Source organism: Sturnira hondurensis, unplaced genomic scaffold (genome assembly GCF_014824575.4).
Source record: "Sturnira hondurensis isolate 20B ecotype Veracruz unplaced genomic scaffold, ASM1482457v3 Scaffold0024400, whole genome shotgun sequence".
Lineage (NCBI taxonomy): Eukaryota > Metazoa > Chordata > Mammalia > Chiroptera > Phyllostomidae > Sturnira > Sturnira hondurensis.
The window spans coordinates 44,950-96,669 of NW_028097031.1; the positions used below are offsets into that span (position 1 = coordinate 44,950).

General features: G+C 49.1%; 1 protein-coding gene across 2 annotated transcripts; it reads left to right on the top strand.

Moving 5' to 3' along the window:
* Positions 1 to 10,247: 10,247 nt before the first annotated feature.
* On the top strand, positions 10,248 to 51,119 carry NIM1K (NIM1 serine/threonine protein kinase). 2 transcript variants are annotated; one of them, XM_037038518.1, is made up of 5 exons: positions 10,248 to 10,337; positions 40,639 to 40,776; positions 40,835 to 41,606; positions 47,995 to 48,263; positions 50,302 to 51,119. In XM_037038518.1, the coding sequence occupies exons 3-5, from the start codon at positions 41,312 to 41,314 to the stop codon at positions 51,049 to 51,051; spliced, it is 1,314 nt and encodes a 437-aa protein (XP_036894413.1). In that variant the 5' UTR covers positions 10,248 to 10,337; positions 40,639 to 40,776; positions 40,835 to 41,311; the 3' UTR covers positions 51,052 to 51,119. The 2 variants fall into 2 exon arrangements, with proteins under 2 accessions (XP_036894413.1, XP_036894412.1); XM_037038517.1 differs by having other exon boundaries at positions 40,639 to 41,606.
* The last annotated feature ends 601 nt before the right edge of the window (positions 51,120 to 51,720 follow it).

A 51,720-nucleotide genomic window follows, 5' to 3' on the forward strand; every position in this document is an offset into this window, starting at 1 on the left:
ACTTCTTTGGTAACCTTGGTGTTAAATGTGTCTCACTTACAAAGTGGCTGGAGAGAGTGGCTGGCATGGTCCCCCCAGCTGGGGAAGTCAGAGGTTTAGAGGTACCAGGAGCAGGACGTTGTGGGGGGGGGGGTGTTTGTTTTTAAGAGTTTTCATTTTATTTTTAGTGGGGGAGAGAAGGAGAAAGAGGGAGAGAAACAGCAATGTGTGGTTGCCTCTCATGGGCCCCCCACTGGGGTCTTGGCCCCCACTTGCAAGCATGTGCCTTGACTGGAAATCCAACCAGCAACCCTTTGCTTCACAGGCTGACACTCAATCCACTACTGAGCCACACCAGCCAGGGTGGACATTGTGCTTTTAAGATAAAAAATATATATGAGCATTTTCTTTGGTTTAATATATTTTATTTATACTTTATGCTATTAACAGTCATCCTGATTTTCCACCTTTGCCCAGGCTCCGCCCAGCACAACCCCCACTCCCTCAGGCAACTGTGCCCTGCCCCCCCCACTATTGTTCATGTGTATGGGTCATGCATATAAATTCTTTGGCTGCTCCATTTCTTATGCTGTACTTTACATTCCCAGGGCTATTCTAGAACTACATATTTGTACTTCTTAATCCCCTCGCCTCTTCACCCATTCTCCCTTTCTCACATCCCGTCTGGCAACCATCACAATGCGCCTTGTGTCCATGATTCTGTCTCTTGTTTGCTTTGCTTTTTAGATTCAATTGTTGATAGATTGCTATTTTTTGCCGTTTTATTCATAGTTTTGGTCTTTTTCTTAAATAAGTCCTTTGAACATTTCATATAACAATGGTTTGATGATGATGAACTCCTGTAGTTTTTTCTTATCTGGAAGTCCTTGTCTGCCCTTTGATTCTGAATGGTAGCTTGCTGGGTAGAGCAGGCTTGGCTGTAGGTCCCTGCTTTTGTGACTTTGAATATTTCTTGCCAGTCGCTTCCAGTCTGCAAAGTTTCTTTTGAGAAATCAGCTGACAGTCTTATGGGAACGCTCCTGTAGGTAGCTAACTTCTTTTCTCCTGCATTTAAGATTCTCTCTTTATCTGTAACTTTTGGCATTTTAATTATGATGTGTCGTGGAGTGGGCCTCTGTATCCATCTTGCTTGGGACTCTCTGTGCTTCCTGCACTTGCACGTCTATTTCCTCCACCAAATTAGGGAAGTTTTCTTCCTTTATTTTTTCAAATAAGGTTTCGATTTCTTGCTCTTCCTCTTTTTCTGGCACCCTATGATGAGAATGTTGGGGTGTAACCTCTTGCAGTCCCAGAGGCTACTTACACTAGCCTCATTTGGGGGGACTCCTTTTTGTTCTGATTGGTTTTTTGCTTCCCTATGTTCCAAATCATTGATTTGATTCTCAACTTCATCCACTCTACTGTTGTTTCCCTGTAAATTGTTCTCTATTTCCATTAGTGTGTCCTTCATTTCTGACTGGATCTTTTCTATGCTGTTGGGGTCCTCACTAAGTTTTTGATCATTCCTTATAACCAGTATTTTGAACTCTGCATCTGATAGATTGCTATCCCCATTTCATTTAGTTCTTTTTTGAGTTTTGATCTGTTCTTTCATTTGGGCCATGTTTCTTTGTCTCCTCATTTTGGCAGCTTCCCTGTGTTTGTGTCTGTGTATTAGGTAGAGCTGCTTTGATTCTGTGTCTTGGTAGTGTGGCCTGATGTAGTAAGTGTCCTGTAGGGTCCAAGGGGCAAAACCTCGCCAGTCACCCAAGCTGTGTAGCACCCTTCATGTGGGCTGAGTATCTCCTCTTGTAGTTGAGCCTTGGTTGCTGTTGGCAGATCAATGGGGGAGATTTGCCCAGGCTAGCAGAGACCAAGGACTGGCAGTGACCACAAACCACCAACCTCTGCCCTCTGTGGAGGATCAGCCGTGTAGAAGCAGGGTGGAGGTGCTCTGATGTGGTCTGTAACTCCCTTTGTGCAGTCCCTGGGGTTTCCAGTCTGGTGCAGGCCAAGGTCAGCCTCCACCTGTGTTCTTCCCAGGGCCACCCTGCCTGAGCTATAAGGCAATCTGCGATGGCTGCTGTTTGTGCTCTTCTTGGAGATTGCCAGGTGAAGCCAAGCTGTGAATCTAGGCTGCTGCTGCTAGTGCTGGGCCTGGGGCTGGCTGAGGCCAGCTGTTGCTGGTTTGAGAGGATTTTGGAAGTTGTGCAGCATGAGCCAAGACCAGCCATTCATATGGAAAAGCAGCCTGGGTGGGTGTGTTAAGTTGTGGGGGGCAGAGTCTCTGGGGATCTCCAAGACGGGTCAGTGTTAGCCAGGGTGGTGGAGTCTCATATAGGGCACCAGTTTGCTGGCTCTGGGGGGTGGGGTTTAGAAAAGGGACAGTGGCCTCTGCTCATCTTGTTGGTAAACACTTCATTTCCTCCCTGTGTACCACTAGTGCCTTTCAGGCTGCTACCCTGTTGCCTGAGCTCGGAGGGAGTGAGTCTGAGTGGGTGAATCTGTGTGCGGGTGCTTTAAGGGGAACTGCTTGGGGGTCCAGAAGTCGCTTCCACCGAATCAATACCCATTGGTTTTTGCAGCCAGAAGTTATGGAGACTTATTTCCTGGCTCTGGAACCCTGGTCTGGGGGGCCTGGGACTCCTCACTCCCGAGATACCCCTCCCACGTTTTAATCACCACTCATCTGCGCCCCTCCTACCAGTCTGGGTGGATGTGGTTTCTTTAGTTCCGTAGTTGTCAATTCCATTCAACTTGATTTCTGTTGGTTCCCAGTGATGGTAGGTCTGTATCTTAGTTGTAATTTTGGTGTGGTGCAAAGAGGCAAGCCATGTCTGCTGTGCCGCCATCTTAACCAGAAGTTTGAGCATTTTCAAGCGTGGAGTTTGGCAGTTGGGTACCTACTATAAAGCATATATATATTTAATCCTATATATATGATTATAATATATAGTAATATGTAGTAATAAATATAGTAATATATTACTATATATAATCATATATTTTTTTCCTTTGAAGTCAAATACTGATGAAAGAATTAAATTACATCTTTAGTTTGTCTTATAATGTTCAGATTCCTGAGAGAGTTGTAGTTTAAAAAAAATTCCTACCCTGGCTGGTGTGGCTCAGTGGATTGAGCCTAGGCTGTGAACCAAAGGGTTGCCCATTCGATTCCTGGTCAGGGCACGTGCCTGGGTTGCGGGCCAGGTCCCCAATGGGGCCCATGTGAGAGGCAACAACATATTGATGTTTCTCTACCTCTTTCTCTCTCCCTCTCTCTAAAAATAAATAAATGAAATGTTTTTAAAAATTCCTAGTAGTGGTCTCAAGCACTCAAATTACTAGGAAAGTCTGAATCCTGACAGTAGCTCCTGCTGTGCCCTGAAGCCCAGCATGACACACAGTTTATTCTTAAACAATTTTTCAAGAGCTTTGACTACAAGGTGGAGGTTGGGGATAGAGGCCCAACAAAGTTGAAATTACCGTGTGAGTTTTCAGATTTGGCAAGGCCTTCCAGGGCAGTTTGGGGCAGGTATAGTTCCTTTTACTTTTCCCAAGAGGCGATACAGGCTCCGTCCATGCTTTCCAGGTGCCAGGAAATGAGATGGCAGAGGGGAAGAAAGCTACCCACTGCTAACAAGCCTAATTGCCTTGTAGTTTGCAGGCACATTACACATAACACAGCGATTAAAATCTTCCAGTCCCAAACTGGGGTTTTTGTTCCACTTCTTCACTCCTACTGAGGGCTTTTGCTGGTCTACAGTGTGCTAGCGTAGCCAGGCAGGGAAGTGCCTACCCACAGTCCTCACAGGAGTCCCACGTGCCCTGGCGAGTGATGGAGCCCCTTTCTCTCCCACACTCCCCTGTTCCAAGGGCAGTTCTGTCCTCCGACCCCAGTGGGTTTCCATCACTTTGGACACCACTGAGTTAGCCAGGACTCCAGAGGTTGCGATCACGAGACTGCCCCCACTTCAGACAGGCTAGCGGCATTCTGCCTGGCCATGGACAAAGCAGGGCGTCTTACCCCCTCAGGTTCAATACTTCACCCGAATGAGGAGCTGGAGCAAACATACGTATAATAGTAGTTGTCTTATAAGGGAACAACAACCCAGGAAAAGCCAAGTGGAAGAGGTGCCTGGGACGAGGGGCAGTCACAGGGGGTCGGGGCAGAGCTTCCTCTCCTGGGGCTCCTCCCTCGGCACGTGGGTGTGTTCCACCCGGAAGCTCCCCTGACCATCCTCATCGAAGTTTCATCACCTGGACAGGGTGATGAAAATCATTGCCCATTGGTTATTGAACTGTCCTCTTCCTCCTTCCCTGGAGATCTTGGGGTGGAGCTGATCGTTCTCCCACCCGAGTACCAACCAGGGTGACCCTGCTTAGCTTCTGAGATCAAAGGAGATCGGGCGTGTTCAGGGTGGTGTGGCTGTGGCCGTAGCTGCTCTAATGTGGTCAGTTCCTCGGGCAACTGAGGCCAAGAGTCACCTAATTGTTGGCATGAACACAGGTTTGGACAAAAAGGGGCTTATTAGGAATAAAGGAATAGGATGGTGTGTCAGGAAATTCCAGTAATTTTAGGAGCTCAGTACCAGGGACCAAGGCAAAGTATGTTTTGTTATACCACGCCTCCCATCTGAGAGTCAAAGGGGAGCTAAAGTGAACCCTCGTGTCTGTGCATTTAAAACCTGGAAATCTTGTGAATTTGTATAAAACCACAAGGCTCTTATTTAGTCTTGCTAGTTTAAAAAGGCTGCCATCTTCCTATACTATTGACGTGGGAATATTTTGACGGTGATGTAAACACTCCCGCTACACTGAATTTGGAAGTGAAGATTTCAGGACCGGCAGTGTCAGTGACGGGCCTCCAGACCAGCTGTCCACTTTGAGCAACGCCAACTGTATTGACTGAGGCCTAAATGTAGATAGAAGCCTCTGCCAGAAAATCAAGTGGGTTTTAATGCATGTCTTCAATTTAACAGCGTTGATCATTCTAAACAATCAGATTGTTCCAAACAAACGATCAGACCGTCATTAAGGTGTGCACATGGAAATAGCGTTCTATAATGGTTGTGCAAAATTACAGGAATGCCTGACCTTGGCAGGCTCACTTTGTTGGACAAAACGCAATAGCTTGGCCTTCCTTCATCAGTGACATCAGGAGAGACAAACCCAGGCTGGATGTTCTCCAGGTGGAATGAGCTGTGCTGTTGCGCCGACAAAGTTGGTCATAAAGGATTCAAACGAGAAGCAGCAGGACTCGAAACTTTCAAACCCTCACCATCACCATTTATTGGGGTCCTTTCTAGTCAGTGGCTTAGAAGTGTATTGCTTTCGATGGTAAATGCAAAGCTGGGGTTATTGTAAATGTATTCTGAATTTACATCATCTCTTAAAGTTACTCCATATTCTATAAATGTTTCTTCATAAATTCTGTTGACATGGTAAATTCTCAAGGCAGCCTCTGAATTCAATACTTTTTTCCTCCTCCCCTTTCCTGCAACCTAATATGGCACACACTTATTCAGGTGAAGCAATGCCCACCTGATACCTGCACCAAAATGTCAGCCAGGAAGGAACAGTGTCAGTGCAACATAATAGCATCGTTTATGAATTACAGATCATGTGTCAAGCACCCCACAGTGAATCATCTCAGTGACCCCGATGGGTGGATACAAAGGGAGGAACCTATGAGGAGGAGGAGGAGGAGGAGGAGATGAGGAACAGCGAATGGAGGGTGGGGCCAGCATTTGAAACCTGGAGCTGAATGCAGACCACACTCTTCCTCCTGTCCTATGAGCTCCCTGCAGTCGACAACACCAGTCGGCTCAGAGTGTAGGCGAAAATGCCTGCGTGCTTTCTGGAACCCACACCGACCCTTGATGATGGGGTCAGGGGTGCGGGAAATGGGAGCTACATGCAGCCCCTTGCGTTTGGAGCTCTCTTCACGCTGAGACGCTGTCGCAGGCAGTGGTTCTCCAGCCCGAGCGCATCAGGATTGTTTACGGGCCGTCTCCTGCCCCCACACACAGTTGCTGACTCGGTTGGTCTTGGTCAGGGCCAGAGAAATGGCATGGCTAACAAGTTCCAGGTGATACTGTTAGTCCTGGACCCACACTTGGAGGAAACGGAGGCAGGGCACCTCAAGGGGGCACAGAGAACTACCCAGTGGTATGAACCTCTCTGTAGTCTCTTCAGGTTCATAGCGCCGCCAGGTGCTGCCCTAACGGGATACTTCCGCTTTGTCTGGGTAACTCAGATATGCTTTAAAGACAAATTTAGCTAACGTGTGCTACGAGGTGTCAGTGCATGAATTCACTTCAGAGAAGAGCTGATCCTGAACGGCTTCGGGGGTCCGGGGAGACAGCCTCCGAGATTAGAGCAGCGGCCGTGCCCATGAGATCGCAGGCACCTGTTGGAGCCGAGAGGAACTGCGGGGGCTCCATGTGGGTTCAGAACCCCAGCCCGATGGAAATGGCGCTTATTGAAGACTGAAGAGTGAAATAAAGCAAAGGTGATGATTCGAATGTGATCTTTATAACTTTTCGTAGAGATCATTTTGCTTCAAAAGTATCGGCGGGCCCAGAGCCTTCAGCTATTGTCTGATTAAAAATGGACCAGTGCTAATTACAAGAGAAGATCCCAGTAGTTGCCAAACATGGCCACATATTCAAGAGAAATTTGTAGTATAGTGGCTGCTATAGTGAGACTCTCAGGAACTCAAAATGAAAATTACTTTTATGACAAAAATTTCTCAAGGTCACAATTTGTTTTTTTCTCTTGTATTTTACCTTTGGGAAGAACATTCAATATTGAACAGTCACGGCTAAATGATGAGGCAGGATGATGTAGAGTGACTTTTTAAAGTTTCCCATAAAATTAAGAAAAGATTTTAATAAATACTAATTGTTGTGATTCGATTTTAAACTAGCAGTTGACCCCCTGCTGTGAAATAAGATGAAATGGCATTCTCACGCTTCCGCCTCTTTGTCAAGGTTTATAAAGCCCGAGTGCAGGCCGAAGGGCTGATCGATGAGAGCACAAGACATAATCAATGAAATGGGAGACAGGCCTGAAGAAATTACTCAGCATGTAAAAGAAGGTAAACAGAAAGATGAAAATCGGGAGAACATGAGAAAAGACATGAGGTAGACACAGACCCCGAACAGGATAAGACAGACAGATCTTCCTAGAACAGGATATGCCTTTCTAAACTGCAGGTGAAACTCGACAACACCGTGCTCCGCCTCCTCCCCCAGGCTTGTCAGACATCCCTACCAGAGGTGGGCACCCCCACGAATGGCCCAGTTCACACTCAGCAGGGGCGTGGTGTAGCGGGTAGCTGAACAGCCGAAAAGTGCGAGCGGAACGTGTCTGTGTGCCCTAGACCGGCACCAAGTGTGCAGAGACCCCTCGGGACTTGCAGTAACCGGAATCATAGCTGCCACTGATGGAGCGCGCATTAGAGGAGGTTCTGGCCTTCTCTGAGCCTGGCCGCCCTGAGACCGTGATGAAAGGACTTTGGCACGTTATCAGCAGGGGATCCTCCTGCCAACCACCGCCCATGGAAACTGGAAAACCTAGTTTTTTACTTGTCGGGAACTTGATCTCATTAATTCTCACACCACCACCCAGATTGCAGATGAGGAAGGAAGGTGAGGTCAGGGTGCAGTGTCACGGCTCACACGTCTCATCTTTCAGCCACTATCCATGTTTCTCCACGTGTAGAACAAGTACCTCCGGTGTAAGAACCACCCACAGTTGTTTCTAAGAGTGTATTTGACTTCTTTCCTGCCAACACAGGGGAGCAGGGTCTAGATAATTAAATTTTTTAATTGCTTTGGGGGGGGAGGGAGAGAGAGAAGGGGAGATGGATGTGTTGTTCCCCATATGCATTCGTTGGTTGATTCTTCCGTGTGCCCCGACCAGGGATCAAACCCACAACCTTGGTGCACCTAGCTGATGTTCTAACCAACTGAGCCAACCAGCCAGCCAGGGCCTAGATGCCTAAATTGGAATGAGCTCCCCCATAACCAGGAAACAACCTACCCCATCCTTAGATCTGACAGTTCCATCAATTCTTCTGGAAAATGATCTTTTTCTGAGAGAAGTATTTTTCTAAAAACAAAACACTGGGAATTATTAAGATCACTTAAATCCCCTGTCATTCCACCAGCTAACAAAAAACATCCTGTTTGGTAACTTTAGTTTTTACTTAATAAGTTGAAAACATTTCCCCATACCATTCAAAACAAAAAACGTCCGTTACGCCATAATCAACATATGGTCGAATGGCCCTTTTAGGAGAAAAGCAACACCTTTTCAAGTGTAGGGAGTTGAAAGGGAAGTCAGGCCTCCACGGCTATAGGTCCCAGGACTCCCAAGGGAAGGGAAGACTGGAGGAAAGGCTCTGGTGTGAGAAGCAGCCGGTCCTAGCAGCCTGGCACCGAGAGAAATGAGGGGGCCAGGGAGGGGGGATGTGCCTGGAGTGGAATCTGGCCAGTGGGCTTTCGAAGCTGTCTCTGATGCTGAGTTCTAATTTCCCTTTTCAGTGGTAGTCTCTAGAACCTTTGGGACCCCCAGAATCTAGCGTGATGGGAGGGCCTCTGCCGGGTTTGGTGTTTGAAGCTCTCAGATTCTAGGCTATCTCCTTAGGACATCCTATCCCGTGTATTGTCGTGTTATAGAATTCAATGACTATTTAACATTATGTTGTTTAAAATGCAAAGTCTCATCCTGTGTTTTATTGCTTTAAAAGAGAGAAGAGACTGATGGCATGTATTATGTTAAAGATGACTCTTCTGTTAAAAATCCACCTGACCCTTGAGAAGAGGGCCACCCTTCAAACACCCAGGCAGAAGACCTCTCCACTCTCGTGGACCGGGAAACACTCATTGTGGTTTCTCTTGATTTCCTGCCACACTGGAGGGCCGGTCTGTGGAGCTGTCCAAGGTTTTGTTTCCTGCCCTTCCTGCTCCCGGCCCCTTTTAGCATCATACAAAGAGGCAGCAGAGGGTCGTGAAGAAAACAGACTCTGGAGTTGCACTGCCTGGGTTTGAATCCCAGCCCCAGCACTAGACTTCGGTGTGACTTTGAGCAAGTCAAACTACCTTCTGGGCCTCAGTTTCCCCGTCTGTCAACATGGAGATGGAAACAAGATTAACCAGCTTGTTAGCTTATTTTGAGGATTTAATCACCTCTGTGAAAGTACTTACAACAGTGCCTGGCAAACAGAAACAAAACAAAACACAGGAATCTTTGGATTCCCTGGTTTCTACCGTAAAAGGATTTTAAAGCTCTGTTATTTCTCTCCTCAGTATTCTTGCTTTTGCACGTGTTGCACGGTGACGACGAATACAGGATCCGGGAGCATGGGGAGGAGGAGACAGTGCTCGCTGAGCTGGGACCTAGGGTGGCTGGTCTTGGTTCTGCCATTAACCAGCTGCGTGACTCTTGCTAAGTTGACTGACTTCTCTGACCTCAGTTTCCTCCTCTGTAAAACGAAGGACTTGAACGTCAGTAAATAACCTCTCAGCTTTGGGTAGTCTATGAATTGCATTCCGAGCTCTACACTCAAGTCGATGCCTCGGCTTCCTTGTTTGTAACCTAGAAAATATTTAACACATTCATTAGCCCAGGGGAGGAGCTGGGGAGCAAACCGGAGGTCGGGGGCCCACTGCCTAAGGGATGCCAAAAGAACGGCCTAACGGCTGCGAGGAATCCGCGCAGAAGGCGGCAAGAGCACTTCTTTCTGCAGAGCTCGGGCCCTGCCAGACTCACCCGGAGGGGCGGTCACAGTGTTCACTGGCGTCCCCTGTTCTGTTGGGGCCTTGCTGGGTGGCGATCTCCCCGGGACGCGGAAACCTTTGACCCAGAGGCTGGGGCAGCTCCATACGAGGCGCAAGTTCCTGGGAGTTGTGTCTACCCCCTTTCGGTTGTGTCGCCGCTTCCCGTTTTTGCTCTGGGAGGGTCCTCTCTGCGGCAGGGCCAACCCCCGCCCCCCTCGGGTGTCTGCGACCAGTGCCCGGGAGCCGGGCGCCCGGCTCCCTACCGCCCCTCCCTCCTGGCTGCCATAGAAACCGGCCTCCCAGCGCCCGGCCCGCGTCTCCGATTGACCGCCCCGAGCCCCCTCCCCCGGGCCAGCCCCCCGCTCCCGATTGGTCCTTCGGGAAACGCTGCGGGGCGCCTGGGTCCCCAGCCGCGGAGCCCAGGCAGGGGCCGGAGGGCGGGGTTTGCCGCTGTGGCTCAGGTCGGCCGGCCCTGACAGCTCGGGGAGCCCCGGGTGCTCCTGGTGCCCGCGCCCGCGGCCGCTCCAGCGCCAGCCACGCAGCGGAGCCGGAGCCGGGCCCGCCGGGAAGGTAAGGGAGGGCCGCGGGGCTCGCCGCCAGCACCCCCATCCCGCCCGCGCTTCCCTCCGCGGGGCTGCAGACCTGGGGGCGGGTGAGGCTCGCCTGTCCTCCCCGCCGCTCCAGGGCAAGAGGAGACACACTCCTGGAGGAAGGGGGGTCGAGTTGGGTCAGGAGAAGGTGAGGCGCTCCTGGGGGCGCCCCCTCCCAGGCCCCCAGGCCCATCAGAGGAGAGGACGTCAGGGCGGGAGACGACCGAGTCCACGTGCCCCTGTGGCGCCCACGGGTATGGGCGCGTGTGTCCCCCGGTCCCCGGCTGTGCGACGCCCCTGTCTGTGCGCGCGCCGCACGTGAGCGGAGGAGGGCCGCCTGGCGCCTCGCCTCAGCGCGCCCCGTGCCGGCCCGGGTCTGCAGTTTGTGACCAGGGCTGGGGACCCGCGTGAGCCCGGCGAGCAGTGGACGGGACTGGCAGCGAGGGACCGAGGCTCGGGGGATGACCCTGCCACCACTCCCAACGCGACGACGCCCCCTTTGGAAAGACCGCACTAGTGAGGCAGAGCCTCGTCTTGGCTTCCCGGATATCCCTCCGGAATGGTAGGGGCGCCGAGACTCGGTGGTACGGCCGGGAAAGGGCAACGGGGTCTCGAACGTGCCCTTTAGGACCGGCTCTGTGTACCTTGCACGACATCTGGGCGGGTGCAGAGGTCAAGACCACAGCGGACGGTGCTCTGAGCCCTCGCGGGGCGGCTAAGATTCAGCCGTCTGCACTCTTTCTTCCCTGTCCCCTCGCCCTCCCTCCTCGTCCGCCCGCCCCCTCCGCCTCCAGCCCCGCACCCCCGCTTCGTCCTCCTGAGTTCCGCAGACAAGAGGGCTCTGTCAGAGCCACCCTGCCCCAACCCTGTTCCTCGTCTCGCTTCAAAACCAGAGCGAATGAACCACATTCTAAGCTCTTACTCGCGCAGTTCAGACAAGTTTGGAAGTTAAACAAATCGCGTTTGCACTCGTGGCCACGGGAATCCAAAAGGAAAACAAACTGAACGAGACCGAAGAATCTCTTCCAAGTCAAACCGAGATTTCGAAGGGGAATCCGAAACGACCGTCTGTTTAGGGCAATATGCGGAGGGGGGGCTACTTTGTTTTTAATGTATCATTCAAGCTCGCACCGTCAGTATTCAATGGGATTCACAAAAGCGCTTCAAAAGATCGTTTCTGCTAGTGTCGCAAAGGCACTTCTAATTTTTGGTTGCCGTGGTAACTGAAGAAGTCGCCCTGCACTGTGGAGACGCTGCCTGGCTGGAACCAGGAGCTGCTCTTGGGGAGCTCTTCTCGGGTCCCCTTCAGTTACCATGGTAACAATGACCGAGCTCCGAAGATACTTGTTTCTTTTCCTTGAAGTTCTAAAAGCCCAAAGCCTGTTGTTATTGTGGCTCTTGCTGTTTTATTTGATTTTATTTTTCAGAGTTTGACATTTGTAACACAGATCTCCCCTCTCGACAACTGAAAGTGAACCCCGCCCTGCAGGCAGCCCGCCCTGCCCGAGGGGCTCTGACTCCCCCACTCCCTGCACCAACCGAGGAGGGAGGAGGAGAGTGCTTGACGTTAAAGGAATGCTGGCCGGCCACCACTCCCTCCCCGAGTAGCTTTTAAACGCAGAATCGTAATTAGCTTTCTAATTAAGAGGTGGGGGGGGATATGTGGGGGGGTGACCAGAAGGAGGCGAAGGGGGGAAAAGCAGAGTCCACCTCTCCATGGGCTAGTGTTTTGTGTGCTGTTGAACTTGCCCAGTAGAGCCCGCATGGATTTATTTTTGGCCTGACCACCGTTCAGCGGTCAGGCTGGAAATACCTTCAGAGAGGCCTCCTTCTGTGTCAGGAAGAAATGCAGGCTGGATACTCGGCTGGAGGTCTGTGCTTTTCCCCTAATAACCTACCTACAGTGAAAGTAAAGCAAAGTAAAGGTTTGTGTGAAATCGACAGTTCCCAGGAAGGCCATAGAGCCCTCAGTACTCCTGGCTCTGCCTTGGATCTTCAGTTAAAATGGATGAATTTTGGGAGAGCATCGGTACATTCAAATTTAGCAAATTTCATAGGCAGCGGTGCCTTTAAAGAGCCATAGTTCTTCACACACCCGAAAGTCGTGACCAGTGGATCCTAGAAATCAGTTTTATGCCTTGATAACACAGGATTGGAAAATTCCAATACCCCTAGACTTACAGTTTAAAAGAAGCAAAGATTTTTGTCTTAGTTGGTTAATATTTTTGGTCAAATATGTAGCTCCATTTTGAGACACTTAAAAATTAAAATATTGTGAAATCCAACTTTCCTCTTTGAACCTCATTAAACTATTTCTCTAGGGAGAAAGGAGCCTTCATTCACCGGTTGATTTTCTTTCAGTTGTTGAAAAGACAAACTTCATAAAATTACTCTCTGACAACATTCTGTTGTTGTCATTTCTTATTGTCATTATAGAAAAGTTCTGTAGAATTGAAGTTATAAATTTCAAGAGAAGAAGGAAATATTCAAATTACTTGTGAAGACAATAGTCTCCTATTTGAATTAAACAGATCACAGCTCTTAAATGATTTTCTCTTAAAAACTTCAAAGATAGCTCAGCCATTATTTTAAGCATCCCAAAGAATATTAACCACTTTTACAGATGGGTGAGTTTCATTCAAAAGACTCAAGTCGTTTCGGCTAGCCGCTTGGAAAAGTAAGAGGCAAAATCATGCAGATCGGCCAAGACTTAGAGAGTGTGGAGATGAGAAGAGAGACAGGGTGGACATGGCAGGAAGAATTTATGACCAAAGAGAACAATAAAGCCAAAGAGAAAAAGAATTTGAAGTGAGGAGAAAATGTACAGATTAAGGGAGAGGAAATAACAGAGAAAAAGTCCAGTGTAAAGAGAGTTGCACAGAAGAAAAGAGAGAAAGAGGAAGGAAGGAAGGAAGCAAGTTGGAGAACAGGAAGCAAAAAAGAACTGTACTCATCATCTTCCATGAACAAGGAAGAACTTGATGCTTTTCCAGAAAGCCCCCGTACCCCATTCATTCAGCAAGATCCCCCGAGGCAGAGCGGGTCTGGGAGGCCTGAGCAGCAGACCTGTATGCACTCTGCCTGTATGCTCGCTGCTTCCCATGGCAGTGGTGTGGGCTGGGGCATCGTCCTCAACTTTGCCAAACTGGCTGCTCACCGGACCTTCCTCCTTCCAATCTTCCTTTTTCAATATTTTATTTATTTATCTTTAGAGGGGAAGGGAAGGAGAGAGGGAGAGAAATATCAATGTATGGTTGCCTCTGCTGAGGACACACAATGTATCATGTGTCCCCTGCCGGAAACTGGCCTGCAACCCAGGCATGTGCCCTGACTGGGAATCGAACTGTGATCCTCTGGTTCGCAGGCCCGTGCTCAATCCACTGAGCTACACCAGCCAGGGCTCCTCCTTCCAATCTTTAAGCCACCAAGAATGCTTTTGATATCTCTATTTGTGGGGACAATTATTTAGGATATTTTATAGACATACTTGATTATGTGATTGCATTTTTTTGCTTGAAAGGGAAAGTTTTTACTTTTTAAAAAAATTTTACTTTCTAAAAGTTGCTGAAAGTTATCAAAATAATGCATTCATCTAATTTTGTGGATTAGAGCATGTTAAAAGATTCTAACAAAAGCAACAGCTCCCTCCTTGGACACAGTCACCCTCTGTCCTTAGCTGTTGAAAGACTTACCTCCCTATTTCCAAACAGTTTGCTCAGATGGCCGGGCCTTGATTTAGGCATACGAAGAATCTATGCACGTTCCCTTATACAGAGGAGGACATAGCTCTCTTACTCCACCCCCTCCAACTTCCCTCCCTTTATTTATTTTTAAAAAATATTTTCTTTATTTATGTTTAGAGAGGAGAAGGAGGGGAGAAAGAGGAGGGGAGAAACATCAATATGTGATAGCCTCTTGCATGCCCCCACTGGGGACTTGGCCCACAACCCAGGCATGTGCCCTGACTGGGAACCGAACTGGGGACTCTTTGGTGCACAGGCCGGCACTCAATCCACTGAGCCACACCAGCCAGGGCCCCTCCCTTTATTTTTTTGCAGTTTGGTCTGTGGGAGGAAATCCGTCAGAGCGTTATTAACATAACCCTTATTTGAAGATGCCAGAACGAGAGAGCTCCTAGGAGTACCTAGCTTTGGTGTCTAAATGTTTCTTGGGCCTTAGCCAAAGCAGCCAAAATACAGCTGGTTTCAGAAATCATTGGTCAAGTATGGCTCTTGAAAGAGGGAGGAATTGTTCTGGCAGATTAGCGGCCACTGCTTGGGCAGTTTGAATTTCATACAGGGGAATAAGGAGGCAGAGGCAGGGGTGGGAGTCTTGGGCCAAGATGACTGTGTGGAGGCCAAGGGCTTGCACGCGCCTCCCCGGAAAGTTCGGACCTGCACCGGCTCTCACATGTGACACCACAGTTTCAATGGCAGTCACACTGAGTTTACATTTTGACTGCAGTTGTTGTTCACTGCAGACACAGGTTGTGAACTGTAATTGTGTTTCTTTCACTGTACAATTTGTTTGGAGAAAATAATTATTATTTTCACTGGTTCCGTTTTTAGGACCCTATTGCTACTCCTTCCCACCTATGCTAATGGCTCTGTAAAACATCTCTCCTTGGTGCTTTCAGACCGCTGTTAGCTCCTCCGCACCCTACTCCGGCCCTCCGAAGTGGAGCTTCAGTCCCACGGGCCGGCTCAGATCTGTGCTGGCCTGATGCACACTGGCATTCTGAGATTTCCCTCCACTTCCCTTCTGGGCTGGTTCCCTGCCCTCCCTCTTCTCCGGTTTTCCTCTTTCTTGGTTGAGGCCCTCATTTTATGGAGTATCGGCTTTACTAGCTCCTTGAAAAAGGGTTCTGGGAAGGAAAGTTTGAGACCTTGTACATCTGAGAATGTCCTTATTTTACTCTCACGCTTCATTGACGGTTTGACTGAGTAGAAGGTTCTGACCTGGAAATTAATTCCTGCAAATTTCCGATGTCGTTGGTTCGTTGTTTATAGCTTCCAGCGTGGCTGGAAGTTTAGTGCTGTTCTGATTCTTGATTTTCGGCATGAAATGTATTGTTTTCTCTCTGGAACCTTAATTCTTTCGTTGTCTCATGAATTGCACTAAGTATGAAGTATGAGTGAACGTTCTATGCATTGTGCTCATCTACATAGTGGGGAGAAAGTTGGGTCCTGCCCTTCTGGTAAATGCATGATGTCGACACACTTAGAAAAGTATTCCTTTTGTTGGTTACTCTTTCTTGTCACATACTGATTATTGTTGACTTCATCAACTCAGGACTTTGAGCTTTGAATAACTTGGTTGCTGCCCCTTTTTTGGCCTTCCTGGGTTTCCCATCTCCTTCTGGGAGATCTGGCCCATTTGGCTGTTCTACAATGCGTGACAGTCACCAGCTTGCTCCACTCACACAGGACGTATGTGGCCAGAAACAGCCACTTAGCAATGTTTTCAGGGTTCTGGAATGAAGCTGTGAGCAGCCCCAGTGCAGACCGTGCCTCTTCCGAGCACCTCGTGGGGTCACCAAGGCAGATCCGTGTGACAGGTTTGTGCGGTGTCACATTGCCTGTGCCAGAGAACCCAGGTCTCCTGGGAAGCAGAGATGCTGCTGGGAGGAGTGTGGGCTGGGGGCCTGCTCTAGAGGGAGAGACTTAGAGGATGATTTGAGCGAAGGAGGGGTGTTTCCGTCTTGCCAACATCCAGACTTCCTTAAAGGTCATTCTCTTCGGATAGCGCATCGAAGACATGTGACCACCATTCTGCGCGACTACTGTCCGTCAGAGTAAGTAAAAAAGATGTACCCGAGCTCTAAAACAATTGAGTTTATTAATATTTATAGAAAAGAGGATGTCACATGTCTAAAGGATACAGCAGTGCTAAGTGAGTAAACTCTTGGCTTAAAACTGTTTGTTTCATGGCTAGAATATTCAGTGAGAGTTGCAAATCAGTGAACTAACCTTTTTGTTCAATGCCAGATTATTTGGTGAAAGTTGCCCATCACATCAGAGGCAAAGATTCAAGTACAGAAGATTAATTCCATTGTTGGCTCATAAAATACACTCTGATCAAGTTAACCATGAAGATTTTTTTAAAACCTCTTAAATGTTTCTGGACTTCAAATTTAGGCCAGTACCCCTGGGACATAACCCACAGCTTGAGCACCCATAGAAGGCAGCGAGCTAGGGACTCCCTTCATTTGGCCTCACATTCAATGAGGAAGGAGGGAGAGCGGGAGCAAACCTGTGGAGTGAGCCAGCCTGCAATGACTGCCGCGCCATCACTAACTGATGGGGTGGCCGTAATGCCCCTTTGTCAGGGACAGCTCTGGGGTCCCCCTGTTGTCCCAGGGTTGCCATTAATGGTAACCCCTTCTTGCAAAATTGTCCTGGTTTGAATGACAGATTCTCTATGTTCACCCTGTGTGCTGAGTTGCTATTTATTGTAGGCTCTCGGCGAATAGTTATTCATAAGGAAAATGGAATGCGACCGTAAGATAAGTAACCAGCCAGGATTCCGTGTGATGAGAGCTTGTGTGGCCCAGGCCACAGACATGCTGGGCTTACAGCAGGGAGAAACGTGCGTGCCCTGACCAACGGGTTGGGGAGCTGGTCTCAGTGGAGATGGAGCGTGGAGCGGGGGATGTGACCCCAGATGTGAAAGATACATGGACTGGGCACAGAGTGAAAGTTGAAAAGGCACACAGTTTGGGTGCCAAGGAGTTTTCTTGGAAAGACTAACCACAAGCAGCTGTTAATGCTGCCTTTGCTGAGTGGCGAACGCTTTCCAACGCGCGGTGCCATGCTGAGACATGATTTGGCTTAAGCGCATTCTGAGCACTCGTGGCACAAAATAAAAAGCCACTGACACTTATTAAGCCAAATATATACTTCTTGCCATCATAAGCAACTTACCACTGAAATTTTGCGTGCGAGGAGAACCATGGTTTCCTAAATTATTCTCTTATGGAGCATACGTGGAGTGTGTGTGTGTTTGAGCTATTTTAGTAACAAATTCTTCTCTGACCAAGAGAAAATATTTACATTTTCTAAATTTTCTTTTGAGGTAATATCAAATAAAAAAATATTTACTTAGTTGCTTATTTATTTTTTTCTTAGCTTGGTTTTTAAATCCTATCCATTTGGTTTAGGGACTCATTCATCCTGTTGAGCTGCCTGGTGGGCTGGCACGGCGGAAGGAGATCCACTGAAGATACTTGGTTCTAGTCTCGCTTTTGCCACTGACCAGCAGGTTTCTTTACCTCCCCAAATCTGTTTCTCCAATACACCATGAGAGATTCAGTAACGCTGCAGCCTTGCCCCTTCGCGCTCCTACAAGTCCATGAATGTACCCCGGTCAAGGTCATTGACAGAAACTGTGAGACAGCCACTGGCTGGCAGCCTGCGGTTGGCTTGGCTGAGGGATGTGTTGAGAGGTAATACTGCAGAGGGGAACTGGGGTGGGGCCATGAAGGGCCTGAGTATGCAGCTTGTTCGTCCTTCCGGTGGCCCAGGGTGTCCAGAGAGCACCTCCAAAGTTGAATTTCAAATGGATCAGTGTTTCCCTATCAGCCTTCCTCACTGTCCACCCTTCACATCCACACGTGGTGATTGGGAAGATGAGGGTATAGGATGATCTTAGCCTTGGTCTTCAGTGACACATCCTTGCTCCTGGTGACCATTCCTAATTCTTTGCCACCCTTCTGAGTCTCAGCCTTTTCTGGGCGAGTAGAGAGAAGACAATGTCAAGGTGATATATTGCAGTAGGGTCTTGAAGGCTAAGACAAGGAGCAAGTGTGTTCCCGTTAGTTAGGCCCCGGGCGCTAAAGCCAGTGGGGATGAAAGGGCATTTTATGATAGGGGAGGTAGGCTTTAGGAATAAAGTGCATTATTGATTCAGATCTCAGAAGTTTCCTTCAGGGCTGGATATTTAACTGTGAGCCTTTGAGAGGAAAGGTACCGAGGGATGCCTGGGAACCCTGGGCAAACACTGACTCCCTAGCGTCCTAGAGGTGGGATTTAATTCGCTGCTAATTAGTGTTGATTTTGGCTCCCTGGGGTGAGGGAGAGAGTAAACACAAAGAAGGCAAGGGGTTGGGAGAGAGGCAAAGGCATGGGCCCAGGTGCATGCATTTGTACAACCACTTGGGAGGAATCGAGAAGTACAAAAACAGTGTTGAAAATAGAGCAGGAATTATTTCTCATGCTTTAAAATAAAGCAAATTCTGCTGGAAGCTACTAACATGTCACATCTTAAAAATAAAATAGGAGGGAAGTAGAGTTTTTCTGACTCTTACTGTGCTCACTTTAAGGGTTGTTGTTACTGTCCGTGGGCTGGAGAGAGTGCTGGTCTGTAAACATTCCAATGCTCAGGATTCAAATAACTTTCTTAGGAATGTCTTCCCACATCGAGGTGTGCTTCACTGGGCACCTTGGAATGCTATACAAAAGCAACGGGCCGTTTCACCAAACCCACGATGGTGCAGAAATTTTCTAGCCGGAGGTGCTCTGGTTGGGGGCACCCACAATAAACCTGCCCTTGTTTCAGATGGAACACTTGAAAGGGTTTTTGTTCTTGTTTGGTTAAATTTTGCCTTTTCTTCTTTATTATAGAACAGTCATTTTTTAGTGGGTTGGGGTCTTTTTCAGCCAAGGAAGGATGTTTACAACAGAAACATCTATTTCAGTATCTGCTAGACTCCACAGTACCTTTTAAAACACCTGTACAATTGGAATCAATTCGGCCAGCATTTATGGACTCTGCTTGGGTCCTGGTTGCCCAGAATCCTGACATTAGTAAGACCAAGGACCTGTCTCACAGAAACCCATACTCCACTAGAGAGGAACGTATATACTCCACTAGAGAGGGCAAATATATACACGAGTAACCCAGACACCAGATAGGACTTGAAGACATTGAAGGAAAACACAGTTTTCATGGGGGAACTACCAGAGGAAGAGCTGAATTTTGGTTGGAGTATCAGAAAGAGAAGAGAAGGGAAGGGACAGGAAGGAAAGGGAATTTAAGCTAAGTTTGAATAATGAGTAGAATTTCAACCATTGCCTGATTGAAATGAGAAAAAGAATGGAGTGAGTCTCTTACACAACAAAAATTTTACAATAATACTTGTGCTTACCAACACTCCTGTTTAAATTCGTTGAATCATTTGTTCACTCCATGAGCAGCATTGAGTGCCTATGATGCTGAGTGCCAGGCACTGTTAGACACAGGGATGGGTACGGCGCCCTCCCTGCCCGAGCACCCTCATTGGCCAGATGGGTAGACAGATGCTCATGCAAACAATTCCACAGAGGGACGGATATAACTGAGCAGAGCACCAAGTGCTCTGAGAGCACCGTGGACTTGAGGAAGTCAAGGAAGACCTTGCAGAGGGGTAGAGCTTTGAGGGGTTCCTGGGGGAGAGGGTCGAGGAAAACAGTACACGGGGAGGGAATGTCATGTGCAAAGGCACAGAAGCACGGAGCGGCGTGAGATGTTTATGGGATCTCAAGTATTTTGATAAGCCTTAGATGTAGGGTTTTAGGGGAGGGGGAATTTTCTTTCACCCTGTTAGAGTCCCCAGCTAGGTCTGAAAGTCAAATTGACAGATACAGAGCAACAGGAGAAAAGCAAACATATTTATTTGATATCAGTTTTGTGTAACCCAGGAGCCTTCAGAGGGGAATGACACCCCAAAGAAGCAGACCTGCGTGTCTGACGCTGGTGTGGTGGAGCGTGGAGCGTGGAGTGTGGAGCGTGATGGAGGAGCAGGCTGGGCCAGAGGGGAGGAGATCAGCGTAACAGGCTGGGGAGCCTGGGCAGAGCCTGGGTGTGAGGGTTCGTCGCTGTGCTTCTTGGCCTTTGGAGATGAGGATGTTCCCTCCTTTCCTCCAGGTATAGGGAGGGCACCTCTCCCCTGACAGTTTTATAACAGGAGTCAGTGAAGGTGCGTGAAGGGAGAAGGAAGTTCGAGCTACCCTCCTGCTTCAAATAACACACCACAGTGCCATAGTCTGGGGTAGCATGTCCTGAACCCCAGCTGGAGTCCGGTAAATAGGGTCAGTGGAGATGAGACTAAACATAAAATCAAGTACCAGGTATTAAAGAACTTTCTAGACTAAGTCCTGGAGATCAAACTTTATCCTATAGTCACTTTAATGAAGGATTTTTTTTTTTAAAAACCCTGCAGGACGTTTTCTGGAGAATGAAGTTGAGCCAGACAGGACAGGAAGTAGGACCACCCATGAGAAGGCTGTTTCAGCCGCTAGGTACAGGGGTGCTTCAGCCCAGCATTCCTTATCAGCCCCCACACGCAGTTCAGTATTTAAGCAAAGCTCACCGGAAAACAAGTCTAGTAAAACCTGAGTTCTGATTTTCCTTATAATGGATGTTTAAGTGCACCAAAAAAAAAATCAAATATCAAAATATTCAAGACTTCTTTTGCCTCCTTCTTGGTGCCCTTGGTGCTGACGCCATAGAACATGCGCATTTCACCTGTTGTGGGATTTGGCCCTGCCTGGCAGACCTAGGGATTATGGGTAAAGGATGGGGTGGTGTTGAAGGGGGAGGACCAACAGGAAGAGGTGAGGGGACCTAGAAGCCTGGGACAGTGCCTGGATGCCTGACTTGGTCATTGCAGTGTGCCTGCCTCCTTTGGGTCTCTACTGCTCCCCGTTCTTGCCAGGCCTCCAGCCTCCTCTGCGCTTAGTCCGGGCTTTAACAGGCGCTTTAAAACGCCCTCGCTGGAGGCCCCAAAGAAATCCCTCCGAGATGTAGTTTCAGACTTGGCCACCCTCAGCACCCGAGGCTCTGACACACCCTGGCTCAGGAGGGCAGCTCGCGGGGCCCCATTCTCTTCTCCCATCCCTTGTCTTTCCCTAAAGGGTGGCTGGCTCCTCCTTGCAAAGCCCCCTAGTCCCCTACTCAGGCTGGGACCGGAGGAGGAGATGCTCCCTGATAGAGACACGGCTTTATCCCAAGTCACAGGTAATTAACCCGACACAGGTCCCCAAATCTGCCTGGGAACAGATTCCAGGCAGCAGCCAAATGTGTTCCTGGGGTTGAGATTGTTCCTGAATGTTCTGGGGCGTCAAGGACACAGCTGGGAAGGGAAGTTTCTCCATGGTCCCGGGCCTTGTGTTCACACTGTTCTCTCCAGGAGTCCCAAAGCCCCAGTGTCAAGATAAACACACATGTGACTTCAGGACGCATAGCAGACAGTCTCAAACGCAGCTCTAGCGCCCTCTGCACGCTCTCCCAGGTCCTGCGGAGGGCGCAGTGTGGCACCGGCACCCAGGCCCTTTGTTCTCCTCTCCGATTTGAGCGCCCACCTCTGCTTGGGAGCATATTCTCTGGGCCCAGGATGGCTGTGCCACCTTTCAACCCCTTGATGTGTATGGTGCCCGGTTTCATTTTTCTCTACGCCACCCTCTCTCTGGATCCAAAGCTTGGAAAATCTCGGCTTTAAAGGGCTGGACTAGACCGTCTCGGGAGGGCGGGCTGGTTTATTGTACTGGGGCTCAGTCACATTTACACACATGGCCGTCAGAGACAGGCCTGGTTCCCTAGAGGTTGGTGGGGAAAAAATGTATGTTTTTACCCTGTAAGACCCCGAAAATCTCTGTTGCAATTACAAATGGTTGAAATAGCAACAACCAAAGCACATGGGTAACATGTGAGAGAGCTGCTTGAATTCCTCACCTCCACACCAGTTTCATTCCCTCCTCCCTGGCAGCCGTTGGCACGCAGGCATCCAGAACTTTCCTGCGTTTGGCAGGTGCCTTTCCTTATATTTGCGTAGATCTCCACGCAAATGAATGATGACTATTATGAAGCTCTCAGAAGTGTGCCCACTTTGGGGAGCTCACGGTCAGTTCCCCAGACCCCCCTTATCTTTACAATGATACATAACTCATCAATTCAAACTGAAGGAGTGCGGGCAGGGTGGGAGGCGGCGGGTGGGCTGAGAGTCACAGCAGAAACTTCTGAATCTTTGCATGTTCCATCTGTGCTCTCTCTGCAGTTTTATGCACTTAAAAACCTCCAGTCTCTAGAGCTCAAGCTGCGCTCAGGAATGGCCCTGTGAGACAAGACAGCTCGTCACCTACTTTCACTTGCTTCCCTGGGGGAGTTTTTTCGGCCAGAAGTACCAGGTCCATTAGCTGCACAGAACAGTGTGCACGAGGTTCTCCAAACTAGCTCTCAAGGCCTCTTGGCTCCCTGTGGACGGCACTTAGCTGCCTCTCCAACAGCCTGTAATCACATCTGCCATTAGCCCCAGATGGGTTCTGCATTGGGGAAGAAGGAGGCTCTAATGACATTTGCCTTTCTCTTTGGACACAAAGGTCATCTGTGCAGACGCCCAGCAGTTCTCAGAGCAGTGAAGGCACAGCCAGACTTGGGAAGGCCCTTTCTCTTCTCCAGAAGAGCCGTGTCTTTGGTTTTCCCAAGGCAGTGGGCCCGTGGGACCGTGCCTCCAAGACTCCTGTTCTTTAAGGGATTTATGTCGTTCTTCACCAGGCTCCCTTTGGACGGAAGGCCAGTTGGGTTTTGATGTATTTTCCCTTCATGTACAGTCTCGAAGGAGTTCATTTTTCTGCCAATATTTGTTAGAAAAGAAAACGACTCTTTGATCCTGGTACACCTATAGGTATAAACCCACAAAGAAAAGTAGATACTTTTTGTTACCCTTTTCTTTCCTGAGAGTCTTTAAAAGTGTAGAAATGCTTTATTTTATATGAACTAAAATGCTCTTTTTCTGAAGACCTGAGGAGTGGTTTCCTGGGAGGTGAGTGGAGGGAATGTCCTTTGCGGAAACCAGGGAGTTGGCCCCCTGTTTGCTCCGGGCTGGCACTAAGCCAGCCTCCTGTGAATTTTGAATTGTTTGCAACAGCAGAAGAAAAGCTGAGACACCTGAGACACCTGAGGCAGCGGCAGAGGTGAAAGGGCTGCTTTTGCCCCCCTCTCGGGTGCAAGATTTGGGTTTAGAGGTGAATACCGTCTTCAGACCAATGCATTTGGTACCTTAAATTGATGCAATAAAGGTATCAGACATTCGGCAGAAAGGTTGGCCCTTACTGAATGAAGGCTTCCTGGAGGAGGTGAGCAAGGACAAAGTACTATGGGAACCCAGGGCAAGCCCCGCGGCCTCTCTGGGCCCTCGTCCCCCAGTGTGTGAGGTGAAGAGATGAGAGGAGAGCTGAAGGGTCTTCTGTTTCTAACGTTCCGCGATTGTGGAATTCTTTGTTCCAGCCCTTTTAGACAGCCTGGTCAAAGACCTGTAGGTGAGATCCACGTAAAAGTCTGAAGCGGAAAATGGCTGTCGAAAACATGAGCTTGGATGAAAGACCTGAGCCTCCAGAGGTGTGACTGGAAGCAAAGGAACACGAGTGACGTAGAATTAGTTACATTTAATTCAAAATCATGATTAAGGTAGGAAAAAGATTTGGAGGCAGTTAGCTGGGTACTTTGCCTTTAGGGACTATTTTCTAGTGTAACATTTTAAGTCCTTTAATTATTTTAAATGCTTTTTAACAGCTTTGTTGAGATATGATTAAAATACCATACAATTCACTCCTTTAAAGTACACAATCCAATGGCTTTTTGCATATTCACAGAGTTGTACACACTTCACCGCAGTTGATTTTAGAATGTATTCACGTCACTGAAAAGAAATGCTGTTCGCCCAGCTAGTGTTCCCAAATGCACCTGGCCTAGTCCCAGTCAACCGCTAATCCACTTTCTGTTTATATAGATTTGTCTGTTTTGAACATTTCACGCAAATGAGATCATACAACATACAGCCTTGTGTGACTAGTTTCTTGGACTGAGCGTAGTGTTTTCAAAGTTTGTCCATGTTGTAGTGTGTATCAGTACTTCATTTCTCTTTATTAATGAATTGTATGAATTACCACATTTCATTTCTCCATGCATCAGCTGATGAACATCGGGCTGTTTCTACGCTTTGGCTAGTATGAATTATGCACGCTGAACATTTGTATGTAAGCTTTTGAGTCAATGTGTGTTTCATTGCTCTTAGGTATATACATACCTAGGAGTGAAATTGCTGGGTTACTTGATACTTATATGGAACTATTTGAAATTCTGGCAGATCGTTTCTCAAGGTGCTGCACCATTGACATTCCCCCCCACCCCCCACCCCGTGCAGGAGGGTTCCAGCTTCTCCATGTCCCGGCTAACCCTTGCTGCTATCTGTCTTTCCTATGCTAGCCCCCCTGACGGGGTAAAGCGCTGTATCACATGGTTTTGCATTCCCTGATCGCTGATGATGTTGAGCGTCTTTTCACACGCTGTCATTTGTATGTTTTCTTTGGAGAAATGTCTATTCAGATTCTTTACCCATTTTAAGTTGGGTTATCTTTTTCTTATGAGTTGCTTTATTTATGGATTCTAGACACAAGTCCCTCATCAGACACATGGTTTGCAAAAATCTTTTCCCATACTCTAGATTGTATTTTCAGTTTCTGGAGTATTTTCTAGTGTCCTCTGGAGCATAAACATTTTTAAATTGGCGATGTCCAGTTTATTGATTTTTTGGTTGCTTGTATTTTTGGTGTCATACTCAATGTCAAGATTATGCCTGTGTTTTCTTCTAAGGGCTTAGAGTTTTGGTTCTTACATTTGGGCCTTTGATGCATTTTGAGTTAACCTTTGTCTGTGGTGTGAGGTAGGGGTCTGGCTGCATTCTTCTCCATGTGGATAGCCCTTCCATTATTTTTTAACTGTATATTTCTACTTACTTTCTGAGCAGTTGCTCTAAGGTTTAAAGTATACATTTTGACCTATCAGAACCTAGTTTAGATGTATAACTGAATTCCAATGAGATCTAGAAAGTTTATTCTTTTACAGCTTCATTGCCTTTGTAGGAGACCATTCTGTGTGGCGTGCGCCCAGCCCCCAGTGGCAAGCATTTACTGCAAAGTGACTTCCTAAAGTCCATGCTAAACCTTCCAAGGATGAGTGTAACCTGTCCAAGCACTTTTGCCTTTTCATTTGCTAATATCCTTCTTCTGAGAGGTGATTAGCAGCAATAGCTTCCGTGTTTTCTGTAAAAGGTAATCACCTAAAGCAACCTATGCATAGTAAATGGGGACCTTCACATAAGGTGCTGAGAAACCCAATAAAGGCTGGTCACAGGAAGGGCTGTGGCTTTTGCTCCCCTTGAGAGAAAAGCCATGCTGTCCCTTTTCCTCCACTGGACTCGGTAGTCCATGTGAATGTCTCATTTCATCCATAATGATGTGGACACTGCGGGCCGGTGTCCACATCAGTCTCCCCGCTTACATGTGCTGTTATTCTCATAACATCTCTATACGTTAAAAATACATCATATTGTTTATAACTCTGACATATAATTTTACATCTTTTGAAGAAGATGAGAGAGGAAAGGACAGCAAGTATCGATAGTCCTGGGCTATGATAAGCCCCGTGAGTGTAGAATGTTCTCTGCACTGCTTGGCATCGTGTCCCCGGCGCCCAGGACAGTGTCTGTCACACAGAAGGCACTTACTTGGTGTATAAATAAATGAATGATGAGCTCCACACAGGTAATAAGTGAACTCCCAGATGGGGAGTCCCAATGAGATGTGGCAATGAATAACGAACAGACTAAGAGAATAAGGTTGTGTGAGTTGTGCTGACGTCGAGGGAGCAGTGCTGTGTTGGCCTATAGTAGATGCTCAGCAAATGCTGAATGAATGGCCAAAGCATCTGTGGCTCGTGCAGATCTTGGAGGATGAAGCAGGAGAGTGTCTGTCTTAGAAGCCCCTGCGCCCCCCAGACACCCTCTGCCTCTACTTGGGCCCGTGTCTCTGTGCCCGTACTTCCTCTGGGGTTCTCGCCTCGTGCCCCCCACCCCCACTGGGCTGTCAGCTCTCTCTGTGGGGTCCAAGCAGGATGTCCAGTCCACGAGGGATGAGAACGCAAGTTGGTTAGGTCTGAGCAGAGAGAAGATAGGAGACGTTCAGCACTAACCGAGTTTGTGGGATGGAGGGCAGACGGTGAGAGACCGAGGCCACTGAGAGAGAGCCGGGGTTAGTCTCCTTTCACTCACTCACCCATATCGTTTGTGGAGAGCCTCCTCTGCACTAGGCTGGAGATGCACAGAACAAAGTGTTCAACCTTCCTAATGCCAAACGCCATATCCTAGACACAAAAAATCACTTCGTTGTTGAACGAACATTCTGGAAATAATTACACAGCCCACTGTGTTTGTTAAGAGGCTCCAGACTGGAGCCTTCCTGCTTGGACTGGACTCACAGCTGGCCAGTGCCTGACCTCCTGCCGCTCAGTCAAGCTCCCTTCTCTGTAAACTGGAGTCGTTAGCGCCTCCCTCCCAGAATTCTTGTGAGGGTTAAACGGGTAGCACACGTAAAGCACCAAGAGTAGCGCCCACCACATAATATCTACTATTATTATTCACATAATAATAATTATTTTAAAAGGCCAGAATTGTTCATTGAGATTATCCAGTAGATTTCAATAAAATTTTAGGTTTCCCATTTTTCCTGGCTACCTACGCATTTTCTCGGGGTATGCATGCATTTATTGATTTTAGAGCTTGAGCCATTACGAAGCAACAACCCTCTTTTTTTCACATTTGTTTCATTTTGTTCAATGATTACTGTGATGAAGAGCTAGCTGTGCTCTACCTTTGAAAAACCAGCACCACCCCAGCGGTTAGGGGCTGAGGAAGCCCCTGAGTGGATGATTCTGGGGGAAGTGAGTTTCTTCCTGAGATATCAGCGGGGTGGCAGGTCCGTGGGCTCAGAAGTCAGAAGCCCCAGAGGGGATGGGGCCAGTGGAAATGGAGGAGACGTTTGAGACACAGATGGAAGGCTGTTCTGAGGAGCAGCATCATGAAAGACTCTTCTTGAGGCTGAAGAAACAAGTCTTTGGAAAGCCGGAGTAGAAAGGTTGAATGGTGACATCCGTCGCTCTCCCACCCCTCCCCCGAGTCCGAGTGTTCCGTGACCCGCGTGCATGGTGTGGGCACCACGCACACAGTCCACTTGTGCGATCAAGGCTTGTGTTACTGCAGGTCCTTTCAAGTCAATTTTCTCAGTAAAAACCTAGAATGTTCTTCAGACACCGAACGTGGATGGATACCCACTGTTCTTTTTTTTAACATTCGATATCATTTTGTTTCAGTTTCAGGTGTACAGCACAGTGGTTAGACAATCACATACTTTGCAGAGCGTCCCCCTGATATTTCCAGCACCCACCTGGCACCACATGTAGTTAATCACGATGTTATTGACTCCGTTCCCCCTGCTGTACTTTACGTGCCCCTGGCTGTTGTGTAACCGCCCATCTGTACTTCTCAGTCCCTTCCCCCTGTCACCCAGCCACCAGGGTCCCTGCTGTTCTCAGCTCAGGAGCCAATCACCTCCTTCAAGTCAGGCATGCGTGGTGAGTGTCTGGGACGTTGAGTGGGCCCTCAACAAACTCAGCAAGTGAAGAGGGAGTTGATGGCACGTGATAGGCGTTTCATGAGTGTTTGTCAAATGAATGAGTGATGGTGGTGATGGGGAGTGAGAATAAATTTATCATGAGTAGGAGTGTCCTTTAGATTTTTTACCGTGAGGGGGCTCGACTCACACAAATCAGAAAAAATACAGAGTCAGATCAGGAGACATAGATCCTCTCCTAACCCTTCTGTCAGAAAACCTCAGATCTGGCTTTCTTTGTTGGGGAGGGGGAAAGCCCTGGGCTGTAATATTTCAGCTGGTCCTTGGAGGCCATGGGTTTTTAACAACCTCATTCACATTAACACTGCAAAGGTCCAGAAGGGGGCAATGTGACACTTGAACTTTGGGAGGAGATGCCTGCCCCACTCACCCACAAATGTTTTGGAATCCACCCTGCGTTGTTAAATAGAGAATCTCAGAGGTCAGGGCTGGCAAGATCTTTAGACATCGTGCTGTCCAGCACTTCCGCTTGCTAGTAAAGACGCTGAAGCCCAGAGAGGGGCAGGAACTTGCTTAGATCACACAGGCCTTTAGTGGGAAGGCCGAACTCCAACCCCATTCTGGTTGAAACCGTCCTTATTCTACGCCCCACTCAGTGGTTTAATTAGGGAGAGTCTCCCGGAAAGCAGAGTTCCTCAAAGTTGTGTTGCACACCAATAACTCTTAAAGGAAGAGAATGTCACAACTTTCTGAGTGGGTGGGACTGAAATTATTTTATTACAGACAAATGGAAATAAGAATTCTTCATTACCGATACTAAGAATGTGCAAATATAAACCTTCCTTTAAATTGTCTTTCCTCGTTGCTTGTATACATCTATAAAGCAAAACAAATTTTACCAAGTGAAATACAAGCAAAACTTCAAACCAATGAAATTTAGATTAATAATATTACTCAAAAAGGAGGAATGGTATATTTTGTTGAAAATAACTTTTTACTCATAAGTAAATTAAGTAAACGGATGACATATTCATTTGTATCGCCTTAGTTTCTTTCATATGACCAGTCCTCAATAAGTATTTGTGATTTTGCTTTGCATGAAGGTATAAATAACTGGAAATATTTTGATATCAGAAAACCAAAATCTGAAGTCTCTTCAATTGCTAATCGATTATTATTCTATCCTTGACCTGTGCACTTTCTTCTGTCTCTCTATCTACACATTTCTAATTTTAAAGTTATTATGCACCTCATAAGACATAACCATACGAAGTAAAAGTTCGTGGTGTAAACAGTATAAGCGTCGTCACATACCGCTGTGCTGCACCAATGTTAGCTGGCTGTAGAAAGGTCAGAACAACAGAAGCTTACCAAAGTGGAATCTGCTTCTGTCACATCATAACATAAGTCAGCGATCCAGGGCTGACCCGCTTGGTGGCTGTGACCTAATGGGGTGCAGTCTCCTCCCCTCTCTTGGCTCTGCTCCTTCGCATTCATGCTTCCACCTCCGTCTCAGATGGCTGGTTCCATCCACAGGTGGGCGGTGTCTCTGCTCCAGATGGCCAGAACAGGAAGAAAGAAGAGGTGGAGGGTGCACTTCTTTCCATCAAGGGCAAGACCTGGAAGTTGCATTTATCACTTTGGCTCATAGCCCGTGAGCAGAGCTCAGATCCACGGTCAAACCTACCTAGAAATAGCACCTGGGGAATACAGCAGTTGGACAGCCTTGTGCCCAGCTAAAACTTTTAGGCTCTGGAATAGTGGTTTTCCAACCTGGCTATACAACACGGTCACCTGGGAAACTTAAGACCAAAAAACACACCCACCCCGAAACCAACTCAATCGTAATCTTTGGAGGCAGGGCGTTTTTTTAAAGCTCTCTGGTGGTGTTGATTCTGGTCAAGTGTGAGAAACTCTGCTGTAGAAGAAAGAGCAGGTGAGGGAGGTGACTCCCAACTGAACCCCACTCTGCACCCCCACCGAGTGCCATCCAGGATGTGTTCTCCCAGACCTCTCTGCGTGAATATACAAATAAACGCAGATGTACATGTGTACGTCTGCCAACACCCAGGAGTGGCTCCAGAATTTCTGCACAGGTGGGTCTTGGGACAGTAATGCTACTGGGAAAGCGTGAGCTTCTGTTTGTTTGCACGGCACCTGACATCGATTTAAGGTAACGTGAATTGTCTGTACCCAAGGAGGGGTCTCTGGTGGAGAATTCGAGGTGGCAGGAGAGCTGAGGACTGCCTAAGCCTCCTGCTGGTTCAGTCCTGCCAAGTGTCTTCTAAAGAATCATTTGTCTCTTGCCAGTGGTTGGAAACGCCAACCGGACTGCACAGCACAGGTCCGTATCTATGAAAACCTTGTTTTTGATCATCTCCATCTTGCTGGTCCGGGCTGCTGTTGCACACCGACACTCGGCCCCTCTTTCAGACAAAATAACGTCTCTCCTGTCCCCTGCCACCCCCTCACTTCCCTCCGCTGCTGGGTCGACCTTTAAGGACTGTCAGATGTGTCGCTTCTCCTGTGCGAAGGGATCACTTAGGAGGCATGACAGGCTCTGGATGCAGGTTCCGAGTTCCACTCGAAGTTTTCATGGTGTAAAAGGAAGAGCGTTCGTTCTGCAGCAGTTTTCCTGCCCCACGACCATGACCGTGGCCTCCAGCCTGCCACTGTAAGACTGTCTTGGGTTCCTCGCAGGTGAAAAGAAGGTCTTTCCTAACATCCTCTCGGGCCCTCGCGTTGTTTGTGGTGAACGCGCTGCCTTGGAGTTGCAGAAAGTTACGGGGCAGCAAAAGAGCAGTTTCTGCTTTGACTTGCAGATAGATTTAATCTGAAAATAAACCGTGAGCTGCAAATGGGCAAGATGGTTCCTGCTGGGTGCTTTCTAAGCCAGTCACGTCTGAGGAAGAAGGCCTTCTGCTGTCCTGCTCAGGGCCACCTGCACGGGATCCGCACCGTGACTCCACTCTGCCTCTCAGCGTAGTCCCTGTTGGTTCGGAGGCTGGCGCAGTCCCTCAGAGAAGATGAGCAGACTGGTGTTCGGAAGTGAATTATAATTGAGATTAAAATCTTTGTGGGGGAAGCGCCTGGGTTTCTGCCACGTCTCTGTTCGAACGTGACTCCATTCTCCTCCCCATGTGTTTGAAATGTCTCACGTTTCGTGTTTTGTCAAGTTGACTCAGACCCCCAGTCTCCACCCTCATGGAGCCAGTGGTCAAGATATCTTTTAAGAAGGGCAACATTTAGCCCTGGCTGGTGTAGCTCAGTGGATTGAGCGCTGGCCTGCGACTCAGACGATCACGCTCAGAGGATCGCGGTTCGATTCTCAATCAGGGCACATGCCTGGGTTGCAGGCCAGTTCCCTGCAGGCCAACTCCCAGCAGGGGACGCCCGAAAGGCAACCATACATTGATGTTTCTCTCCCTCTCTCCTTCCCTTTCCCTCTAAAGATAAATAAATAAAATCTTAAAAAAAATACTTAAAAAAAAACAAAAAAAAAAAGAAGGGCAACATTTAAAAATTTTTTATTTTTAAATTATAGTTAACATACAACATTATATTAGTTCCTGGAGGTGTACAATGTCGTGACTAGACGTTAAATACCTTATGAAGTGACCATGACGAGTGTGGCCACCATCTGCCCCCGTCTAGTGAGGTGTGACGGACTGTCTTCCCTGGCTGCAATGCATCTGCCCGGCCACTCTGTAACCGGCCCTCGCACCTCTTGCTCCCCTTCGCCTGCACACCTGTCTCACCCATCCACTCCCTTTCGCCTGCACACCTGTCTCACCCATCCACTCCCCTTCGCCTGCACACCTGTGTCATCCATCCACTCCCCTTCCCCTGTACACCTGTCTCATCCATCCACTCCCCTTCAGCTGCACACCTGTCTCATCCATCCCCGCCCCTTCGCCTGCACACCTGTGTCACCCATCCACTCCCCTTCACCTGCACACCTGTCTCACCCACCCACGCCCCTTCAGCTGCACACCTGTCTCACCTATCCACTCCCCTTCAGCTGCACACCTGTCTCATCCATCCACTCCCCTTCAGCTGCACACCTGTCTCATCCATCCACGCCCCTTCACCTGCACACCTGTCTCATCCACCCACTCCCCTTCAGCTGCACACCTGTGTCACCCATCCACGCCCCTTCAGCTGCACACCTGTCTCATCCATCCACTCCCCTTCAGCTGCACACCTGTCTCATCCATCCACTCCCCTTCGCCTGCACACCTGTCTCACCCATCCTCGCCCCTTCACCTGTACACCTGTCTCACCCACCCCCGTCCTGCCCGTCCAGCAGCTGCCAGTTCGTTCTCTGCAGCCATGTCTCTGTTTTGATTTCTCTTATATGCAGAATCTAAAAAACAAAACAAATGAACAAGCAAAACAAAACAAGGACAATTTCTTAACTTGAGTCGGTCTTAGTTTTTGTTCCTGGTTTTGACCTCACATCTCAGGCCAATCTGTTCTTCATTCATTCATTTAGTCATCCATCCATCTATTCATCAGGCCCTGTTGCCTGTTGTAAAATACCTAGCATTTTAAAATTACAAATACTATATTTTTTGATCTAGTAAAGGTTAACAATTGTTTTTTAAAATTGCATTACAGAAAACTTTAAATGGATACAAAAATGGTGCAAAAATGTTACAGTATAAACCTCCATGTGCTCATCACCCAGCATCAAAAATTATTGACTCAATGGAAAAACGCCAGCCTTGTTTCATGGAAATTCCCATAATTCCCTCTACGCCTGGTTATTTTGAAGCACAGTCCAGACTTATCATTTACAAAGATTAGTGTGTGATTTTATTCAAAACAAACCTTTTTAGCATTTTAAACTGCATTTATAATTTATTTTATTTCTTTTTAAAGTACCTTGGTTAACAAAAACACTTCCAAAATACTCACAACTTTAATAAATATAATGATTTAAACATATAAACAGGGTAAACTTTAGGTTCCCTTAAATGCGTTCCAATGCTATTTATACACAATAAAATTTCAACTTAAAATCATATGTCTAAATCAATCGTTCAATTCTTCATTTTAAATTAGAATCAAAACTATTTTGTCTCTCTATTATACCTAATTTTCTTCACATTACAAGTATATGCAATACCCATTTTTACAGGCTCATCAAAACAAAAAATTAAACTATGGAATTTAAGTTTCTTTAACACTTATGTTTTTAGTGCTAAATCTTCTCAAGTTTAAAAGACTCTTAATCGCCAAGAAACGGTTTTGTCGTACTAAACCTCGCAGAGGTGAGCAGCTTCCACCCAGTTGGCAACATCTGGGAATTAAACTCATCCAATCTGCTATCCTGTTGTTTTTCTAATCTTCCTCTTGGGACCCAAATTCTTACAGACACTTAACTGACAGCTCGAGTATTTGATCACTTTTGTCTAACTCTGAGGTCAGAGCTATAAGACAAATGCCAATGACAAAAAGGTATACTGTGAGAATTAATCAGACGGTTAAATAAACTCAGAGCACACTGGAACAAAGGACGGATTCTATCTGTGTACTTGTGTGTGTTTTGAGTGCCACGGGCTGCGAGGGATGCAGGCACACACCTAAGAGAGGCGCAGTAGGCACCTTCCCAGATGCACTTGACTGTGGGCCTGTGGCCTGCCCTCCCCCTTTTTTTCGGGTGATGTACCCACAAAGCTGGGAGTGGAGTCTGCAAATTGGCGGTCTGAAGGCCAAATCTGGCCCGACGGTTCAGTTCACCGGGCCATACAATGTTTTAAAAATATGTAATCCATTATTGAAAAATTAGAGGGCTCACCAACAATATCTCGATTTCCAGTTGCTTTTGAGGAATTAAAAGGCCTGGCAGAAGTAAGCCTGCGCGCCAGCACAGCCACCTGGTTGGGGTGGGGTGTGGGCTGTACCCCACAGAACGCCTGCCAGCCCTCCTCAGCATGGAGTCTGTGACCCGGTTGGTCCAGGGGGCCTCAAGTGTGGTTGGACTCTGTGTGGAAAGAGCCCATGTCAGCCCATCTGATGGGGTGGTCCAACTGTGGGTGGTCCGACTGTGGGTGGTCCAATGGAATGGGGGAGACTTGGGCTTGGTGGCCAAGAAAGTAGCCTGTGAGGTCAGGAGGGACAAGAGGCAGCACCAAGGAGCAGTGCTGCTGTCCACCTGGAGGCCACATCCAGTGCACACTGGATGTCCATTTGCTTCCAAGTTCCCAGGTAGGACCTCCACCTGTGGGACCTGGACATGTAGGGGGAGAAGGAAGGAGCCAAGGGCAAACGCTGAGGTGGCATGAGGGGTGTCCAGCCTGGTGGCGTCTCTGGGCCACCCTGGAAGAAGAAGAGTTGTCTTGGGCCACACATTAAATACATAAACACTAGTGAAGACTGATGAGCAAAAAAAAAAGGGGGGGTTTTAAGTAAATTTACGATTTGTGTTGAGCCACATTTATAGCCATCCTGGGGCACATGCAGGCCATGGGCAGACTCCTCAATGATTTTTAAATGGTAAAAGTCGATTTTCAAATGAAGCTTGTTTGCTAATGATTCCCCCGGAGGACGCGCCATTTCGGAGAACGTGGCTGCCATTACGCTCTTCTGCCAGGTTGCCTGAGAGCCTGGCCCAGAAGCTTTGTAATTTAAACTCAGACAAAGAGAACAAAGCCGAGGTGGTTTTCTTTGATATTATTTTCACAGTGGGTTGCAAGTCAAGAAAATAAATGACCAAGCAAGCTCTGTGTTCTTTAATCTTATTTAATGCATTGCTATGCAGCAACAGCAAGTTAATAATTAAGGACCAGTTTGCCTCCACTTGAGGTTTTGATCTACGATGATGGGACTCCACGGTTTTGGCTGGTTGGGTTCCTAAGCTCATTGATGTCCCTACACATTGGTCAGAATCAGAAGGGCAAAAGGCAAAGTGACAAAAACCCCACTCGCATCTGAGAAAGGGGGCTTTCATTTGCAATTAGATATGTCGTGGTTCCCATGACTTGCTTATTTTTCAGCATGATGCAGCTGGGACGTAATCCAAACACACTTTTTATAGTAACCCACAACCCATAATCAGGGTTTCTATTTCCAGACATCTGAGAAAAATCTTTAGGAAAAAAATGTTTTGCAAAGTAAAGATGAGTATTTATGCACCCAAACAGGACTTCTCTTTCCTGTTAAGATTTTTTCATCTACTTTCTTATTCTGTTGGAACATGTGAGAACACAGAATTTTTCCTCGCTTATTACTATTTTTTAAATTTCTTAAGTTTGTTGGCCATTCAAGTACAACAGAAAGCATGCATCTGACTTTATTGGGAGGACTATAGCGTCACACTAGAAATCCTGGTAATTCAGTATTGGACCTTCTGGGTTGGTTACCTGGTTTTCTTTTCTTTTTCTCTATTGTTTATCTCTTCTAGAATTTTTTTACAGCTCTTCAATAAATGCTTTAATTTCCATTTCCAAGACAGCTCTTTTTGTTCTGGTTTTCTGGATACACGACCTCATCATTATCTCTGCTTCCTGCATCATAGTTATTTGGTTGGGTGTGGTTTCTTTTTCTTGTTTGGGAGCCTTCGCTCAGGGACCTCATGTGTCTCAACTGGCCATTCATTCTAAGTGAAGGTGCAAAACTCTGACCGGAAGGTCCCCGTGCGTGCCAGTGGACCTGGCACGTTGGAGGATTGGACAGCAGGTGGGCAGGCCATTTTTGTGCAGGAGAACCTCCAAATATGGGTTGTAGGAGGTCTTTTCTCATTAGCTATTCAGTGTATCTGAAAGAGGAATCCCTGCCTGGAAGGTTAGAGGCCGGTTTCCTCCATTCTGGAAACTTGGAGTGCAGGACTGGTGGCAAAAGCAGGCGAGAGGGTCCCAGAGCCTGAGTCTGACCGGATCGGCTGTCCTGACATGATCCGAGCTGGGCTGGGGGAGGCAGAGAGAGGGACAGCCTGGCTTTGAGGAGGGACTGCTCTATGGTCAAACAGCCCCCATGGTTTTGGTCTGCTTCCTTCCTCCAAAGTTTGAGGCCCTCGGTCTCCTGTGTTGTGAAGTCTTGAGCATGCAGAACGGTGCACCTCATTGGCAGGCCCGTCCATGGGAATTAGGTTGTAGTTCTCCTCGCTGACTCATTCCCCATCTCGGTCTGCCTTCCATCCTTCCCCAAATGTGCTCACATCTTGCATCTGCTGCTATGTCTTCTCTTGTTCTCTTGGTCCTGTGGGTTTATACCTTCTTTCCTCCTATTCCTATGGTGGGTTTTGGAAGGAAGTAGGGATAAATAAAAGTTAAAAATTCTCTAACTGGAGTTCCTAATTATCTTTTGATTTAAAAAACAACCCATTAGATATCAGAGAATCAGGTGTGCTAACTTCCCTGCATCGCCCGAAGTAAAGCAAGCTTATTGTATACTAACTCTGCAAGAGGCAACACACGACACATTTTTGTTTTCTTTCTTTAAGGTAAATACAAGTGTGGAGGGGGAGAATGAAAATCATTTGAAAGTCAATAGTGAAAGATACACTTTTCACTCCAATTCCCAGTCCAACAATTCTTCCCCCACCCCCAGATACAATCACTGTTGCCAGTTTCTTAGGTATGCTGTCCTTTTCCTCACATTTCTGAGATCACATTATGTATAATCTTCTGTCCTGCTAACAATATAGCTTGCATGTTGTAACTCATGCTTTTTCAGAAGTGCATAGTAGTCCACGGTATACAATGTCTGTCCAGAAAAAGTCCAGCTCTTGTTAATATAATGAGAACAGTTTGCGTGACATTGGTATAACCCGGAAGCCAACCCAGAGGGTGGACTGGAGTGTGCAATGTGAGTATGACTTCACTGTACTAGTCAGTGGGAGCGGTAGATGCCACTGAGGGAGCACATGTACTGTGTGGCTGTCACATTCAAAATGACTGAATAGAGCAAGGAATCTGCATCAGACTTTGCGTTAGGCTTGAACATTTCTCCACGGAAACTACTCAGATGATTCAGAAGTCCACAGCTATGGGCAACTGGTGATTGGCAACTTCATCACAACTTGCCCGCTCATGCATTCACGTTTTATGCAGAATTTTTTTGGAAAACATCAAATCACCCAGGTGACTGAGCCCCCCAATAGCCCAGATGTGGCACCCTGTGACTTATGGCCTTTCCCCAAACTAGAATCACCTTTGAAAGGGAAGAGATTTCAGACCGTTGATGAGATTCAGGGAAATACCATGGAGCAGCTGACGGCAATTGGGAGAACTGTGTGAGGTCCCAAGGTGCCTACTTTGAAGGGGACTGAGGTGTCATTGTCCTGTGTGCAATGTTTCTTACATCTTCTTCAATAAATATCTCTATTTTTGCATAGTAAATGGCTGCATAGTTTCTGGACAGACCATATTTCATTTATGTACAGTAATTTATTTCATTGGTTGCCTACTAATGGGTAATTAAACAACTTCTAGCTTTTTGCTACAAAACAATGCAGCGGTGAATATCTACCTACCCATTATTATATTAGAAATAGGTCTATCTTTGTGCGTGCATGCGTAGAATAAAGTCTAGAAGTGGAATTGCTGAGGCAAAGGCTCTGTGCGCTTGTGTTTCATGGGCTGCCGCAGCCAATTGCCCGCCAGGCAGTTGTACCGATCTTCACTCTCGGTGACCACGAAGGGGCGTGTCAGATTCCCCAAACCCTCTGCATTACCACCAGTGCATGGTCACATGTTTTTGTAGTTTCCACATCTATTTGCAAAAACTCTAACGTCAGTGCAGTTTTTATGTGTGTGTTTTGGGGTGTAAGTCAGGTTGAATATCTTTTTATGTAGTATGGAGCCGTTTGTACTTTCTGTAGAACGGCTGCTCACGTTCTTTAATTTTTGTTGTAAGATATCAGTGTTTTTCTTATTGATTTGTGACAGTTCTTTATCTAGGAGATTAGTCCCCTGTCCTATATATTGGGAAGCTGTCCCTACCAGTTTACCATTGAATTCTTTCATTTGTTTATGATATTTTTGGCTAACAGAAAGCTATTATTTTATGTAGTCAAATCTAATGTCTTCTTTTATGGCCTTCTCTGAGGTCATTTTCAAAATCTGATTTTTTTCTAGTATTTTTACGGCTTCGTTTATTTTGCATTTACTTAGGTGAGCTAGTTGGCCTTTATTTTGGAGTAGGCAAGAGAGAGAGGTTTGGTTTTTTTCCCGGTTGGCTGGCTAGCTTCCCCGAACTGCGGTTCTTCCTCAAGCCAAGCCCACGGCAAGGCAACGTCTCCAAAACTGCACAGCTCCTGTATCTGATCTAGTCAGATTAACTGCCTCCCCGGCCATGAAGGCCAGACAATCGGTTTCAAAGCCTCTGTGCAGGAAATTTAATCTGTGGCTGTCGAGTGTGTAATGCCAGCACACTTGGCAGCTGTGTCAGACCCCTCCAGGGGGAACTGGGAGCGGGCCGGCGGGTTCCTGGGGGCGCCTGAAGTTAATCAGGGTAGCAAGTCCAAAATCTGATTGCAGGCCTGAGTGGAGTTGAACTACAGGGTGCAGATCAGGAGAGTGGGGGCTGGGGGGGGGACTGGAAAAGCAGAGAAAGAGTCCTAGCTGACCGCTGCGTGGGGTCAGACTGGCTTCCAGGAGGCATGAGGCCTGGGTGCCTGGGCAGGGCGCTGGCCTGGTGGAAGTGGCAAGGTCAAGGTCAGGGGAGACTTTGCTTTTCTGTCCTTTTCGAGCAGCCCTGTAGCAGTCCTCAGTCTGATGGTGGGATGTGGACTCAGCTGTCACCTGCACAGGAGGTGGGGCCAGGAACCCTGATGGTTGGTAGAAGGTAGCCCAGGCCCTGGGGAAATGAGAACTGGAATAAGCTTTCTGAAAGAATTCACATAAATGCTGGGATAGCACTGTTAGTTTATAAATAAAGATATTTACATCTACTGAATCATACCTAAATACAGCAATCACTAAATTGGTAAGCTAATTCATTCCTTCTTTGTCAAACTTTTATTGACTAAGGGCCCAGCACAGTGCTGAGTTCCGGGGGGAGACAGGAGGAAGGGGCAAGTTCCTGCCCTCCAGGTGCTTGTCCAGTTGGGGTGCAGGTGGGTCAGCGGCACAGGCTGCACGGAACTGAGAGGCCTGAGAGAGGCACATGGGCGTCCCGTGCAAGGCCAGCAGGGCCTCAGAGCCACGCAGCTCCTTACAGAGCTGGCTAGAGCGTGAGACGGTCAGGCAGCGTGTCCCATCTGGAGTCCTTACTCTCTCCACATAGGCTAAGCTCAAGTTTCAGAATTACAAGTGACACCACCCTTCCTGTCGAATGTGCGGTCCCCTTCTGCCAGGGATCTGAGATCTAATGCCGGGGAGGGGGAGTTCTTAATCTGAGGGACAGGATGGGCTTTCTGAGGGTCCCTTAAAATTGTACACAAATAGTCAGAGGGGAGGGGGAGGGGGCAGTGGGGAGAAGGGTTTTCAGGAACTACTGTAAAGGACACATGGACAAAAACAAGGGGAAGGGTGGAAGTAAAGGAGGGAGGTGGATTTGGAGGGGGTAAGAGGAGGGATGGCAGACAACAATAAAATAATTTAAAAATAGATTAAAAACAGAAAAAAATGTACACAAATGATGTGTGTGTGCCCTTTTCCTGGGGATGGGGTCATAGGTTTTGTTAGAATCTCAAAAGAGTCTGCGACCTGGAAAGCTGAAGAACCAGACTTAGATTTCCCTCAACCTACTTAAGGATCCTTTATCTTACAACCGTCTTTTAAAACATCCTAATCAGACTCTAACCCAGAGATGTGTGTGGTCACTAACAGGTGGTTCCTTTAAACCTCCGTCCTTGATCCTCCCGGCTGCCCCCTCCCCCAGCCCCCCAGGTCTGCTCCTCCCCGTCCTTACTTATTGTTCTTGGGCAACCCCAGACTAAACCAGACATCACCGTCCCGGTAACAATCTGATCTCATCAAAGAAAAACAGAAATTCACATTTCCAAGCCAATCTCTCATTTTTTGCCTCAGGTTTTTTGGTTCATCGCGCTCAAATCCAAAAATCAAGCTCAGCACACGTTTAGCAAAGACTTTCTTTATGCGGGACACTGTGCTCCAGGCTGAGGGAGGTGGGAGGGGAGCAGGACACACAGACGAAATCAACCCAGTGCCCCTCTTCCTGAGATGAGACCGTTTGGAAAGTGCCCCGAGTGCCCTGGGGACTGAGAGAGGAAGTGATGATTTCTCACTCCAGCGCGCAGGGCAAAAGGCCATGAAGACATTGGAGCTGGGCAGTATTTCTTATCTCTCTGACCTTGGTAACATTACCCTCTGTTTCTGCACCTTCCGGATGAGCTGCGGGACCTGGAGACTGACACCCGATCAGAGACACCCAGGAAACGGGGCTAGGAGGAGAACTGGCCTTTGCCGCAGAACGGCAGCAGAAAGAAAGGGTAGGAGCCGAGGCACAGGAAAAGTTGTAGGAGAACAGACACCTGGAAGTGCAACGGAAAGAACACATTATTATTTGAATCAGTGTAAGACCTCTTGAAAACTGATATTTGTAGAAAATCTTAATCATCATTACTCTCAATATTGTATGTTAAGAAGTCTGGCTTTAAGCAACCCAAGGCATCATGCCTATTTTCCTAGACCTCAAAGAACAGGAAAACTGTTTTTGCTAGGAGTGTTTACAGGCTGTGAGGGCTCTTCTGCAGCGTAGATTGAGGTGTGTTTGTTGCACATTTTCTTCTTACTAGGTCACATGTAATCAAGCATTTACTACTGGCATGAGTCATAGCCTAAAGTCGGAAGGCGCTTTCAGATCCCACATTGGTTCCACACCCTGTGCAGTTTTTCGGCCTTGCTGATACATTTTCTTCCTCTCTGTTCTTAGGACGGACCAGCACCTGCCAAATTTTTGAGGCAGCTCACGGCTTGGAGGAAGGCTCATGTGAATAAAGACGGGCTAAAGTGACATCGCAGGGGTTCAGTCCTCCTCCGGCTGCTGTGTGACCAGCAGGCTGATTTGCAGGTTTCTCTGCCTTCCCGCCCAGGTCCAGACCAGTGGGTCTCCCAGGCCCTCCCACAAGTGCCAGCCGAGGCCAGTCAGAGCGGAGGACCAGCAGCAGGGGCCCGCGCCTCCAGGGTGAAAGAGTCGCTGGCCACCCTAGGAAATAGCAAACTGGAGCTTTTGTCCTGGGACACAGCCACCTACCACAGAGCATCAGAGCGTGCGGCTGGCCAGGAGGTCCTGCAGCCTGCCAGGGAGGTGTCTACGGTGGCTGGCTCTGGGTCACTGGCACAGTGAGAGACGGAGAGTCCAACGTGCGAAGGGAGGTGTGAAATGCCTCCAGCAAGGCCGGCGGCTTTGGGCGGGGCTGGGCAGGCTCCGCTGACTTCCTCTGGCTCTGGCTCTGGCTCTGGCTCTGGCTCTCAGAGGACTCGGGGCTCTGGCAGTCCCTAAGTCCCATCTCCCACCCGCCCCACCTCCTCCGCTCCTCCCCAACCTGCCCTTGATCGGGGCCTCTGTGCTGAGATGGAGACGTGAGCCAGTGGTGACGGTGACGATGACAGCAGTGTATGTGAATGGAGGTGGCCTGGTGACCCCCCACTATGCCAGATGGGACCGGCGGGACAGCGTGGAAAGCAGCTGTCAGACAGAGTGCGACCAGGAGGCCGAGGAGGAGGGGCAGGCTCGCCAGCTGACACCATTTGAGAAGCTGACCCAGGACATGTCCCAAGATGAGAAGGTGGTGAGAGAGATCACCCTGGGGAAGCGGATCGGCTTCTACCGGATCCGGGGGGAGATTGGAAGTGGCAACTTTTCCCAAGTCAAGCTCGGGATTCACTCCCTAACCAAAGGTAGGGTCTGACTGCCCAGGGATGGCCACCGCCCCCATGGGACCGGGACGCAGGGTGGGGTGGGCTAGGGGTCCGGGGCCAGGAAGCCAGTGAAGCATTGCCACGTGGGCTGTGTTCTTTGTGGTGGTTATTTCCGTTGCTTTTCACAGTAACTAGGGTGAGGGTGCCGTTCTTATTTCCACTTTCTAGATAGGGAAACTAGGATCCAAAGAAGCTGCGCGTGGCTTCAGCAGTTCAGCCTCAGATGGTCTGGCTCCCCAAGCCTTCCCACTGCACCATGTGGGCGAACTCACTCAAACACTGAGGGACCTCTGTCCCGGGGATGTGACGTGCGGCTTGCCTCCGAGGCAGCTCGTGGCCGAGTCTTTGTTTACACTGCCTATGTGGGTTTGTGTGTCAATACCAAGGGCACAGAATGGCCCAGGAGACCTCCCAGACGGCGCCAGTCTGTGGACATCAGGGTCTAGTTTCCCCTCCTTGCCCGAGGCTGCTGTTTCTGTTGTATTGGGGAAATAGGGGTTTGATCTCAGGACCCTCTGTGCTTCAGTCCACCCTGCAGTGTCCTCGCTGTCGCTAGGTTCCTTGCCGTCTATTGAAGCCCACACCCGCTTGGCACCAGTCACTCTGGATTCTAGAGCAGTGGCGTCCACACGCTGGCCTCAGGGAGGAACTCTGCCAAGAGCCCAGCAGCGTGGGCACTTCCCCGGGTTACCTCTCCCTTAGCTGAAGCCTGGGCACTATCAAAGGGAGTTAAAAAAATAAACAGAAAAGGAACGCTTGCAACTCCATATAATTTTACCGACTTCCTGAGCCCATGGGCCCTGCCCTTTCCCTCCCTGGGAGCCCTGTCCTGACGTGTTCTCTGCTAGGATCAGCCTGCCAGGTGCCTCCAAGGCCGCTCTTTTCTTATATGTCTTCTGTTCTCCTTTCTTCTCCTCCCCCAGTCTCACGTTCCTCCTGTCCCTGCGTTTGGCCCTACAGAGAAAACACCCTAACCCCCCATACACACACACACACACACACACACACACACTCTCCCAAGTCACTGGAGCCGAGAGTGCCCTTCCCTGCTGCTCTGAGCCCGAGGGCTGGCTGCTCACCTTCCTTGGCTGGGTGCCCCACGGACCTCCTGTGAGCCGCGGGCTCCTCATGTATAAAACGTGGCCAATAGCAGCACTCACTCCACTCACAAAAGGGGATCTTGTTGTGTAGCTCAGACCGAAGCAGGACGGGTGTTGCTTCTCCAGAGTCTAGAGCAAGAATGGGAGAAAAAAGAAGGAACATGTTGGGACAGGAGAGGAGGGGCCAGAAACTGAGACAGAAGACAGGACCGGGAAGCGGGGAGACGTCGGGAGGGGACGACGTCCAGCATGCCATTACTAGTCGGCTTCGGCTGGGGTCACACGTCATCCCATTTCCGGGTTGGGAGCCTATTCCAACAGCTCACAGAGCAAGGGGCGCCTTCTGCCCGTGGACCCGCCGCAGGGTGGGGAGCCAGGCTTCAGCAGGTGACTGTCTTCAGCCCTCCTCTTTCTCGGGGCCACGTGGTTTCTCGTTTCCACTTCCCTTGGTGGGTGTGTGCCGTCCTCACCCTTTTTTTTTGCAGAGTGGCTTTCTCTGCTCGATCGGCAGAGGCGCGTGGTCAAAGATCACTGTGGCGCATCCCATAGCCGCGCAATCTCTCAGTCTCCAGCCCACTTGTTTTGTTCTATTTCAGCTCAGAATTTAGAGAGAGGGAGGATACAGGGACGGGCCAAAGTAGGTCTACAGGAGTGAGTACGTAAAGCAGAGTTCATTTTCGTATTACTTATTTATTTATTATTGTATGATTTCTTCTTCTTGTTGTTGTTAACCTACTTTTGCCCATCCCTGTATGACTGCTCACTGGGCAGCCGATGACTGGCCCCCCTTTGGCCGAGGGCACACCTGTGTCGAGTCAGCGGCAGCCCTGAGGTCATCGGTCCCGTGGCTCTCTCAGCAGAGCCCAAGGTCCAAGCCTGTGTCTTTGAGAAGGTGAGCAGAGAGTGCAGCAAAGTGAGGGGGCCGTGTCCACCACCAAGACGGGAGCCGGGCGAGCAGGAAACCTCCCCCAGACAGCACCGGATTCCGTAGGCAGGCTACGATGTGGGGCGCACGGAGAAAGAGAAGCAACGACAGCTGGATGTACATAGAGACTTCCTTCCGAATTCTGCAGGTTCTGTTGTGTCACGGAATGAAGTCAGTTCTAGTCCCTTGAGGTTCAGAGAAGGTGGCATTTCCCTGCTGTGCACTGAGACACTTTGGTGGCTTCATTGACATGCGATCCTCAGTGCAGACCTGCCCTATTGTCAAAGGTACAAGCCCCCCCTGGTTATAGGATATGTGTGCCAAAGGGGCGGAAGGTCAAAACAAGCCAGTTACTGGCAGGTAACTGAGCACATTAGTGCAACAGAAAAAAGAAATCCCTAACTTCACCTCATGTCTTGTAGGCCCCCATGCCTCATCTCTCTTCTGGGGCTCTACCCTCCAGTGACCCACCCCCACTGAGTGGAGGGAAGAGTAGGAAAATGAGAATGACGGGCACGGAAAAGGGGGACGGGGTGGGTGAAAACCCAGGTGCAAATCCACGTGAGGCGATGCAGACAGTGAGGGCAGGCAGGTGTTGGGGGACCAAGTCTCGGGCAGGATGACAGAGTCAGGACCAGAAAACTGTGGCTTGTGAATAGAGAGGGGACGTTTGGCTGCTCTGAGCAGACAGCAATAGAAGGAAGGCGGGGGGCATCCCTCTAAAATCTGTACCTGTAAAAGAGGAAGGAGATTTATTCATGGGTGGTTTAGGGAGCCTTGCTGGGCATCTCAGTTGCCCTGACCCGTAGCCAGGCCATACCAGATTATGGAATATGGAAAGTGATTCGTATCAGCATGGCCCCCAAACAAAGCCAGTCTGCCCAGGACTGTCATGAGGTTTTCTAGGAAACACGGGCCACCTGGATAAGAGAAGGGAACAGCGTCCCAGGAAAGCGAGGGTTTCCGGCGCTGGGGCAGCTCCCAGGACAGTAGTTTTGACAAAGGTGCCTGCTGCCCTGATCTCTAGAAAAAAGACTCCAATACAGGCCCCTGCTGGCTGGGGTTTATTTTTATAACTAACAGCTCACATTCCCTCAGGCTTTGCAAGCTGATAGGGCAGGCTGAAGCCAACACGATTAGAAATGAGGCTGATTAGAAATTCCTCAAAAGCGATGACGCACTCAGGTTCTGAATAGTTCATGTCCCATCTGTTGTCACAGACAAAAGTAAGAGGGGCAGCGGTGTCTGTCCCTTCCTCTTGCTGCCCTTCCTGACCTCTTCTCCCCTGGCCTTGCTCTCCGGTTACTCTAGTCTCATGTTTCCACAACAATTTCTTTTCGCCTCTCAACTTATTCATTTACTCCTGTTTTAAAAAATGTAATGGATTCTCCCATGCCCACACTTTGCCCTGGGCCCTTGCAGAGAGGAACGCGGTACAGTTCTAGCCTGTACGGGGACTCAGGATACGTAATGGAGATGGTCAGGAAACAATTGATGAGCGTTGTCACCCAGTAAAGGTACCAAGGGTGGCCTCCCCTGTGCCCAAAGGTGTCAGGAAAGGGTCCGTTGACCAGGAAAGCCTTGCGTTGCATCTTGAGGTTTGTGGAGAAATCATACAAGACACAGGGCAAAGGGCATTCCAGGCAGAGGGGGATGAGAAGAGCATGGAGGGGTGAGCCAGCCTGGGGAGCACTTCGGGGTCTGCAAGCAGTTTGACGAGGCTGGAGCCAGGAAGCCCCCGCAGAGTAGCACGAGATACGGTGGGTGAGGTAGGCAGGGGCTGACCGTGCAGAATCTTCTTGCATATTTGGATTTTGTCATTTGGTTCCCTGGGAGTCACTGACAAGCTTAAAGCAAGCAATTAACACGAGCAGCTAATAGAATTTGATCTCAGTGAGGAAGGTGAACCTGAAGTTGGGGTGTGACCAGAGTCAGGGATATCAGAGTAAAACATTAGTCTGATGGCTCCAATGAACATGATGTCCATCTCAACTCGGGGGGTGGTTGTGAGCATGGAGGGAAGGGGATGCGTTTGACAGAAATCTGTTAGAGTACAGGAAACCCTTGTGGTCCGTTGGATGGGGGAGAAGAGAGAGGGACAGGGAGAGAAGGAATTGGGGGTGATTCCCAGGTCCCGGCTTTAACGATGAGCAATCCACAGCGGACACAGGTGGACAGGTGGGTTTGAGGGTCTCTCCACCTGTTTGCCTCTGGGCTTTCTCCTCCTACCTGCACACCAGGCCACAGGTACAAGGGAAGTGACACCCCCAGGAACAGCCAATGACCAGTGACTGGCGTAAGAGATGGGTAAGGACCCCAGCTCTCTTGTTCTTCTCCCGATAAAACGTAGGCATCGCAAGTCTCAACAGGACTAACTGGCAACAGAGCAACATACCATTTATCGTCACCTTTCCTCTCTACCTCACTTCCTCCTCCTTCTACCAGCATTTCCTGGGGTCCCCTCCCTCAGTCTCCTTACACTTGACTCTCTGCTCCAGGATCTGCTTCTGGCAGAACCGGAACTAAGACAAACAGCCAAGTGGAGAGATCATGTAGGCGGGTGTATGTATGGATGCATCTGGAGTCATGGAGGAAATACTTGTAGAGAACAGGGACGTGGTGATCTGGTTCTTGAGCCACCATAACGTGGGGAACCGTGGGCAGTGGAGGGGGCCTGCACATTATCAGAAGCCTGGGCCGGTGCTGGGGGAGGACCCAGGCGGAACAGAGGCCTCTCCTCCGGGAAATCTGCCCTTAGGAGAGCAGCACACCCAGTAGGCTCCACAGAACCAGGAGTTCCCGTGTCAGGTAGCCGTGGGGAGACCCATCGCGGGGGCCCGTGGCCTGCCTGGGTTCCAGCCCAAAGGGTCTGCTCCCTCCTCCTTTCCCAGCACTGCCTCCCCAGCCCCCAGAGAACCCTGCCTCTTCCCGTTCTAGAAGTCCTCTGATAGACCGATAACACTCCTGTTTAAACCAGCATCGTCTATTTCTGTGCAGGTAAACACTGTGCCAAACTTCCTCAAAGCAGGTATTTTGCAAGTGGGTCCAGTAGGCAGGGTACAGCTCTGTTCTCCCCAGTTATTTGCCTAGAAAATCTTTCTTATCTAACAGTCTGGTCCACTTTGAACCAAAAAAATGAATGAAGGTTTAGCTTGGAGTAGAGATTCATTCATTTTCAACCATCAATCATTTTTATTACACACCTAATCCATATTAATTCTATTTTTAGGTTGAAATAATCCGTTACAGGGAAACGAGGAAAGATAGCTAAGCAAGAAAAATTTAAAGGAAAACCATTCATGATCCTCCTATTAATAAAATAATTATTCTGAACCTTTTGATGACTGTCTCTCCAGGATTTTTTCTATGCAACTGTATATTTGTCTTTTTCCTCCCTTGTTCCATATTGAACATTTTTCCATGTGACTATTTTGATAGCCACTCCATGTACCATTATACAGGTAACGGCGCCACACTTCATGTTAACCATCTCTCTTGCTGGACACTTAAGCCATTCCCAGTATCACAGAAGTCTTCTCATGCACACACACAACCTCATACATATGTCAGATTATTTCTTTAAGATTAAATGCCAACAGTGAAATGGCTGGGCCAAAGCTGCGACCGTTTTTAACACGCTCGATGCATAAACACCAAAGTACCATGAGTTGGTATCACAGTCGAGGAACTGCACCAATTAACCTCCCTCGCACACTGAGTCCCGGTGGGTCCGGGCACTGGTGAAGAGCATTGCCCTCACGGGGCGGGGCAGGAGGAAGTCAGCGTGGGCAGGCCAGTGTGCTGAGGTCGCAGTTCGGAGGACACAGGCTCTGAGCATCACGGCTGTCACAGGATAGGCGTCGCAGACACCGTCCTGGAAGAGGTTGGCTCTGAGGCTAGCCTTGAGGGACCATCAGGAGTCAACTGAGTGAAGAGCAGGAAAGGGGTCGTGAAGCAGATGAACAGAATGGTCCAGGTGGAAGAAAGGGAGCGACGAAGGCTCTGTGACAGCTGGACTACAGCTGTGCACGGGGAAGGGAGGGTGGAGGTCAGGAGTGATGGATGTTGAGGCTGAGGCGTGAGAGGAGCTTTCTCCGCTGAGCAAAGGAGCTTGAACTGCACCCGGAAAACCAGGTAAAGATCAAACTAAAACCTTCTTGGGAGCCGGGCATTGGCATCAAAACGTGCAAGACACACTGACCATCAGGGATGAGCTCTGTTAGCTTGGGAACAGCCATTTGCCCTCTGCATCTCATAAAATAACGGGGACAACCTAGTTCCCTTTCAGTTCTAAATGTCTGTGAGCCCATGAACGCTGGCTCTGATGCTTTCTTTTTTCCAGAAAAGGTGGCCATTAAGATCCTGGACAAGACCAAGTTAGACCAGAAAACCCAGCGGCTGCTGTCCCGCGAGATCTCCAGCATGGAAAAGCTGCACCACCCCAACATCATCCGCCTGTACGAAGTGGTGGAGACGCTCTCCAAGCTCCACTTGGTGATGGAGTATGCAGGGGGTGGGGAGCTCTTTGGGAAAATTAGCACCGACGGGAAGCTCTCCGAGCCGGAAAGCAAGCTCATCTTCTCCCAGATTGTGTCTGCCGTGAAGCACATGGTGAGTGGAGCACGGGAGGAAAGTCCTGCTCCCATTCCACCCACAGTGGGAGCAGGGGGCCTCAATTTGCCAGCACCCCAGGGTCCAAGAGGACTTTAGTCCCACAGGGCAGACAGCGGCCCCTTCTGTGAGAGTCAGAAGCTTGGCTGTGCACGTGCTCATGCCTCTGAAGCAACACCCAGGAGCCTCCATTCACAGGGCAGCCTCCTGGAGTGTCTGCAGGTTAGCAGGAGTCACTCGGAGCAGCCCGATGCCACTCACTCAGCCCCTGGTCACGTCGCTCCAACCCCATCTTCCACCACCCTGGGGGGCTAGCTAGCTCCTTGCTGCTTCTTGGCCTTGTCCTCTGAGCCCCGTGTCAAGGATGCCCTCTGCCCTGTTACCACGTCTCATACCCCAAACCTTGTCCACACTTCACAACCCAGCTCAGGCCCGTCTCTCAGAGACTCGTCAGTCTCATGCTGGCGCACACACCCATCTTCCTCGACTTCAGCTCTTGCTGCCTCTGTGCTCGGACTTGATCGTGTCACCCTTAGTTCAGTTCTCTGATTATTTCTTCGGCTAAATCTGGACTCCTAAAGCCGATGCCCTAGATCTTTTAGGAGCCGGTGCTTGGTGCACCCTTTTTACCCTTGACCGTGTTCCTGCAGCACCTGGGCTGCAGACGGCACACCCTTTGACAGCTCTGTTAGTGCACAAGTTTGAGCTGCTTTTTCCTAGATCTCAGTCAGTCCAACAGGCAGAAAACAGGCCCTGGTCTGGGGCCTGTATTAGTTGAGACACTGTTTCTAGTTTATTTCTCTGCCTGGATGTTGGAGGTCAAGGCCTGGGATCAGTTACCTGCTGGCCAAATTATCAGCAGGGGAATCAGTGACCTGGGGGCCCAAGATAGCAGTCAGGAGGGAAGGAGGGGCAGGAAAAAGAGGTGAGCAAGTCAGCAGAGTCCGATCGTAACAGCGGTGGGTGTTTCAGACCTGAAGGTGGTCTTTTCCGTGGCCTGTACTGTGGCGAGCCTGCCCAGGGCGGGAGAGCACGCCGGGCCATGTCACACACTAGAACAGCCAGGAAAGGAGTCTTCCACGGTCTCCTGGGGAAAGAACTCAGCAGAGAACCCAGAGGTAGAGGTGCAGGCTGAGCCCTCCGGGGCTCCGGGCCCTGCCATTCCTCCCAGCTGTCTGGTCTCCGAAAGGGGGGAGTTTGAATCAAAGACACAAGTTCCAAGTTTCACTGGGTGTGTGTGCTCCGTGATAACGCCATGCTGAGCAGGACAGACACAGCGCCATGTGCGGTTCTCACGATGCCCTCCCGAGGTGCCCTCGGTGTCCCCGATCGACCAGGAGGAGCATTGACGCCGACACAGCGGGGATCATTGAACCTAGAGTTAGTGAATCATGCGCTGTCTGGCTCCAAAGCCTGGATTGTTACCCAAAGGCACGTCAGCAGGAGTGCCAGGGAGCCATTTCCCAAGGGCCCCGGGGGCCTGAGCAGGTCCACATTGCCCGGAGTCAGAACACCAGGTCGGGGGTGGGGCACGAGCTGACAACCAGCCGTGGAACCCTGCCCCACATGGCCCGGTCCCTGCTGATAATTCTGTAAAGACAAAGGAGCCCAGCCCAGGGAGTGTGGCTGGGAAGCGGGGCAGGGTGGGGCTCCAAGCCATCTTGGACTTGACCCTAGTCCAGAGGTTGCCCAGCCAGAAGAACCCCTGTTCAGCCTGACACGTCATCGTGTTTAGGAACATAGTGGCATAAGATCTGGGTCCTCTCTCTGGCACTAATTCCCGAGTTCACGCGCGTGGGACAGGCTCCAACCCCCACCCCACAGGAAGATAAAGCCTTTCACCTCTTTGGGGCCTGTGGGTGGGTGACTAACAGTTATGCAGACAGGGCAGCTCTCGGGGTCTGCAAACATGCTTCCTCTCCACTGTATTTCTGCTCGGAGGGCATCGCACTGTTTCCAAGCAACTGGTGCCTTTTTTTTTTTTATGTTGGTATTTTACTTTGCAAATGATCGTTTCCCCCTACGTCTTCTTCCACAGCACGAAAACCAAATTATTCACAGAGACCTGAAAGCGGAGAATGTGTTCTATACCAGTAACACGTGTGTGAAGGTGGGCGATTTCGGATTCAGCACAGTCAGTAAAAAAGGCGAAATGCTGAACACGTTCTGCGGGTCTCCGCCCTACGCGGCGCCGGAGCTCTTCCGCGACGAGCACTACGTGGGCGTGTACGTGGACATCTGGGCCTTGGGGGTGCTTCTGTACTTCATGGTGACTGGCACCATGCCCTTCCGGGCGGAGACCGTGGCCAAGCTGAAGAGGAGCATCCTGGAGGGCACGTACAATGTGCCCGCGCACGTGTCGGAGCCCTGCCTCCGGCTCATCCAGGGCGTCCTGCAGCCGGTGCCCGGGGAGCGGCTGGGGATCGACCCCATCATGAACCATGAGTGGATGCGAGGGGTGCCGTACCCCGCCCCTCTGGAGCCTTTCCAGCTGGATCCCAAACATTTGTCGGAAACGGGCACCCTCAGAGAGGACGAAAATGAGGTCAAGAGCACGCTGGAACACTTGGGTATCACGGAAGAACACATTCGAAACAACCAAGGGCGCGACTCCCGGAGCTCCGTCACGGGCGTGTACCGGATCATTTTGCACAGGGTCCAGAGGAAAAGGGCGCTGGAGAGTGTCCCTGTAATGACTCAACCAGACCCTAAAGACAGGGACCTAAAGAAGGGATCCCGTGGCTACAGAGGCATAAGACACACATCCAAATTTTGTTCAATTTTATAAAGTGCGTTGGACTGCTGGTAATGAACCAAAATCATTGCTGCTGCTTTTAAATTTTTTCAGACAACTTGGTGGAGATATTTTTTTGTAATTTTTAAATAAACTTAAATTTAAGGTATGCATTTTCCCCCCTCAAATAAGTGTTATTAGCTCAGATTCTGGCTTGATTTACAATCTTCTCTTGTTCTCAAATTCTAGCATTTATTCATTGAATTGAGAAATGGCTTTTCAGTGCCTACTATAGGCCAGGCCATGGGAAACAGCAAAAGATGAAATGGGCCAGGTTCTCTCTGTTTTATGCAGGATATTTTCTAGAGCTGGACAGAGGCACTAACAAACGGATTTGAAAAAACTGTCACAGTGATAGAGAATTCAAATAGGGTGGTTGATGTGCGAGGCTTGCTCCTTTGCGTTGCATCACTGGGAAAGGCCACTTTGAAGGGATGACAGCGGGATGCGAATTGAAGGAGAAGCAGGAGTAACTTGAGAAGCAGACCAAGCGAGCTCCGGGCAGCCAGAGGTCTCAGACTGGCTCCGCCCAAACAGAGCCCCAGACTAAGGCTTGCAGGTAGAGCAGTTTATCTGGGAAGTAGCCCAGAGAGCAGGAGTGAGAGGCTGGGCCGAGGGTGGGGGTAAAGGAAAGCCGGTACAGGTGGCCCGTGCTCAGTCTGC

Bases quoted from the DNA above. Each gene is read 5' to 3' on its own strand.
- NIM1K (XM_037038517.1), top strand. From the start codon at position 41,312: ATGACAGCAGTGTATGTGAATGGAGGTGGCCTGGTGACCCCCCACTAT. The intron at 41,607-47,994 runs GTAGGGTCTGAC...TCTTTTTTCCAG, and splicing joins GATTCACTCCCTAACCAAAG to AAAAGGTGGCCATTAAGATC. The intron at 48,264-50,301 runs GTGAGTGGAGCA...CTTCTTCCACAG, and splicing joins TGTCTGCCGTGAAGCACATG to CACGAAAACCAAATTATTCA.